Source organism: Mya arenaria, chromosome 6, assembly GCF_026914265.1.
Source record: "Mya arenaria isolate MELC-2E11 chromosome 6, ASM2691426v1".
Classification (NCBI taxonomy): Eukaryota; Metazoa; Mollusca; class Bivalvia; order Myida; family Myidae; genus Mya; species Mya arenaria.
The window spans coordinates 32,209,910-32,266,446 of NC_069127.1; the positions used below are offsets into that span (position 1 = coordinate 32,209,910).

General features: G+C 35.2%; 5 protein-coding genes across 9 annotated transcripts; 1 reads left to right on the plus strand and 4 right to left on the minus strand.

The window, feature by feature from the left end:
• Positions 1-1,003: 1,003 nt before the first annotated feature.
• LOC128238170 (baculoviral IAP repeat-containing protein 7-like) lies at positions 1,004-7,757 on the minus strand. Of its 2 annotated transcripts, none has more exons than XM_052953786.1 (8): positions 6,501-7,757; positions 6,175-6,326; positions 5,833-5,902; positions 4,937-5,059; positions 3,503-3,690; positions 2,727-2,847; positions 2,457-2,552; positions 1,004-2,255 (listed from the first exon to the last, which is right to left on the minus strand). In XM_052953786.1, the coding sequence occupies exons 1-8, from the start codon at positions 7,516-7,518 to the stop codon at positions 2,059-2,061; spliced, it is 1,965 nt and encodes a 654-aa protein (XP_052809746.1). In that variant the 5' UTR covers positions 7,519-7,757; the 3' UTR covers positions 1,004-2,058. The 2 variants fall into 2 exon arrangements, with proteins under 2 accessions (XP_052809746.1, XP_052809747.1); XM_052953787.1 differs by having other exon boundaries at positions 5,833-5,945; positions 6,501-6,633.
• Positions 7,758-15,807: 8,050 nt separating this feature from the next.
• LOC128238418 (inhibitor of apoptosis protein-like) lies at positions 15,808-24,295 on the minus strand. Its single transcript, XM_052954328.1, has 6 exons — positions 24,138-24,295; positions 22,595-22,717; positions 21,512-21,699; positions 17,412-17,592; positions 16,934-17,041; positions 15,808-16,761 (listed from the first exon to the last, which is right to left on the minus strand). The coding sequence occupies exons 1-6, from the start codon at positions 24,214-24,216 to the stop codon at positions 16,565-16,567; spliced, it is 876 nt and encodes a 291-aa protein (XP_052810288.1). The 5' UTR covers positions 24,217-24,295; the 3' UTR covers positions 15,808-16,564.
• On the minus strand, positions 24,288-26,051 carry LOC128237714 (uncharacterized). Its single transcript, XM_052953295.1, has 3 exons — positions 24,889-26,051; positions 24,535-24,686; positions 24,288-24,338 (listed from the first exon to the last, which is right to left on the minus strand). Exons 1-3 carry the CDS (start codon positions 25,910-25,912, stop codon positions 24,288-24,290), a joined length of 1,227 nt encoding a protein of 408 aa, XP_052809255.1. The 5' UTR covers positions 25,913-26,051.
• Positions 26,052-26,078: 27 nt separating this feature from the next.
• LOC128238420 (baculoviral IAP repeat-containing protein 3-like) lies at positions 26,079-32,156 on the plus strand. 4 transcript variants are annotated; one of them, XM_052954330.1, is made up of 6 exons: positions 26,079-26,305; positions 27,844-28,057; positions 29,028-29,150; positions 29,271-29,437; positions 29,706-29,760; positions 30,041-32,156. In XM_052954330.1, the coding sequence occupies exons 2-6, from the start codon at positions 27,889-27,891 to the stop codon at positions 30,088-30,090; spliced, it is 564 nt and encodes a 187-aa protein (XP_052810290.1). In that variant the 5' UTR covers positions 26,079-26,305; positions 27,844-27,888; the 3' UTR covers positions 30,091-32,156. The 4 variants fall into 4 exon arrangements, with proteins under 4 accessions (XP_052810290.1, XP_052810289.1, XP_052810291.1 ...); XM_052954329.1 differs by having other exon boundaries at positions 26,080-26,305; positions 27,869-28,057; XM_052954331.1 differs by having other exon boundaries at positions 26,102-26,159; positions 27,869-28,057.
• A 5,181-nt stretch (positions 32,157-37,337) lies between these two features.
• Positions 37,338-42,073, minus strand: LOC128239254 (uncharacterized). Its single transcript, XM_052955818.1, has 4 exons — positions 41,946-42,073; positions 39,563-39,699; positions 39,108-39,276; positions 37,338-38,743 (listed from the first exon to the last, which is right to left on the minus strand). Exons 2-4 carry the CDS (start codon positions 39,692-39,694, stop codon positions 37,431-37,433), a joined length of 1,614 nt encoding a protein of 537 aa, XP_052811778.1. The 5' UTR covers positions 39,695-39,699; positions 41,946-42,073; the 3' UTR covers positions 37,338-37,430.
• Between the last annotated feature and the right edge of the window lie 14,464 nt (positions 42,074-56,537).

Sequence of the window (56,537 nt, forward strand, 5' to 3'; positions counted from 1 at the left end):
TATGTTCCTTACATGCGTCATTTTTCCCCAATCAGCATCTCGTAGGACTCCGTTAGTATGTTTTTATGTTTATTGGAAAACCTGATTGAACGAGTTTAAAATACTTAAAAAAATACGTTTTATTTGACGTTCGGCTTATTTCATACAAAAATATCATCACCAGAAAGACGGCCTATTTTATTGTACTAACCTTACATATTAAAGTAGGCTTAAATCCTCATGAATGCAAAATTTCCAATAATTAACTCGAAAATTAATTTTCCTAGAACATGTTAGTAGGTCAAGAAATAAGGGTTACCATTATATACCATCAAATATATTTAAGGTATTAAGCAAAATGTTGGGGGTCACAGGATTGACATTTGGTAGAACACTTGTAACTTCATGACATTTTAACAAGATTCGTTCGTTGGGCTCAGGACTAGATCCGTTAGAGTCACAGTTTGTTTTGGCATTCAAATGAGATGAGTGGAGACTATTACGGATTTTAAGAGAATTAAGTCGGTCACTATGTCAGTTGTTTCAAAACTCATATAAGTAATTAAGGTAACTTGTTTGCTTATGTTTTACTAAAAAACATAGGTCACTAAGTCATATCATCGAAAAAACTTGAAACACTTTTAAAGCCGTCTTTCTCTCTTAACTTTTAGAGATAGATATAAATATTTGCCTATGTGATCTAACGATTAATAGTGGTAATAGATCAGGTTTATAAGGCCACTTTATGAATTGTCCACTGGCATATACATCTACTTGTCTAGACAATGTAACGTTATAATGCGGTATAAAATTACTTTAAGACTGACATTGAATGTTCTTGAGCGTTGTCTTGCTCTCTAATGAGCATTGGGTATTGATAAGTCAGACAACATCAACTTTGGTGTTCAAGTATTGGTTGGTTATGTTCGAGAAAATGAAAACAAAGAAATAATTTTTAGCATACATGCTATTTGTATTATAACGTGCTACAGTGATGTCAAATACAAATACATGAACACTGTAGTTCACTCAACTCGATAATGGACGATGTTGAACAAAAAAAAAGTATATTTTCAATGCGTTAAATACACACAAACAATGCAAAGCTAGAATAAACAAAAATGTAATTACTGAAAAAATAGAAATTGAGGGTTTAATCTGAAGGTGGTCCACTCGTATGATGTGTATAATACTCTCTTGAACGTCTGTTTAATCCAGTGCAAGCTTGGGTAGAGCAAACGTTTCCTGATGTTGTTCGTTTTGTTGTCAGAATACCGTGGGTGGTGCTGGCTTAGCATATACAGTGCCATTATGGATTTTAAGGCACGACCTATGTCAAGATAACATGAGTTAAGTTTTGAATGGGTGGATTAATCTTCTAGTCATTTGATGCGTTTCAGTGTAACTATTTTAAGGTAGTTTTAGGCAATGCTGTTGATATTATTATAGCGACATATTGTTTTGTTAGGCACTGCAATTGCAAATTAAGTGTACAAAGATAATAAAGATTATGAGAGAAATTCGATTTCGGGGGGAAAAGTGTATTTGTTTTTATTCAATCATTGCTTATTTCCTGGCACATTTAAAGCCAGGTTTGGTTTGTTCGGCACTTGATGTCAGGTTTTAGAACCAAATAGACTGACTTGACTAGAGCAATATGAGGTATTTCGGAATGACACATAGATGATCATATACGATATATACACATGAGGTGAGGCTTGAGCATATATGGTAAACAACATTATGTAATAAAATACACTTTGTGGCAATAACAGGTACTTAAAACTCAAGACACACATCTAAGAAGACACGTATATATAAATATAGATATACAAATATATAAATACATGCATGTGAGCACATAAGTAACAATCATTTATTAATTACATACAGTGTATATATATAACTGGTATAATAAACATCTCTTATATACGTTATCACAGATTCCTTTAAATTGTCCAATCAATTATAAACAACATTTCAATAAGTTTACTATACAAATGATCGACGATTTTTATTCCCTTTTCATCCCTGTCTCCGGACTTCATATGTGACAGTGAAATATCTTTTCGACGAGTTTCAGCCCATGAACGTTTTAATGATTTCCCTGATATGCCGGTCACAAACAAAACACACCGTGATGTCATGTTTGCTCGCGCACTCCATGCACATCCGGTGATGCGCACATGGCAGAAACAGTGCATTCACGTTATTGACATTACACCACTGGCATTTCAAGATGTGCTTTAAACGAGAGTTCTCTTCAAATATGCTTTCTGTAAAATGATTAAATCTCAGGTTTACTTATTTTTCAATTTTTATTTCAGGCAGATCACGTATTACATTATGTCTCATAATTATATAAATCTTGCAATTTGAAACCTATAATTTTTGTGAAATTTATATTATTCCATTTTCGGGTATGTATTATACAAGTACGAGCTCATACTATAAGCAGATCTAAGATTAATCAATACCATGTCTGTCCACTGCTGCTGCTGCTTCCTGTTGAATTGGTCGAATTTCATTCCGTTTCCGTATATTAAGATCATTTAATGTTGGAGAGATATTTCCTGAAATTAGAAATCAGGATTTTTTTCGAAATGTATTTGGAAATCAGTTTATTTCCTTAAATCAGTATTTTTTAGAAAATCAGTATACTTCATAGGAATAGAATTCAGTATATTTTCTAAAAATGGAAATCAGTTTATTTTCTGAAAAGTAATTTTTCTGAAATAGCATATAACCATATTTTCTATGCTGAATGGCGTCCTCTTTAATTTCTTCGGCAGTCAACGTACGCCGGTGTTGTTCGAGCTTCGTTAACCCCAACGTGGTGTCGTCTTTACCAGAAGGTCTTGTTTCCTCCTTTGAAAATATTACATAAATAAAAATGTTGACAAATACAGAATGAAATTGCAGACGACATAAAAATTGCAAAGAGGTTAACAGCTTTCAATCTTAAATGTAATTCGTTCATATCAGCAATTACGTTACATAGTTATGACATATCCTTTGTGGATGCCCAATTTTATCAACATAATTAGTTGTAAGTTCCTGTCGGTGAGGGCATGCAATACATTGACTTGTTGTGTTTTATCAGAAAATAAACAGACATGAACATATCTTATCTATATTTCAAATTGTGATATCATAATTAAAATGTTTTTGATTGTTCTAAAAATCAATATCTTTTAGTTAGCGGAAGGCCACATTGCAAATATGGTATTTGTATAGTCTTATTTGTATTTGTGTCTTAATGAGCAACTATTTCTCAAGATGCTATTGTTCAAAGGGATATGTATTTGGTAAGTCAATAAACACACATGGACAACATATATATTACATCATTCAAATTATTAATTTAAAAGGCATTAGGCAAATACTAAGGAGCGACCTTGGAAAAGAACCATTCGGAAAATGGGTAGCGAAATGGGTAATAATTTAGTTCTGAAAACTTCATTATTCTTCCATTATTTCCATACTTTGTGACATGCTTGGTTTTAAAAACATATTTAATCACCAGTTCTGACAAGTCCTCCCCTTGGTCGATGGAAGCCTGAATGCGTTCGATATATTGGTCCCCCTTAGATGTCCTTGCGAAGTGACAGGCCGGAAACCATCGGCAGTGCTCCACCCAAGGGTCGTCTCCCGCATCCCACTGCCACAGTCCTCCGTCACATGCAAAACACCGCACATGATCTTCAACACCTATATAATAGATGTACTTTGATGAATTAAAAAGCAGTGGGCGGAAGCTAGCGGAAGTGTTCAATGGGTAGGCTCCCGCCTCAAACTGCCGCAGGCCCCCGTCAGAAGCGAAACAACCTACATGGTCGTTCACAACCGTATAAAGTATTCCATTTGTACTTACTGTTTGTAAATAAAATTAGCAAAGCATGCTCGCTAATCATCTTATAAAACAGGACCAATTTGCTATTCTGCAACGAAGAGAAAATGGATTAATACCGCCCCAAAACCTATATGGAACAGTTAGTTTTCGATACTTCAAATACATAGTTTAAGCTATGAATCAAAGGATTTAATTGGCCGCTATATTGTGAAGCCAACTCGAACTGTACGTATTTGGATCCTTTGCGGGAGTATGAGCCCGCCCCTTGGTAAGTTTAACGTTGACACATAAAATAATACGCTCAATCGCTGACAGTGGCAGTGAGCCTTCTTTGATGTATGCAGTCGACTCACAGACAATAAATGTTGAGCTTGATTGCTTCGGGAGGACCAAAAGCCACGATCATTCTATGATTCAAAGCCTTGCTATGCAAAGTTTATTTGCAAATAATACTCTGGGCACATGTGAGTTTGATTTATGGTCACTAAGCCGAATAAACGGTTTCTTGCGGGTTCTGCGGTACGCCCACAATACAATAACACACTCTCGCGTAACATCGTTTTGACGAGTGATAATAATAGTGGCAATAAATTGTTTGGAAATAATAGTAAAAAAGATAAGTTTAAAATTAATAGTAGTATCACAATAATTGACAGTTTTACATCCATCACTATACATTTTTAAAATTCAGTATTATATATCAAGTAAAAAGCGTGGGTTTTTAAATAACTAGTTACTTTTTTATAATGTGCCCTTTGGATTGCACCTTAGATGTCCTTTTAAGAAAAATGGACCGAACATTATGTGGCCCATTGTTCAAGTCGGCCCAAAACGGAGATCTTGGCCCAATTATTCGAATAAATCTACAGCAGATGATTTCCTATAAAAGGGCTCTTCCAACCAAGAAAATAACGCAATTTACAGCAACAGGAAATTAGTGAGCTCAGCATTTTCCTTATATAAAATAAGGTTATTCGAGGAATAGGGGCCTAGCGTCAAATGTTCGTACACGGAATTGTCAAAAGAAGCAAATGAGTTATGTGAGCTACGCATAATTCGTCTAAAAACAGGAACTGTCTTTTCCCAACTAAGCTAAAGTCGTACCTGTGAAGTACAGACCAGCGTCTGCAAGCTGGTGCGGCTTCTGAGACACATCTTCCGACCAACCATCAAATGTGTCCAGGCGGGCCTCATAGCACGCGAACTCGGGTCGTCGGTTTGTTCTATCTGAAAGGGTCAAATATTAAATAAATGTTCTCATTACTCACGCGTGTTCATTTTGATACTTAAGAGAATATTTTTGATGATATTTAAGACACAAAACTACCATATTAATCCTAAATCAACTATGTCATTATTATGTCGTCGGATACGTACGACTGATCTATTATTTGAGGGTATCCGACGATGAAGTTATCAGCACGATGACCAAATTTCAAAACAAACAAGAAGTTACAGTTTCCAAAACTATTACCCGCGTAATTGAAGATAAACAAAGCAGAGTTAGATATAATATCGTCTGACATTTAATGGTAGTACAGATATGTGTGGTATACTATATTGTGAAAAGAAGTAACAGTTATCGCATGAACTACCAGAGTTATTAAAGTTATACAAAAATGGAGTTATGTATGCTTTCCTGTGACACGTAATGGGAAACGATATGTGATATTTATAAATTTGACGATGAACTTAGCAACAAGACCAAATTGCAAAACAAAGAAGAAGTAACAGTCAAAGCACCCAATTGAAGTTATACAAAACGGAGTTATGTTTACTATCGTGTGACACGTACAGGTAGTGAAAATATATGGTTTGTAGTATAATATACTGTAATAAGATAAAATAGTTCCCGCACCTACTACTCGAGTGATTGAACAAAGTTATGTACGCTATCTTGTGACACGAAATGGGAGGGCCGCTAGGTTGTTTGGGTTTACATGACTCAATACATTTGGGAACTCGTTGGTACAATTATAATCAAGATAACAGAATAGTACCTGGGGCTGTTTGTGTATGGAACGATTCAAGCTGCCGTTTTCTTAAAGTTTCAGGATCGTTAATCAGACACTGTAATATTTCAGTTCGTATCAACAGTTGAATAATACCAGGGCTGTGCAATACAAATAATAACAGACAGTTAATATCGCCACGTTGCTGAATTAATTCAATAACCCAAAGCTTTTTGGAATTTAAATAGGTATTGGCTTTGAAATAGTTCAATAAGATTAATTTTGTACAGTGAATATCTATTTTAACTTCCTTGTTATGATCGTTATAAATCGATCTTATCTAAGATATAAAAAAACAAATAACATTTTACATTGTAAATACATGAATACCCTTTTCTGTTCCAATCCAGTAATCCCATATAAGTCAGTGAGGAAGTCACAGCTGCCAGCGTGTTTAATATGCTCTGATAATGGATCGCCAAACGGGCTGAAGTCTTTGAGTTCGATACCGCACTGGTGGCACCGAACAAAGTCCGCATCGCCTTAAATGAAATATACAGCTATTTTTATTATGTACCAAAACAATTATACTGTCAAATTTTTTAAGAAAAAGAACTGTTTTTATTTCGCTTAATTGCTTAACTATCAGTTATATGTTTTATATAAACCAACGTATGTTAAAAATGAATTTTATGAAACCCTTTAATAATATTCACCCGTGAAAAAGAAGCCATCTGCTGCAAGCGTTTGTGGGGTGGGTGCTGAATGCGACCAGGTGGTAAACGTGTCTAGTCTGCTTTCCATGGTACATTTCCCTGGATAGCGAGGCCGTCTTCTTTTGCTTCGTGATATGTCATTTGTCCTTGCGCTCTCTAAGGTTGAGATGTTGTTCTGCTCATGAGCATTTTCCACTCCACCATGTTTAATCCCTGGCCGCCATTGCGGGGGATTCGGGAGCAATTCACCGTCATTGTAGATTATGTTTTTGTATGAATTTGTTGGTAATGCTAACTGATTGAAATAACTTTTTAAACAGGGAAAAGCATAAATTTCAATTCCTTTGAGCGGAACGACCAGATCAAGGATCTTGTTTTTCACGGTTGTTGTGTCAGAGCTCTTATTTTCACCTAAAATATAGTCACCATAATGACAAATGTTGTCGGGAGTGTCATATTCAAAGGGCAATTCCGTCAACTGTTTCTTTGACAGATCAACTTTATATGAACAAAGGTCGTCGTTCACATACCATTGAAGCTTGTTAAACATCTGCAGACAGTCTAGTATCTTACATAGTACCAAGAAAGACCCCGCAGTTCTCGACGTCCTTACCACAAAGTCCGTAAAAGGTACCTCGGGGAGATAGGTACATATCTGTACATTTTGATTCTCCTCCGTAATTTCGAGCTCCTCTTGTGAATCAAGCAACACGAAACAGCGATATTGACCGTCCTTATACCAAAAGAACACCGTAAATTCTTGAAAACTTGACAGAACATGCCGAATAAAGGCACTGAAATTCGCGGCGTTCACAATGTGAATCCCGAAGATAATTACTTCTAAAATTGTTACATCCCTTTTGCTTTTCTTCCCTCTTTGATGGTGGCATTTAGACCTTGCAACTCCTTTCCGTGGGGATCTTTTAAGAATCGCATTTTTATTGTCCGATTTAGTATGTCTCTCTCTAAGAGCGCTTGCTCCTTTCGGGAGCTTTGATGTAATAGGCATTTTAACCATAGCGAAACAATTATCATAAATAATTATTACACAAAGTATTAAAATAGAATAAACATTATTTCTGAATAGTTCACTTCTCAGCTGTCACATAAGGAACAGTCTATTAACTGGATTCCCAAATTCACGAGATGGCGTCGGCTCACAACGAAATTCCCTTTTTGTTTATTTAAAATTACTCAAGTTAACCACTTTACACAAATTCCAGCTTTAACACTATTTCCCTACAAATTATGAATTTACTTCCCTGCGATCTCATTATTGACACTCATGTGATTGGAGTCCAAAATTCACGAGGTAATAATCATGACATTCAATCGGCTCATGCTACAGATAAGCGTTTGACATGAATATAGTCCAATAGAAGTATTGTTACTTAATTTACGATATGCGTAAATTTATTTACTGATTTTGGTTTTAAATTTTCTTCTGAAATCAAAGCGGTAAATTGAAGACACATCGATGATGTGAGTGGTGGAAAATGCAAATTGAACATTAGGATTTTATATATGATATAAGTATATTGTTGAGGAATGACAGCAATGCATAATACTGATTTATATACCTATTTAAACACCTTTTTAAAATATTTTGATGTTATTAGATTTATAATGTTTTCGTTGTTTTAGGTTCTCAAATAATAATGAATTAAGCGGTATCACTATCTTAAAGCATGGAATAGTATTTATACTTTACTACAGGGTCCTTTTTCTCGAAAAATATCAAGTTCCTTTTTATCGGGATTAAGGTGAGCTTGCTATTTTTTTTGGTTGGTATAGTTTGTGTAATGTCCACACTTTCAGAGGTTTTTGGACTTTTGATTTACTCTATGAACTTGTATAGATATTTCGTAAAATAAAGATTAAGTAAGGATTTGGATAAAGGAAAAAGCTTCTTTAAAAGCTTGTTACGCTTAAGAGTTTTTGAGGAATTGGGACTTGGTGATCTGCTTCTAAAAATAGATTACGGAAAACCGGATTACGGAAGTTAAAAGTGTGATAGAAGATAATGCGTAATCTGAAACAAACCTTTTATTGGCCTATGAATATTAATGTATTATATTTTGACCTTGAAATATTAATGTTTGCTATCACAGTTTACTGAAAGTCAAAATGCTTAAGATATAAGTAGACAGAGCCTATTTTATCTGATGTTGACAATACTTACCTTTGATATATTACACCAGATATCATTGTGATCAAGTTTGTCAGGGCTTTGCACTGAAGCTTCTATTGTTTTATTGTTTAAAGCTGCACTCTCACAGATTAAATGTTTTGACGTTGTTTTTGTTTGTTTTGTTTTTTGTCTTGATCCCTTGATCCCAAACCCCCCAAAAGCAGTTCTAACAGACGTCCTTACATAGACTACCCACACACCAAGTTTCATCACCATCCATCAATGATAACTAAAGCCATTGAGCGAAAACCATCTGTTTGTTGCCCTACCAACGCCGTACCCAAATCAAATAACCGGGACCTTTTATCGACAGACCTAGTATACCACAATTATCCTCTATGTATAATTATATAACACCAGTTTAACATAACTTGACATTGAAGTCATCGCACTCTACTAATTTAGCGTCGAACTTTTACCAACAAAAAATAAAAGAGAAAAACATTTTTTTTTGCGATGAATGTAGCAGTTGATTAAACTAATGTTCTGGTGATAAATGAATTTGGCGTTAATCCCCCTCCATATGCCATAGGCTTGCTTTCTAACTTTTCCTAAACTCTTTTCATAAATGTTTGCAAATTAAAAACCTAAAATTGTTTTCACAGCTTATTAAACTATGGAGAGTTCCAAAAAAGTACTAGAACTAACGATGGAGTCAACACCGACATCAAAATGTTCAACTCAAAGTGATCGTCCAAAAAGCTACCAAAACTACATAACCATAAGGACACCTTCTCATATTAATTATAACAACCCTTTGTTTGGTCGAAATGTTTGGCTTGTTGGTTTAAATGTCCTTGACGTGTATGCTTTGGCCTGCCCTACCAAGCTTGTATATCTGCGCCGCATGAATTCTCTTGAAATAAAGCGAGGGCAATTCAAAGTGCTCCAAACTAGATGTTAGTGTAAATTTTATTACTAGTTGAGAAACTCTTAGAATATCCCTAGCAAGTACACATATGACAAATTCAGAAGAAGCAGAACATGCTTAACGACACTGGCGATAAAAAGAAACAAAAAGTGCATGTTAACGGAATAACATTAAAACTCAATGTGTATTACATTTGTCATATATACCTATCCAAACCCCAAAGAATGTTATCCATGCAATATTTTAAGTACCGGGATTTGAAGGTGAACTAATATGGAGTATACGAGGCAAAGGAAACCATGTCGGTTGAGAGGTAAGTTCAAACCGGAATATTGTTTCCTCCGCCTTGTATATCCAATATCGGGTCACCTACTAGCGCCGTAACGTATATATCACGTCGACAACCTGTTTACAATGATATATTTATGGGAAATATTTCATTTTGTCATAGGAATCGAAAAATACACGACATTTTGGTATCTTATAATTCAGTCACGCAATATGCAAAATTTGGGTTCACCGCGTGACCAGTTCTAGACCAATAGCGTTGCGTCATTCCTGTTGGAGGCGTGATATTTATGTTGACGGTTTCAACAGCTACTAAATAATGAAAGACAATGTAAGTCGTTATGTGCACAAGTGGTTATTTTGACAATGTTTTGATATATTTCCATGTATTGAATTATATTCACAGTAAAATACTATCGGAGATCATTCTTTGATAAGGGATTTCAATATGTGTATAACCAATTTAAAAACCAATACCATATACAGGGAGTTTATTGAATTTTCGTGAAAATTCTTTTTCTGCAAATATTCGAATTCGTTATCAATTACATTTATATTCAATTGTTCATACCTTAACTTGAAACCAAGGTCCTTGACCCGTGAAGATTTGAAGAGGAAATTTATTTTATAAAACTGGAATTTTATTTTTTAAAGTGACACTCATATTTAAAAACAATACATACATATGTATAACAAACATACTTTTGAGTGATAACCATTTTACTAATTACTAAGTAATGTATTTATGGAAAAAAGAAATTCCCGATCACAAGTTTGTAACCGTGTATTTAATAGCTATAGACCCACAAACATTATATGATTGATGAGTGCTAAAATATATACAGTGATCAACTATCGTCTCCTTAGGAAGAAATTCCATGTTTTCTGCACCTTTCCTTCAAATTAAACACGGTATCCTTCATGAGAACCATTGTTTTTGATATTTATACATTATTTTATTTAAATTAATACAAATGCATTAGTTGTGCTACATCTTATTTGGGAGTAACAGTGCACCTTTAAAGACATTGAAAACAAACTCTATACCTTTTCGTATTATCCCAATTGACTAGCATAGTAGACTCTGCTCTAAATATGATTATGTTTTTTTATACATCTTCAGTAAAATAACACCTATTTTATTGCATGTTTCAGAGGACCCGTTTCAAATAAAGCTCAACCAGTCAGTCAGAGAAGAAGCAGACTACCATAAACATTCACGTGCTTTTAAAGTACAATATATATATAAATATGACAGTTTTATTTTTAATAAAATAACCCCATTGGAAAGAGTCTCTTATTTAGAGAAAAAATACATGCGAACGATTATTCAGTTTTCAGCTTTGGTTGTGATGTGTTAACATGATATTCTTAAATATAGTCATGGTACATGATCAGTATGATTAATCAAATAAGACAACCTTTTAATCTGTCATATGATAAATTTATAAAAAATGCTTTTTAAATTATATCAATTTATCGGTGTATGATAACCGGCGCATCGCAAATGGCCGGTCATAACGATATCTGGCAGTTTATCAAGCTTCCTACTACCTGTATAAATGCAGTACTTACTGACCTAATCACAACGTTTAAATTCCTGCATATGCAATGCACTTAGAAGTGGGTACTTAAATGTTGGCAACGATACCGTCTGCTTCAGACTTGGGCCTGTATAATATCTGTTATCAGAACAAATGCGATATCCATGCAATGTATACGGCCTAGATAAAAAAGGTGCTTGTATATAAAACTAAAAATACCAACAATGGCGAGCACACCACTGTCACAATCATGAAATAGTTTGGAGAACGATTGCTCTTTGACCTTGAATGGAAATGGTGAGAAGTTAATACATACATAAGTTATACTTCGTTACACCATCTGTCTTTTAGTTTTAAAATTGTTACAAAAAATTTAACTGTCAAAGAGACTATTTCAAGGTTTGTAAAATACACTTTGGGACAAATCATTAGGATTGTTAAAACTAAGATACAGACGTCTGGAACCCTTCAACAACTCTTGATATATGCTCAAATATTGTCTTTAAAGACCACGATTTTGAAAAACGTTATTAACGCGATTCAGCAAAAGGCGAATCGATTGAATGACATTATCACGTGATGCTACACATTCATTCAATACAGGTTTGAATATTCGTAAATTTATGTATGAGTTCTTGTGTGTGGGTAGATATGATATCAGTTGTCTTATTTTTTTTTAATTGTTTCGGCGTTGGTTTGCGCTTCACTAAAATCAGTTATTTTGATACCTTACTTGTATTTTTCTCTTCAGTTTCGATAAAACATAGTAAAATAATGATAATATAAGTGATTTCAAATGCATAACCGGGAAAACTCATTTTTGGTTCATGAGCGAGTCCCTTTTAGGCATGCCTATCTGTTCAATTGTCTCTTAAAGAAAGATAATTATAATTGATAAAGGGACATAATTTAACACAATTTAGTTCACCTTGGCATTAATATTATTTGATATGCATGTGATCCTCGTTTCGATGCATATTCATGGATGTAAATGCATTAAAGAAACTTATTGTTATGTCATACGATATATAGATTCGTTTGTAATTTTACCATTGACGTTTTCCGTGTCCTTATGATTATTTCATTTCTCTTTCAATGCAATATTTTGTTTGGAAATGTTCCGTACTGTTTGAAACATTAAAGTTGATATATTGTTTTAGAAGCGTTTAATAACTACACATAATTTTGTGAATATAACATAAACAAATCAGTTAATTAGTCTATACAATGCGAACACTCATTAGTTTTTAAAACATTCATGGCTAATAAGGATATTTGAGTTACGTTAATAATGAAACGAAGTTGCTAAGTTGCAAAGCAGCAACGTTAAGGATGTTATACCCCATTAAAGAACAACTACAAGAAAGTAAAGAAAACATTATTATCGTATAAATTCTGATCTAAACTTCGTCAAAATAATTGTATATATGACATTCACTTTAACTAATTGTTTTGTCATGTCGAAACGTCGGTCACTTAGTCATATGACAACACCTTATTGACAACCTAGAGGACTTCGTTTACCCAATATAGGACATTGTGGAGGAAAACGCTCAATACCTGGAAACCACATTTTTTACGTAAGTTTTCTTGTAAAACTGTCGGATATGTATCAGTTTTATCATACATCATGTTGGCCAATTAGGGTCACTATGTCAAATGTTCAAAAAACGTCAGAATGTTTCATAATTTGAGTCTAATTCAAGTACGCGTCATATTAATCTAAAATAGGTTTAACTTTGTCACTGTCAAAAATCAGAAAAATGTAAACATTTGTAAATCCATTTCCAAAGCAATATTGGTCATGAAGCTTGGTCAGTATGTAATGGAAGTTCGATGGATTCTATTGTTTCAGTAGTAGGTAAAAAGGTCAGATGATATAAGCTCCATAAGCAACAAAGATTTCTTGCCAGTTTTCATGTTTTTTATATAATATTTGTTTCTGTAAAATTAATGGGCAAGTTCGACTGTAGGTCATATTCAATTAAATGTAGATCACTAGATGAAATGATAAACAATAATTCCGCGTAATATGAACTTCCTGGAGAGCTCTCGACTTTTTGAAGTAAAAATGATGAAACAAGTATTAAGTAGGACTAGATCGATATTCACAATTGAACTTGCGGAAGTTATTTTAAACATATTTTTTAATATCTGTAAAGATGGTATACTTTGAAAATTCAAGGTAAATTCAATCAAAGTGAAATTTTGCAATAGGCTATCAAACTTGCGCAATTTATAATGTCTCTAAAATATATATAAAATTTGCTACGGATTTGACTAGAAATGCTCGAGTAAGAGAGTGGACAAGTTAATCAGGTCAAATGTTGACAATTCAAGGAGCAAATAACAAAAATACAAAATGAAACATGTGAACTGGTCATAGCACTCGGTGGAGTTATTTTGACCATTCACATTGAAACACATTTATTAATAAATGGATACGAAATGGTCAAGTAAGAGAGTGGACAAAGTGAATTTGGCCAAGTTTGACAGAGAAACTCAAGGGTCAATAATGCGTTCTTGTTGTTGATTAATCTCAGTCTTGACAATTCAAAACTAGAGAGGGGACAAGAAGTGTGACGCTGCTATCGAGGACGACGCTAGAAAACATTATCCATATATGTTGGACTTCCTATGAAGGCGAGACAAAATGTTATTAAGATCATGTTCGATTATGCATCACATTCTAAAATCCACATTTTCTTTCCATTTTCTTTTATCAAACTTGGTTAGAAAGACACCAAACTTCCAATAGTTTAGACCACTATGTTTCACCCGTCGTTTAAACGTACTTCACTGGGTTCCTGGCAGGCGTCCCTTTCTATCCAATCAGAATCTCGTAGAACTCTGTTAGAAGGTTTTTGATGTGATGTAATCTAACCATGGCCTTCGTTTGAGAACGACTCTGTTTTTCTGACCAACTAGCAGATCCAAGGGATCCAACCGGGTGCCCACCCCTTGGATCAAAGGCCCTGGTTAGATTTCATCACACCGAAAAACTTCTAACAGAGTTCTAAAATCGCCCAAGTTTACTTTTCATTTGAATATAAAAGAAAAAGGTAATAAAACTCTTAATAAAATAAATTTCTGTTCTAAGGGAGGGTCGCAAGTCATAAGGTTATGCTCCCTAAGTTACGCCCCCTCTTTCATTGAATCCTGGATCCACCCCTGTGACCTAGTTACTCGTGAAAAATCTTTATTACAAACCTGCTTGGCCGAGTTTGAAATATTTCATCTATTTTACCTTCTACCAATCGGCTTATTTCATACGAAGCATCACCAGACAGAATGTTTTATTGTACTAACCTTACGTGTAAAGCTATGTTAAAATCCTCACGACTTCAAAATGGCGAGTTATTAGGTAGAAAATGGATTAACCTGGAATTTGTTAAGTAGGTCACGACAAGAATGTTACCATTTTATACTATCACATATATTTATGGCAGATGTTTGGTGTTATTGGATTGAAATTATGTAAAAAGAGTTGCAACTATGTCATTTCTTACAAGATCTGTTTGTTGTGCAAAGTACACGGTCAGTTTGAGTCACATGATGCTTTGCCATTCGTATGAGCTGACTGGAGAAGATTGTCGATTTTAAGAAAATGAATAAAGTCGGTCACTAGGTCAGATATTCTTAATCTCATACATGTATAAGCACTTTAGATGACATTTTTGCTAATTCTTAGTAAAACAAACAACATAGGTCACTAGGTCAAACTATGCTTACTTCTCAACAATTTGGATGCCATCTCTTTTATGATGGATTATTTATTAGAAACGGCCATTGCATAAATTCGCCATTGGCTCTTAAATCTACTACATATAAAGACGTCCTAAATTAACTTCATTGACGGATTTGACCGTCGGCTTGCTCTCTAATGTGCGTTGGGTATTGATAGACCAGGGAACATCAACTTTGGTGTTCAAGCATGGGTAAAATAAAAATAGTTCTCAAGCAAATCAAAACAAACTCGCTATTTGTAAAACATTCATTTTATGCATTGTTACGTGCTGCAGTTATGTCAAGTACAAATACATAAACAAAATAGTTTACTCGACTCGATGATGGACTCTGCCATTTGCTACTTGAGAAAGGCGTCCAAAGTGGTTTTCGGGCATTGGATTGGTTTCAGTGGATTTATTTTAATTGGTTTAGAAAATGCTGATTGACAATAGTATAGCGACAAGTTCTTTTGTTAGGCACTGACACTTCAAATTTGTTGAACAGATAATATGAGTGTTCTTAGACTAATTTCGATTTCGGGGTGTACAAATTTATTGGTTTTCATTCAAACATTGCTTATTTACTGACACATTAAAGCCATGGCTTGCTTATAGGGCGATTGATGCCAGTGCTTAGAACTATTATAGATGGACTTTGGTAGAGCAATATGAGGTTTGTCGGTACGACACATAGACAATCGTAAACGATTATAGTGGAGGGGCTTGAGATCAAGACATGGTTAAAAACTTTATATTGTGTACATACATAGACCTTGGGACAATACCGAACAAATGGCTTAAAACCACACGACACATATTCTAGTAGGCACATATACATGTATATTATACATTTAGTTACTTAAATGTGTACCTTATATGTACATATAAAGTCGATCGGTCCATATACATTTTGTATCTGTGTATTTTAATCAAAACATCAGTTTTATGACGTCAGCGGTCCATATCATATTTTTGGGCGGTCCGGACCTCGCTAAAAAAAATATGGACCGCTGACGTCATAAAAAACAAACATTAATTGCTTTGTTCAATAAGACACGTCAAAAGCGCTTACAAAAATGAAATGGTTATGTAAAATGTTCGGTATAATATAAGAAATATAAGTTATATAACACACGACTTCGAGCCATATTTATTAAAAAGGTGTATACAATTATAAAATATTTAATATAAAAATATTTTAATTCTTGTTTGTGAACACAAATGTAAAACCTGTCAATGAATCTTAATCATATGATATAATAAAACAATATTGTATACGTATATGTTATCACAGAATTCTTAAACGTTTCGTTTCAAAAATAAACTACATTTCATGCATTAATTTCAATAAATCAATTGTACAATTAAACAACGATTTTATGCCATTTTCTTTCCTGTCCCCTGACTTCATTTATGCCAGTGTCGGAGTTCCTCGGCCATTTTCAACCCATGAATGTTTTAACGATTTCCCTGATCGGCCGGTCACAAATGGGACACACCTCGACGTCATATTTGCTCGCGCACTCCATGCACAGTCGGTGATGCGCACATGGCAAGAACAGTGCGTTTACGTTATTGACATTACAGAGCTGGCATTTCAAGATGTGCTTTAGGCGAGCGTTCTCTTCAAGTATGCTTTCTGTAAAATGAATAAGTTTCAGGTTAAATAATTGGTATACGTTTAAAGGGACCTAACCGAGGTATTTTGTTATATAATTATTTACATATAGGAATTTGAAACTTTTGAAAACAATGAGAGGGTTATATCATTACATTACAGTAATAACAGCAGATCGTCCATCAATTAATACCTGGGGTGTCCACTTTTACTGTTTCCTGTTGCAATTGTTGAATTTCCCTCTGTTTTTGGATATCGCCTATGCAGAAGATAAGATCTTCCAAGGTTGGACGGATATTTCCTGAAAGTGGAAATCAGTATATTTCCTGAAATGTAGATATTCTGAAACGGAAATCAGTATATTTCCTGAAATGTAAATTTCCTGAAACTGAAATCGCTATATTCCCTTAAATGGAACTTTCCTCAAATGTAAATTCCTTAAAATGGACATCAGTATATTTCCTAAAACGTATATTTCCTGAAATGGAAATCAGTATTTTTCCAGATAATCAGTATATTTCCAGAAAATTAAAATCAGTATTTTTTCCGGAAAATTAGTATATTTCATGGAAATGGAAATAAGTTACCTTAAAATTAGGCCAGTTGACGATCTGAAATAGGTAATTCGTATATTTCCTAAACTAGATTTTTTTCTGAAATTGGCATATTACCACTTGTTCTAAGTCGAATGAGGGCCTCTTTAAACTCCTTGGCGTGAAACCCAAGCTCCTCAGTGCACGTGCGTTGGTGTTCCTCGAGCTCCGGGCTCCCAAGCGTGATGTTGTCTATACCGGAAGTCACAATGTCTTCAGGATACTTTTCCTGATGCTGGGACACAGGTCTTGTTTCCTCCTATGAAAAAAATATATGATTAATTCAAAGAAAATGAAACTCTTTTGAGGCAAGGAGGATAATATTTCTATGAAAAACTATAGAAAAATGCTTAGTAGCAAAAAAAGTTAAACATAAACCGCGTTTAATGGCACTGGGTCACCGCCATGAAAAAGAACACAAATACAAAAAAAAATCACAAACAAGAAACATGGAACAACAGCACAAAATTTCGCAAACAACACAGTGCATATATACTATTAAAAAGTCTAGGTGTGTTTATCAAGGATTGTGAGGTACCGCCTTCGAACGGTCATTAAAATGTAAATTGACTGGGGGTTTAAACCAGGTTGTGGCACAACCTCACTCTTATCCCAACAATTCTGAAAAAGGAAAAACGTAAAAGGTAAATATTATCAAGGTATGCATTAACTTAAGGAAATTTAATAATATAGCAAATAATAATAGACTCATAGGTAAACCCCAAGTACTTCAATGATAAGGGATCCCCACTTTGCAGACCAAGGAATACAATTTAGAGTATCTAATGCAAAGATACGATGCAGTTATTGTTTGAAACTATGAGCATCACACACAAATAAAAGGTTTAAAGCTATGGGATCATAGTCTCACAATAAAAAACATCATTGCACTAAAACAAGGAACAACAAAAACATTACTAGAAAATAAAAACGACATATGTCAGCTAAACCTGTCTTCCAAATGATTACTTAAGTAACATTTAAAAAGAAAGTGAGGTCAAATGCTGGAACATTCAAAGTCAGACAAAAACGGGTTTAAAGATAACATGAATCTGCAGAATTTTCATAAAATCAAAGCACTGAAGATTTAGTAATGTAAGGACGCCATAATAAACCTTATAGATTGTATGGGGAATTCATCATCAAAAACAAGAAGGCAAGTACTTTTCAAAGTATTGCCGTTATATCCACGGTTTAAATAAAATCCAAGCAAATCATTAAGTCTATTTGCCCAACAAGCTGCTGAAAACATTTCAATATTACGATTTTTCTTTAAAACATCACAATAAAATTCAGGATGAGCAATAATATTAGTAAACAGCGATTTAAGACTACAATTGTACTTTGATATATTATTATGATGACCATTAACAAATTTTGTGAAAGTTTTCTTTAATTTATGATATCTGAAACTTAGAAGTTTTTTCATCATAAGTTTACTACGAGAGCTGAATTATTTAACATCTATACATATTCTAGCGATTCTTATCAACTATGCAATAAAAACGCATTATATAATATGGTGGTAAACTAGGCACATCTCCATCTAAAGAAGGGTATTTATTTTTAAACTTAATTCATCACATTTATCACAAAGATTGATATTCAATTTATCTTCCCTACTTCGAGTTGCAGATCTAAATAGAATGCTTCTAAATTGGATGATTTAGATTTATTAAGTTGCAACTGTGAAGGGTATATCGATTTAATATTATCTGTAAATACAGGATTATCCAACGTTAGAATATTCTAAAAGTGTTATTGAATTTATCAACAAGGGCAAGATCTCCAGACTTAGATATTTTCAACATATAGTTACTTTTATGCCAGTATGAAAAGAGGTCTGCAAGTAAAGGTGCATAGTTAGCACCCATTGGAATGTCCATTGTTCGCATATATAAACATTTACCGAATTTTAGAAAGAATTATTCAGAACAAAAGTTAATTCTTCAATAGGCATGAGTTGTCAATCATTTATTTGAGAAGTATAGATGATGTAACATTTGCAAAGAGGTAAACAACTTCAAACCTTATATAAACACAGCTTTTAAATAATACACCGCATTGAGCACATCGCAAATTGAAGATTAAGATATGCAATTTATTTCACAGAGTTAGCACCTTAAATAATGTCGCATGAGTGGCTTTGCCACATGTGAAGTATTTACTTTTGGTGTGCACGAGATGACATTTATTGCAATCTTACACTAAACCAAACATGATTTTTCTTTTTAGTATATGCTTATAATTTAATAAAGACAATATTTAATTAATATTTGATAGCAAAACCGATCCAAATTGCGACCAAATGACTTTATACGGAAAACGAATTTAAATGTCATCATTGCATTTTCTTCTCGGCATTGTTGGCGCCCCCTGAATGCGGCGATCTTTATGGAACGCATTATTTCGGGTTTAACATCGGTGGCCGAGTAACTAATAAATTTCGTATAAAATGTTTAATTAATCTAGGTTAAAGTTTAATGATAACAAGACCATTGTCAATAAAGAAAATAAATATGCGTCGTCTCTTAGCACGCTTAAAGATAACAAACAAACAATTTTATAATATATATTTTAAAAACTTGTCCCGTTGTTGTTAATTTATCTTTAAAACATGACGACATGATTTATTGTGAGAAGTTGCAGACAACATTTTCGGCGGTCTGGTGTTAACGATATGTTTGACTACACGGCAGTTATTCCCCCTTTAATATACTTAATAGTTTCCCAACGATTCCAGCATAAACAGTAGTAAATGTATTTCTATAGTGCATAGTTCCGTTAAAGTACGATCCTATTTACTGAAAACATTAGTTGCATGTTACCTTGAATAACTGTGGTATTGTTACCCCTGAAAATGTAATACTTTTATTACCATCCTGTTTGTTATCGCTATAAACTTTGTAAGTTTTTATACGAAGTAAACAACTTTTGTATGTTCATTTCGCCATTTACAACAAATGCATTATGTTAATGAAAAATTCCTATTGATGTGTCATGAATCAAGATTACCTGCGAATCTGAAATTACTTGAATATTGCATAAAATAAAATATACGTATCGCAATATACATATTGACTGGACGTGAGTTGTCACGTGGTGTTATAATTGAAACTGATCAAAGAAAAATTAGTACACGTATCGCAATATATCGTGATACGGATCTAGCGTATCCCAATATACATTGCGATCAGGTTTTTTGGCGAATCGTTACAAACATAATTGTACATATTTACAGGACGAGAGCCGTCACGTGGTGTTTAATTGAAATCGATAAAAGAAAATTAAAAAACCTCCCAATATATTTATAATTTGTTTGTCTCTTTTCCAACGAAACTTTACTTTTGTTAACTTTACAAACTAATTCATGGGACCGCTTGATGATGTACATTAATGTTACCATTTTTCCAATGAAATCGGTAAAACATGTAAATGGGGCATTTCGTTTCGATAAACTCGCTATTTCAAACGGCGAGTTTGAATAAATACCGGAAAGCAAGAAATAAATATACTAGGTGCAAGCCAATTTATATATACTAGGTGCAAGCCAATTTATATACACATGGTTAATTGGAATTAATTTAATTTACTAATAGTTTATTGCATTTATGTTAACAATAAAGCAATACAAATAGATCATATATATATACCTTATTTAAAACAAATGAGTGATTATCTGACATGCAAAGGGATCGGGTCACGAGTTATACCAACATCAGTTACGGCCCTCTCCCAACCAATTGTAATTAATCAAGTGCCTTTTAAAATTCTTTGAATTGAATTGTTGTGTTTTAATCAGAAAATAAACGTGCAATGAATATGTCCTTTTGATATTTCTGAAGTTGACATCATATTTCAAATGGTTTTAATTGTTTTTGAAGAAGACTACATTGAACATATTGTGTTTTTTTTTAGTTTTATCTGTAATTGCGTCACAATGTTTCTCTAGATCTCAAGATAAAAGATGCTTTTGTTTATAGGTTTTAAATCTGGTAACTCAATAACACAAATGGTCGTACAATACATAAATTTGATAAAAAAATCTTTAGACAATAGACATTTGGTAAAAAAAATACGCACATTCGATAAATAGGTAGGTAAATTAATGAAAAATACCCTTGAAAACTTCATTATTCTTACTTTATTTCATAAGTTTTAGGAATATATTTAATTACCATTTCTGAAAAGTCCTCCCCTTGTTCGACGGAAGCCTGAACCTGCGCGATATATTGGTCTCCCTTGGTTCTCCTGGCGAAGGGACAAGCCGGAAACCAGCGGCAGTGCTCTACCCAAGGGTAGTCCCCCACATTCCACTGTCGCAGTCCTCCGTCACACGCGAAACACCGCACATGATCTTCAACACCTATAAAAACACATTATTTATCTGTAAGTATCATACCTTCTTTAAGTATGACCCTTTTATGTATGTTATTAAGTTAATCGGTATGTTAATAGTTGTAGTGTATTGAAAAATATAGGAGCGGCCGGAAAACAGCGGCAGTGTTCTATCAAAGGGTCTTCTCCCGCTTTCATCTGTCGCGATCCCCCGACACAAGCGAAACATCGTACATGGTCGTCTACACTGTATAAAATGTCTATGACAATTACTTGTCACTGTACATGTATGGATCCTTTGTGGATGTGTGAGCCCATCCCTTAGGAGTAAGTTCCAAGTTGATACATAAAGAATACGTCTAATCGCTGACGGTGACAGTCGGAATTCTTTGATAGGCTATAGATGTTTAGACGTAATAGATGTCCTGAATAAGGTTTATGAATACCACCCGGATCTTTTAAACAACTTGATACTACTTTTTAATGTTACCTTCAGAAGTCCTTTCAACAAAATTTGACCGGACATGATTTGGCCCGCTGTTCAAGTCGACCCAAACAAAAATATTTCCCCAATTCTTCGAAAAGGAAATAAGTAATAAGGGCAACAAGCTGAAGTATTTCAATCCATTTAACAAAATCACTTAAACATATTAAAGATAATTTCCTAATTAATACAATAAATGATCATGGCTTTAAAACAAGAATTACACAATTTCAGCAACAAATGATAGGTTAGCTCAGTATTGTCCAATGTTATGAAATATTCCATATCATTCGTGGAAGTACGGCCTTGTGCCCTAATTCGTCTTGGGCACATTCTGCTGAATTGTCAATAGCAGCACATAAGTTGCCTGAGACTGTCTTTTTCGTCTAAAAATAAGAAACATTGGAAACGTCTTTGCCCAAATTAGGTAAACTAGTACCTGTGTAGTACAGACCAGCGTCTGCCAGCTGGTAGGGCTTCTGAGACATCTTTTCCGGCCAGCCGTTATATGTAGCCAGGCGTGCGTCATAGCTTGCATACTCGGGTCTTCGGTATGTTATATCTATTGGGGTTGATAAAAACATAATTAAGCAATGGTTCTTATTATGCGTTCGTGCATACTATGATATTTAAATGAATATTTTTGATACAATTATTTACACGAAACTACCATGGTAATCCCAAATGTCAGTAAAGTTCCGTTTGGGTATCCGATGATGATTTTATTAGCCCTAAGAGTTCTGCAAAACAGAGTAATGTATGCTCTCACGTGACACATCATAGGACTGTCAATGTGTGGCTTTTGGAACTAGTATTGAATATATTGTGGCACGTAACGGGAGAACCGAGGTGTGGTATATGATGTATACTATATTGTGACACGTAATGAGAGTACCGAGGTGTAGTTTGATGTATAGTAAACTTAGACACGTTATGGGAGTGGCGGGGTGTGGTTTGATGTACAATATAATGTGGCATATAATGGGAGTGACAATGTGTGGTTTGATGTATACTATTGTTAGACACGTAATGGAAGTGTCAATGTGTGGTTTGATGTATAATATATTGTGACACGTAATGGAAGTGGCAATGTGTGGTTTGATGTATAATATATTGTGACACATAACGGAAGTGTCAATTATAATATATTGTGACATGTAATGGGGGTGCCAATGTGTGGTTTGATGTATAATATATTGTGACACGTAATGGGAGTACCAATGTGTGGTATGATGTATAATATATTGTGACACGTATTGGAAGTGTCAATTTGTGGTGTGATGTATAATATATTGTGACACGTATTGGGAGTGTCAATGTGTGGTTTGATGTATAATATATTGTGACACGTATTGGGAGTGTCAATGTGTGGTATGATGTATAATATATTGTGACACGTTTTGGGAGTGCCAATGGGTGGTTTGATGTATAATATATTGTGACACGTTTTGGGAGTGTCAATGTGTGGTTTGATGTATAATATATTGTGACACGTTATAAGAGTGCCAATGTGTGGTGTGATGTATAATATATTGTGACACATTTTGGGAGTGCCAATGTGTGGTTTGATGTATAATATATTGTGACACGTTTTGGGAGTGCCAATGAGTGGTGTGATGTATAATATATTGTGACACGTTATAAGAGTGCCAATGTGTGGTGTGATGTATAATATATTGTGACACGTATTGGGAGTGCCAATGTGTGGTGTGATGTATAATATATTGTGACACGTTTTGGGAGTGCCAATGTGTGGTGTGATGTATAATATATTGTGACACGTATTGGAAGTGCCAATGTGTGGTGTGATGTATAATATATTGTGACACGTAATGGAAGTGTCAATGTGTGGTTTGATGTATAATATATTGTGACACGTAATGGAAGTGTCAATGTGTGGTATGATGTATAATATATTGTGACACGTTTTGGGGGTATCAATGTGAGAAAGGTGGCATTCAAAATCACGGAACACAAAGTACCTGGTGCCTTTTGTGTTTGGAACGATTCCAGCTGCTGTCTTCTTAAAGTTTCAGGATCATTGATCAGACACTGCAACATTTAAATTTGTATCACAACGTTGCTGTGTTCAATTCTACCAGGTTTGTGCAAAATAGATAAGTGAAACCTGTTCATAAAGTAATATCGCCAAGTTGGTGAATAACTTCAATAATCCAAGGTTTCTGAAAATTAAAATAAGTAGTTGCTTCGTTTGAAATAATTCTATATGATTTATTCTAAAGAGTGAAGATAAAAAAACATCATAAATACTTATATATCTATTTTAGCTTCCTTTTTTGATCGAGATAAGTTTCAAATTAATCTAATCTTACGGCTAAAACAGCGCCGAAATGATTAAATATTGTAAACACACAATACCCTTTTCTGTTCCAATCCAGTAATTCCATACAAGTCAATGAGGAAGTCACAATTGCCAGCGTTTTTAATGTGCTCTGACATCGGATCGTCAACCGGGCTGAAGTCTTTAAGACCGATACCGCACTGGTGGCACCGAACCAGGTCCGCATCGCCTTGAATCAACGTAGAAAAGAATAACATGTTATAACATACAAACTTTTATGTTTACCGAAATATGTTATACTATCTACTGTTCGTGAAAGAACCGTTTTATTAGATTAGATACTTTATCAATAGGTTCTACTATTTGACACCCGTATTTATACTAATGTATGTAAGTTAAGGATTTAAAGGCAACGCTACAAACATATTCACCCGTGAAAAAGAAGCCAGCTACTGCAAGCATTTGTGGGGTAGGTGCTGAATGCGGCCAGGCGTTAAACGTGTCCAGTCTGATTTCCACGGAGCATTTCCCTGGGTAGCGAGGCCGTTTTCTGTTCATTCGTGGTTTGTCTTCGGCCTTAGCGCTCTCTAGGGTTGAAATATTGTTTTGTTTATGAGCATTTGCATCTTCGCCCATGCTAATCCCTGCCTTCCAATGTGAAGGAGTTGGTAACAATATGCCGCCATCGTAGACTATGCTTTTGTATGAACTTGCTGGAAATGCTGAATTTGTAAAAGAACTATTATCATGGGGAAAAACCGTTCCTGTAATCCCCTTCAGCGAAATAACAAGATCTCTGTTCTTGTTTGTTCCGGTAGTGGTGTCAGAGCTCCTGTTTTCAACTATCATATGACCATGATGGTAAAACACGTTGTGCAGAGAGTCCTCGTCATAGATCGAGTCCGTCAACCGTTTCTTCGACAGATCAACTTTATGTGGACATAAGTGATTCTTAACGTACAACTGAAGCTTATCAAACAGCTGCTGGCAGTCTGGTGTCTTTCTTTGTACCAAGAAAGACCCCGCAGAACTCGACGTCCTTACAACAAAGTCCGTAATAGGTACATCAGAGAAATAAGAACATGTCTTTACATGTTGATTTTCCTCTGTAATTTCGAACTCTTCCGGTACTTCAAGCAATACGAAACAGCGATAATCACCGCCATTAAACCGAATATACACCGAAAACTCTTGAAAACTGGACAGTACATGCCGAATAAAGGCACTGAAATCTGCCGCACACACAATGTGAATCTCGAGGATGATTACTTCTAAAATGGTCACATCCTTTTTGCCTTTCTTCCGTCTTTGATAGTGAACTTTAGACCTTGCCACTCCTGTCCGTGGTGATATTCTAAGATTCGCATTTTTATTTTCCACTTTAGAATGTCTCTCTTTAGTAGATGTAGTACATGCTCCTTGTGGGAGCTTTGATGAATTAGACACTTTTGCCATAGCGAAACGGTTAATTATATAAATAATATAAGATTAGTTCACATAGAAATTACAAGCGAACACACACAATTTTAAAACAATTTAACGCTTTACTACGATCGTATCTCATGAATACTTGAAATAAACTTTACTTAAGGCACAGTGGTTTCCCATTATATTGATCATATACATGCATTCAACGGGGTCAACTTTTACGTCACGATGGCTAGATTTGATGTTGCGCTTCAGATTATCGTTTTACTTGCGTGTATGCAACACACAGTATAATTATTTTATGTATGATATGAGTAAAAATGATTTATAGTTTGTGTCACTTCTTAAAAAATATCGGACACTAAAGACCCATGGGTGATTTGAATGATGAAATATGTAAAGTGAACTTCTAGATATTTGGTATGATATCAGTATATTATTATTATGTAATTTAATATAACATATCGAATATCTTAAAGTTTGCTATAAATAATTGTCATGTTTAGTAGATTCTGATTTGTTTGAAGAATAACATGTATTCAAAGCAATGAATATTACTGATTTATTGAAGTTTGCAAACGATATTGATAAGATTTATAATGTTTATTTTTGTAATCTAAATGAATGCCAAACGAATATGTATCAAATAAAAACCTTAAAGCATGCAATAGTAAATATTCTCAAGTATACTATTTAAGTGATTACCTGTGTTTAAAAATAGATTACGGAAAACCGATCTTAAGTTAAAAATAGTATATGAGATATATTGCGAAAGCGAAAGTAAACGGAAAACAATTTAATTCGCCTGTGATCGTTTGTTCTCTAAACGTGTAATTATGCTTTACTTAGGTGCAGAAAAAGTCAATTTTTTTTTCAAAATTTAACAATAATAAACACATCTGAACATTTGGCTTCTAACCAAATACCTTTGATATATTACGCGAGATAACAGTGTGCTTGTCAGGGCTGTCGATTGTTTTATTGGTAAGATTAGATTTGAAAAACACAAGTTTAAACAACGTTTTAAAAGTCATCATCGTCCTAGCCGCCTTCCAAGTCCTGTATTTAGTTACGGGCGTTTAAAAAACAGAAAAATCAGCTTAAGGAGAAAACAGTTACGACAATATAGGATACGGGTTTTCTCATGTATAAAATACATATATCAACTTAAAATCAGTTTATTTTTGTATAATATCGATGTGTCAATGCTGTTACAACAGAAGTGCAAAAGAGAGGCATCGCTTAATATTAATTTATTAGCGGGAGTACAGTGCGTTTAAACCCAAATAGTTCTAGTTGACAACATACGGTGGTCGACAGGGGCGGATCCAGGATTCGACGTTTGAGGGGGGCGTGTCTTATGGGCGTACCCTTTTTACTTGCGCCGCTCCCTCAGAAACGAAAACTTGTTTGTTGGCATGGGTGATTGGGGGTCCTCCCCCAAGAAAATCTTAACATTTTTTAGTCCGAAGAGGTGCATTTGGGGCGTATTTTATTACATTCTTCTCCTATATTGAAATAAAAAGTAAATTTGGACGTTGCTGGGTTTTTGGGGGTGGTGGTGGTGGGGGGGGGGGCAAACATTCATTTTGGGTGATAAACCTTTAACTTCAATATTAATTACTGATTACAAGATTGTTACCTTGTATTTAATAGCTGAAAATGCAAAATAAGTAAATGATTGGTGAGTGCAAAAGGATTTACTGTTATCTAGTATCGTTTCATACGGTAGAACTACCGTGATTTCTGCAATATCTTTCAAATTAAACTGGGTTATCTTTCATTAGAATCATTGTTTTCGACATGTATTCATTCTTTTTGATATATTACAGCAATTGTATTAATTGTGGTAAATCTTATTTGGCAGTAAGAGTGCATCTTTAATGATTGTACAAAACGAGAAATCAAGTAATATCTTTCTAAAACTGCAAACAAAATATCGAAAATTGTTTTTACAGATTAATGAACTACTGATATTTCCAGAGAAAACACAAATACTAACGATGAAGCCAACACCGACATCGAAAGATTCCGGTTTAAGTGAACGGCAGAAAAACTTCCAGGGCTACATAAACACAACAAGGACAAGTCGTGGGTTTATTTATTGCAACCCGCTTTTTGTTCCAGCCGGACAGGATTTTGACCGGAATCAGGGAAACCAAAGTTGTCACGGTAGTATCACTTTTTGAAACACAAGAAAAAGAAAAGATACATTGCCGGTAATATCAATTCATTTTCAAAATCCAGTTTCTGATAAATTAGTCATATCAAGTAAAGATGAAAGACGAATACGTTTTAATTATCCCAAAAAAATGATATATATGTTTAATCATTGAAAAACGTTGTACCCTAAATAGATTAGAGTGAAGTGCTGGAAAACTGAACTGTTTTGTTGTCTATGGCGAACTCTCTTTAATATGCAATATATGCCCTCCAAAACCAATCTTGAATATCATTCGTCTCATAAACTCTGTTGAAGTAAAACGAGGGCAATTGGAATTGCTTTAAACACGATATCCGTGTTATCTTTAATAACACGGTTTAGAATATTTTCAAAAGTACCTAGCAAATATACATAACTTTTAACGAACTTGAACAAATTTATTTTCCCTTATATGGTGTTGGGGGTCGTAAACCATTAGATTATTTTTTTTATTTCGCGTGCAAATTGGTCAGTTGACTTTAGAATATACAACCTATATCTCATCCATTTTTCGACCTTCCAAGCACTTATATGTTGAACAGTGTTTACCGTGCACCTAAATGAATAAATATGAACTTAAAGCCTCAGTGTCACTTAGGATTAAATAATTTAATTAAAAAACCCCAGTCTGTATATAACTATGATAGAGTCTCAAAAAATGTTTGACAAATTACCGAGGTCCACAAGATGCTTTAGCAAAAAGAATGCCTGGAAAATACCAACGAATTAACAAACTGGATCACTGACTCTCTATATGCTAATAAGGGCACTCTAAATGTTGGCAATCAGACTTAACATCAGTTTGATTTGATAGCCATATATATGATAGTTCTTTAAATTGAGCCAAAATAACAACTTTGCGTTAAGCGGCCATAATTTAAATATAACAGTCATATGCAACACCTGTAATTGTACAAAATACACATTTAACCTCAATAGATTCTACAATCTTAAGACCCGAGTACGCAAGCTATAAGGCGCGATTGGCAACATTTAACGACTGGCCGGAAGCGGAGTCTCAGAGGCCGCAGCTGCTGGCTAAAGCTGGGTTCTACTATACAGGTCGGTTTTTAATAAAAGAAACTTTCAAAATTTAAGAAGGAAATTTAATTAAACGTTGAATATATTATTAAAAAAGGAATGAAAACATAAACAGGTGAATTTATTGTACCATTTGACTAGGGTTCGCCGACAAGGTGTTTTGTTTTGCGTGTGACTGTTGTCTGCGGCAGTTGGAAGAAGGAGCAGATCCTTGGGTTCAGCACTGCCGTGAGTGTCCTTTTGTCAAGCCCACCGAGGGGGATGAGTGCATTGATGAGAAAAAGGCGTCTATTCATCAAGCAAAGGAGGTAAATATTAACGTCGAAACCATTGTCTTAATCACTAGCGGATTAAGGAGGATGTGCACCTGTCCCCCTCCCCCCGTATTAGATTGTTGATATTTACTTTTTATGTCAATATGAGAATTTTTTTTTACGCTCAAATTGCAGCAAGGAATTAAATATACATGCAAACATTTAATGCCATTTACATTCCGATTCTGAGGCAAGGGTGTTGTTAGTATTGAAAGCATGTAGGGCCCCACAACTAAATGCAATGTATCTTTTATTTTTTCAGCTTGAAGAAGCGAACAATTTAGATGCAGACATTTTGACACACAACAGAGAGCACGGTAGGTTTAAGTATTGCTAATAAATGGCGAATGCATCATCAATTATATATATACGTATTCAACTTTCCATTTTCCATACGTTACATTGATACCAAAGTCACTGATCTGACAAGATTTGAACAACACTTTATGGTCAAAACACAAGGAACATGTTTTAGACATTGAAAATACCCTCTCGGTCTTTTTTCTATAATTTCAATGAACTAATTTAGAAGATCGAAATATGAAATAATACTTAAATATTCTATGAAATAACACTATTATTTTTTGCCTGTTTCAGATCACCCACTGCAACGTTGTGACGTTAATGAGGCCACACTTAACAAATAGTTTGTTTGGCGTTATCCGACCGACCCACAAAAATACCCGCGACATGAAAGTTGTCATATTTTTTGTTTTCGTTTTTCATTAGGTAATAACGGGTGAAAAAGTACAACATACACAATAGGAACGATCTTCCTACCTACATGTACAAATGTGGGTCGGGTAGCGCCAAACAAACTATTTAGTAATTTTGGTTGAGCGTAAATGGTATGAACTGCCGTGTAGATACCATCGGATATGCTGTGAAGGCGCTAGCAAAGCAAACATGATGCCACGGTGTGTCAAATGTGTGCCCAGTCTGTCAAAGAAATCTCAGACTGCCATGAACATTCGGGTGCTTTTATGGAATAAGCTCCACCATTCAGCTTGATCCCCGCGTCAGTTTTGTTACTTTTTGTTCTACATTTTGCACAGACAAACACATACGGAAAGTGAACATTCTATCAGAATAGTGATATTTTTAATGGATATGTACATGGCTTATACAGTCATTGTTGTGTTAATCTTAATCAGTATTAACCGTGGAAATAAGATATTCACTTCAACTTTCAATGTAAATGCAATCTACATTATCTTATTACAATAGTGTTATTTTTTTCCAAAACAATTACCCTTTTGGAATTACTCTGTTATTAAGATGAAATGCCCTCCTGCATGCATCCCTAGGTACGGTAATTGAGTTTGAAGCAGTGGTAATGTTGTGTGAAATGAGGTGACATGGCATGAAATATATATTAAAATCTAGTCATGATGACGGGTCATTATGGTTGATTAACTGTGATAGCCTTAAATACGATGTGATACAATGTATATTCAGTGCACTCAAATATAGGTACTTTAATGTCGACAATGATAATGTATTGATCTCTTGTACACACTCGGGCCTGTTTGACATATGAAATAAGAACAATACGATGTAATGTATACGGCCTGGAGAAAAAATGGCGCTTTCATTTACTAGAGGTATGACGGCAAAGCGCGAGCACACCATGGCACAATCATGAAACAGTTATGAGAAAGATTGCTCTTTGACCTTAAATGGAATTGGTGGAAAGTTGATGGCTATGCATGACATTGTTTTCAAACAAGCCAAAAAAGTAACTGACCAAATTTTCTGTGTGTGACCTTGATCTTTGAAAGTTGTGAACTATTTAGGTGTCGTATCCAATTATACCGGTAACTTAAGCCTAAACCAAGAACACTTGATTTGTAAAGCACCTATGGCACTGAATAATTTATTTTGTAAATGCCATTGTTATGACCATCAACCTAATTTGTATATTATTTTATACATTTATTTAAATCTTGAATTTATTCATCTTGAATCATGCAGAATATGTTTGAGGTACACCAAATCCAAAGAGTTAAAACGAATCAATTTATGACTTTGTAAAATATTACTGTCACAACTTATTCCTTCAATGCAAGTGCATTTGGAGAATTAGGAACATACCCATTATATATACAAAGATAAGAGATTTAAGATTAAGACAGGTCTAGAATTTTAAACGAGTTTAGATATCTTGTTAAAAAGTTAAAGAATCTTATTTTGTTGATTATGACTGTCCTTACATTCACTTCGTTTTCAAACTGTTAAAAAGGCCAGAAATTTTACAGTTGCAATGCAGTTGATATGGAAGACGAATTTTTTATTTCGGTCCTTAATACAACAATATTTAAAGAAAATAATAATTTACAAGTTCTATTTCGTTCGATCGTCTGTGTTTAAGGTTATGCAACTGTTTCAATCCAAAAAAAGAATGGAACAGTTTAAAAATGTTTATTTGTTCTGGGGTCTCTTAAAGAAAGAGTATTATAAATATCTGGTGGTAATTGAACTCAGCTAATTCAACTTTTTTATTTGCTATCGATTAATCATATATAATCATGATAAACCGGTTTTATAAAAAAAAAAAACATGTGTGATTTGTGTGTGTTATGTTTTGCTTTCTTGTATGTATATATTCGTTTGTTACTCTGTACATACACAATGAAATATGTAATGTTATATATTGTATTTGTTGTTGACGATGTACAATGTACGAGTTGGAAATAAACTGTATGTGTATGTGTCTGTCTGTCCGCATGTTTGTCTGATTGACCTACCTACATAAGCATTACTTGCTATATGAGCTCTTCTCTTCTCTTTAGTATTTTACAAGTGACAGCCTTTTGCAAGAAGACCTTGATTATAATATAAAAACAAGTAAAAATAACAATACATACGCATGGAAGGGTATTGAAGCAAAAATTGCATAGTGTTTGGTATGTGTATTGAAACTACTTGGTCTTCAGTCCCTTTGAACATCCGCAGGTTGTAAAGGGATATTATAAAACTCGTGACAGAAAATAAAGACTGATATAAACTTGCGGACGCTTATCAGCGAAATGCAAAATAGCTTTATGGTCTGCATTTCCGGTACATCTTTTTATGCCGTAATAAAACCCATATTGGTTCATGACATGAATAGTAAGTTTCTCACACTTCAGACGATAATATATAATCATCAATATCAGTGTAGATTATATCAAGTCTTGTATAACGATAAAATGAAGGAAGACGCACATGTTGCCTTTAGTCTATCTTAGTTAACGCAGTTTGGAGTATATTGGCATGACCACATTTATGTTTAAATCTCCCATGATTATGTTGGCTTTGTGACGGTTTTGGGATTGTTCAATGCTACGGACATGTTTCATGACAACTTTGGTGGAAGTTTTAGGTCTGTGTTAAAAACATAAAATCATTAGCTGATATAAAGTCAACTTGTTTGTTTCATTATTTCCTGAACTCAATAGAGCTTTCAAGTGGTTACTCGACTGAAAGCAACGTAATGCAAATGACATTGCCCTTTAGATTGTAATAAAATAACTGCGTCTGGAATAGTATTTCTCCCACCCCAGATAAGTAGATCCAATAATTTAACCATACTAGAAATTCTTATCTTGCCCACGGGCGAAGATAAAATGCCCGTATGGAACTCCTTTTTAATGGTCAGCACATTGTAATCACCTCCCTTGTTGAAGACTTTCGTTTGTAGCATCTTTGAAACCTTGTCTTGTGGCAATATTTAGAACGCTAATTTATTATTTCTCGCTTCAAATGTCACCAGAATACAGTTTTCATGCACCTTTCAAGAAATAATGCTTCACTCTCATTATAACTATTTAAAGAGCGACTTGACTCTTAACATAACCTGAATCAATGCGCGCATATCCATGACAACCACGAATTATCACATATACATACGCATTTATTTTCACTAAGCACAAAAGAGTTCCATCAAAAAATACATTTTTACTTAATTTTGTTTAACTGGGGTGGGAGAAAAAGCATCTACCATAGCCGCTCGTGTAAGATAGGTTCATCCCGACAATCGCGCAGGGTGTTGTGCGGAAACTCGGTAAACCTCGTTTCCGCAAAACACCCTATGCTCGGGTCGGAATGTACCTATCTTACACTCTCGGCCATGGAAGATACTTATAATCCGTGCGGACGAATAACAGCCATTGATCATGCCACTTGCATAGCAATTTGTCTCCTTAAAATATTTACACCCTTTTAGCGACCAACAGAGAATTCCCTAGAAATAATCTTCATTGGTGATTATTTCACGTTGATACCAGGGAGATATATATATTTCACGATAACGTATTTGTAACTAACTTATGAGCCAATAGGATTGTGCAAACTAACGTACACGGGACTCTTGCACACGATGCATCAAACTACACCCATCAGTACAGTAATCACTGCAACCATGCAAATCACCATAGATACCAACGTTCATTAATTTTAAATACTGTTTTTAAACATAAAATTTATTAATTTTGATAAAAAAATGCCCCCAAAAGAGAGAAGAAAAACCATTGTTTCTGTTTATAACTGAAATCCAACTATACTCGCTCATGGTGACAGAGATCTATTCTGCCTGTTAGGGGAGATCACTGCGTTGGAGATCGACGAAGCATGGTGAAGACCCATGTTTGTAATCACGCTTATTGAAAACAAGCGTTATGTGTCATGTTTGATTGGAAACTAGGCAATTTCAAGGCTGATTACATGTTGACAAAATAACGAAAATACAAACTGCAGTGACTTTTTCTTCATATTTTTCATATGTGTAAGGTTCAAATTACAACATTATCATCAATATCTCGATTAAATGGCAACCTCATTTGTACATCGGATACATCATATGTTGAATAATTTTCTAATCATAAACACACAAAAGATATTCATACGAACTAAAGATTTTAATACTTTCATTGTCTTCAAGGAATACTCAAATATATCATACTTGACAAAAATCGGTATGGTTTTTCTTACAGTTTACATAACCAATCGGGGTTTACACTTTGTGGCTAAGCCAACAATAATATCTTTAAAGTTTCACACTTTTAAAGCACAAGGTATTGTGATTATATTCCGATCTTTGCCCGTATAGTGCATATTGCCAATGTTAAATGTTTAAGTGTTTGAAAATCGGACTCCATTTGCTATCGATAATCGAATCGAATCGGACCAAGCATTTCGATTTACTATCGGACAATAATCGAAAGTTCGTAATATCAGTAAGGAATACATTCTTTATACACAGTATCATCATGATCATTTAAATGATTAAATCTGGAATCAGTACGTGTGATGCTATAGTCATGCTTTTTGCAACAGTTTTCATAACCTTTTTCTGTCTTTAATAACTGAACGAAAAAACAACAACAACACAACACATACTTAATAATAGCACACAATTGCAAAATGATGCACACCGCATCAAGTAAGTTATCTAAGCATTTTATCCCTAATAATAAGAGCATATTTAATATTTGTGAACCAGCTTAACATTCAATAACCTATTATATTGAACATTTCATTAGAACATATTAATTTCATAAAACATTCACAAAAAAGTAAATTAGGTAATTACAAACGATACCAAATAAGGTTTAAAAAACCGAATGCATCGAGCCGGGATTCCCGGTATTTGCCAGTAAGACCGGACCCACTACATCATAGAGACAGGTTATTGAAGAAGGTTTTATGAAACATACACAATTAAAACAATTTGCTATTTTGGGAGAGTTTGTAAGTTTTGAAGCAAAAGTGTTTACAATCACAGCATTTGTGTAACAGTGTGACATCCCTTGTTAAAATGAACTCAACAAGAAGTTACCGGAAAGAAAAAAATAACATTTAATCGACTTTTATCACAAAACAAAACATACGTACTTACCGGAAGTAACAATAGCGACATCGATTTTGAACAACTGCTATCGATTGTCGCCGACAATGTCAGCGACGATTTATCGATTGTACTCGATAATCGTTTCATCACTACAGTTTACAATAAGTATTTAACTTGGAGCTTTGCCCGAAATCGTCATTCAAGGATTATGTTAACATTGAAAACCGCAGTTGCATATTTGATTTTTTTAAATGTTTTTGTGCTTTTCACGTAACTTTGTTATGCACCAGTCAATTGTAACCACGGCTCCCCCAGGTCCGGGGAATAAAGGGGTACTTTGACTTTCGGTCCAGGCAACCCCGGCTAAAATCCCCACCCTGCGGGAATGAACTGATGGTAAAATCCCCGCCAAAAGCTCCCGCACCCACGGAACCTTAGGGTAGGCCCATTTCCCGCTCTATTTTGCGCGAAGACAAAACCACCGTATTCACCCGGCACTGCGAGGCCTCCTGAAAGGTAAAAACACGGCCCGTTTCCCCGGCTATCCCCGGTATACCCCTGGACCCGGGGGCCGTGGTTACAATTGACTGGTGCATTATTATAGTACAAAAAAACACATTGTTTTCAGTTATTTACAAACAACTTTTCCCATTGATTTACAATTCATTTAAAGATTAGTTGTAATTAAATAGATCTGAGGGACCAGTTGCGCGCATGTTTCTTCAAAGTCGTTAATCGAGACCTCATGTTTAAAGTTCAATATTTTAAATCGTTAAAGAGAGTTACAGCATACGTATGACATACTGACTGCCACTATTGGCTTCCGTAAATAATAACTTTATCAATCCTCGAGGGTATATTAAACTAACTCTTCGATTTTTTATTTGACTGAAAGTGACCGTCAGCCTTTTATATATTTTAAATCATTCACGCGGCTGTTGGAAATTTTATACTATAGTAAATTCATAAGTATCCATTCGTCTTAAGGTAAGCCATCCATTATAAGGATGCAATTATGTCTTAGTATTTTAGATATTAAAATCAAAATGATTTTTATGTTTAAATTATATTAATTAACCATTGTATTATTTTTGAATGGATCACATTCTAAAATATGTTCACGTCAGCTGTAGATGGTAATTAATATTTATAAACATTCACATATTGACAAATTTCGTTGAAGTATTAGCAACTTTCGCTGGAATATTAACACTTCCGTGGCAATTATGTTTATACTCCCAGGGACTGGCGAAAATACCTCGAGCCTCGAAAAATTCGAGCCTTGCGGGATTTTTTACCTTCAGCTGAAAGAAATCGGTCCTTAACATCCAGTTCGAGCCAACGAGTACTTCGAGCCAAGCGAATTCGAGCCAACGGGGTTCAACTATATCATGAATCCAACCCTTTATGGTCAGTGGCCTCTATGGCACAGAAAATGCTAACAAGGTTTCAGACTGTAGACCTGAATACCCGAGTTCGACTCCTGCCGTTATGTACACATTTCAGTTTCCTCTTTTTATGTGTTTGTTACTTTCATACTAATATATTGATTTTTTATGGTGGCATATTACTGCCGTAAGATTACGTTCGCAAATTGTTTCGTGTAAACGCTTAATTCTCATGACAATTTTCTAGCTATCGAGTTAATATTCGCGCAACGTTTTCGGTAAGTTAATTAGAATAAGACAAAAACATGATTGAATGCCCAGAACTGCCACTTGTTACCTTTTCATTCTGTACAACACTAACTAGTTATCATGTTATGGTTCTCGAATTCCACTTAATAAGTAACATAATAACTGGGCACCTATATAAGATTCGCGTACCCAGTTATCTATAAATGCATTTCTTGCTTTGCTTTTTGCACGAACTAGTTACCTAGTTATGATTTGCGAATTCCACTTAGTAAGTTATATCATAAATGGTAAACTTCATAAGATTCGCGCTGCCAGTTATCTAGGAATGTTTCGAGAAATTGGGACCTGTACATTGCTAGTGGTTCTTTATAGCTATTCGTTTTCGTTACACATGCATAAACAACACGAATACCTGAAATAGCTTTGTTATACTAGTATAATAATGAATATAATTAACAAAAATGTTTAACCCGACAAAAGTAGCAAGTAAAAACAGTCAAAATATCAGGTTTGCCTTTCTTCAATTTGCTTCAAAGTTTCTTTGAACGCCAATCTTGGTGTCGTTGTATAGTTTTCTATATTTTTCTTTTTCAGCAGTGGCTTCTTTATTTTCAAGCTGTAGCCGCATTATCTGGTCATCTTTCCTTTGCACAGCGATCTCCATATCTCTCTTTCGTTTTGACATTTCAGCCCTGTACTTATTGCCTACCACCTGGTCTTCGCTTTTAAGCTCCTCATGTTTTGATATGAATTCCTTTAACTGCTCTAGAAGTTGATTAGGTTCAGACTTCACATGTGGGTTAGAATAATTGTCGATATGTTTATTTCTTCCACCGTCAGAGTTGTGTCCTCTTTTAAAATTCGATGGCCAACTTCGTGCCGTTAGTTTTGGATCTTTCTTACTGGGAGAAGCATTTTCCTGCGTCGCAGTATTTCCTTGTTCAGGAGGTCTGACTCTTTTAAGAAAAGCACAACATTCACTGTATTCTTTGTTTATCTCTTTTATACAGGATCTAACAATCGCAAGATTTTCTTCTACATGCTCAGGGTCCTTGCCTATATTCTCTAAAGCACTTTCAACATCACCAATACCATGTACATTAAAACCATGAACTTTTTCCTGCAAATGTTTTAATCGCAGTTCCAACTTGTCTGTCACCAATATCTCCTTGTGAATATAGTCCTGAAGCTCTTGTTCAAGTAACTGTAATGAATCAAGAATTGATATCGTTCCATTGTTAGCAACTTTTGGAGCTGGTCGTTTAAAAGGCACAAGCGGCTTCCCATCTTCCGCGCTCCTGTAGGCTCCCGGACCAGGTGTAGAAGCTAGTTTGGTAAGGACAACCGACCTTCCCTCGATCCAATCTCGACATTGCCTTACAATCCTAGTGGAATGTCTCTTACCTTCTGTTTCTTTATCAATAACATTTCTCCTAGATTTCACTAGTTTCTCAATATCATCCATAAGATTTCCAAATAGATCCTGAGTTTTCTTTGGAACTGTATTTTGCTTTGCAGACTGTCTCCCATACGATAGGACACTTTTGATTTTTGCATCACACTCTTTAGTATGTTCAATGATATCAGTATTCTGTTTGGCAACAGTTGCGCAGTCTTGGTGTAGTTTGATGATTACAGCCTTACACCGGTTCAATTGTTGGTTGGATTTCTTCATAGTTGTTTGCACGTTTTTCCATACCTCTTCCTCTGTCATTGAAGGTATATCGCTGGGATCATCGACCGGGGCTTCAGTTAGATATATGCCTGCGCGGCGTTCTTCTGTACTCAAGTACTTTGTCATTTCATCCAAACGGTCATCCAGCTGAGTCTGAACTGAAAGTGATGAAGGACATCAATAAGTTACTTGGCTATGTTATTTTTCGGAATAGCCTAAAAAACCTATTATATTTTCCGTCACCACCCTAAACGTTTCAATTGTTTGTTCATAAATCTGCTTTTATATTCAACTCGGTTGTGAAGACAGCTATAAGTTGATATAATTTTTTTCTTAAGACAGGTTCTTAGATAGAAACCAGCGATTGTATAAGTTTCCATTCGAGCGTTTAAAGCCACGTCCCAGCGATGTTGCTCAAAACAACCGACTACATACTGCCAAGCACCTGCATGCAAAATTTAATTAAGAAACGTAATAAAACTCAATAGTGATATTTCATATCAAACAAGTGTTTTTACTCACTATGTGAAAGAATCATCATCTCCTCCCTCACGTCCATCAAGTGGGTAATTACTGCCTCTTGTTTCGTTTTCTGTAGACACTCAATAAGCCCGGTATAAGTCTCTTCGGTAATTTTCTCCTGTAGCATCTCCACAAACAAAATGTTCTTCTCTCTTACGCTCTCTATTTGCTACAGAAGTTACATAATGAAAAAGAAAACATATTTTAAGCTCTAGATAGTAAATAAAGACAAGATGGAGAACATTCTAACACTCCAACTCTACAATCAGTCATATATTTGCGATAAAACAAATGAAAAATCACCAGTGTGTTGCTCTTAATACATGCGTTAACAAATTCAAAGTGATACTCATTCTCAACACAATTAGCAAAACCTCCAAAACCATACTCATCAACATGTCAACAACAGCGCTGTTTATTTTGTGCAACGAAAAAAACCCATATATTATACATACCTGTAATTTAACACAGTCAGTGATGTCGAGTACCTCCATTCGGGAGAGCATCGACAGTAATTCTCTGTTTAGGTCAAGGTCAGCCAGTATGGCAGCCTTGTTTTCTACAAGTTTTCTCCGCAGAACTTCCATCGTCTCTTATGAAAATAAATGTGAAATTCATTTGATGACTTCTAGTCAACATTGTTTTAAATTTATATTCGTCCTTGTTGTTGTATTGCACAAATACCGTTTGGCAACAAGGAAAGACAATTAATTGACATGCACGGCATTCGGGTAGACAATGTCGAGAATTTGACAAAATAGCCGTATTTGCAAAGGGCGTAGAACCAATTAAAAACGTTTGATTACTCACTTTAGTGTCACTAATTGAATTTGAAGGAAAACTTGTAAATTCAAAAAAAGCTTAATTACACAGATTGTATTTAATATTTCTTAACCTCATTTACTACTGAACTAAGTGCTAAGACCTAAAACGTTATTTGTTTTGTTCGGTTCTAAGGTATGGTTTGGCCTCATTCTCTGTATTTAGCATGGCAAACAGTACTATACTAATTCTTCTCATTTCAGGTCAGATTAACCTCAGGAAGGAATGCAAATACCGTTGGATCGCTTCGGTTCACAATGATATTTTTATGACCAAAAATAAATAAATAATAATATAAAACAATCGGGTCGGAGGTGAAAAATAGTTTGGTCTGGTAACCGAAACAAACCTATTTTTAGGCAGAGACCTTATATAGTTAAGATCACTCGTAAACGTGGAGCGATATTACTTGCAGTTATTAAGCATTGTGCAGAAAATTAGATAACAAACTGAGTTCTTATGCAGCCATGACCTTTATTCTTTATTTTCGCATTCCTTCTGTATACACGTGTGTTCAGAATAGTTTCTATTTTTTTTAGTTTTAGCTACGAAATAATTAAATCACTGCGCAATTGTACACTATACAGTGCTTGCATTCTGCAAGTATAATAAGACAACAATTATTTTATTGTGTATAATTATGTATTTGTGTGTATCGGTTTCAAAAGGCATTGAACTATTTTGGCATGTTGTATCTATTTGAGATGATTGAATTGGAGAATCATACGCTAATATTTGCCCTTCACCCTTACACAAACTTAATTATTTAATCATTTGAAATGTCGCCTCGACCAGGAAAGTAAAGCCATTATATCAACATTTGCAAAAGGAAACCAAATACTATTTAATGGAAAATCTTATACTAATGGATATATATGTTTAAGTATTAAGTTTGAAAATACTTAATTCATGAACATATATAAATTTGATTAATTATTAAGGAATTTTATCGGAAGCTAACAGGTTATAAAAATCATCTTCTTATCAACATCAACCTCTTATAAAGATCGTCTTCTTCATAAAGATTATCTTCTTCATAAAGATCAACTTTTTACAAAGATCATCTTCTTACAAAGATAATCTTCTTCATAAAGATCATATTCTTTATGACGATCATCTTCTTATGAAGATCATCCTATTATAAAGATCATCTTCTTGGTTTGGTTTCCAATGTCCATAAGAGTGAAGTACATGTACCAGTCATAAGACTTTTTGAGAACGTTAGTATTTCTTATTCTGTATTTTAAGTGTGCAACAAAAGACCTAGGACCGTACAAATTTCATCAATAGTACTGCACTGACGAGAAACTTTTCTAGGTTCGAGCTCTCTGCTAGGACGCACCCTGCTCTTAAAACGAAAAGTTCACTGTTCTTTGTATATATAATTAAAGTTTATTATTAAGGACAATTGCCAAACAGTTCACCTTTTTCGCATTATTTACATTTTAAGATTTCAAAAGTTGTCATTAAAAATACATCCATTGTATTACTAAGAGAACAGGACGCACATCCCATTTGTCCATACCGGTATGATGCTTTGTGCATACGTACGTTCATTGTTTTACTAAGAGAACAGAAATCACTTGACATTCGACACCTCAACTTAACTCAGCTTATTGTATGAAACAAATAAAAAAGCATCTAGAAAATACAACCGAAAAAAACCATTAATGTTAGTAATATCAAATAGTTCATACGGACGAGCAAAATATTACTATTATTGATTAAAGGAAATATACTTGTGTCTTAAGATGTTTTGATAGTAAATAAACTTTGAAAGGTTACTCAGAGATCTTTAAGATAATAAATTCACAAATGTTTACATTGTTGACCGTGTATTATGATTTTTGTTTTAAATATTTGGCTCTTAAGTCTGAATAATTTGGGCATATTAATAAAAAGTGGTAAACACTTTTAACCACTCCTTGATTATAGTTGTTACATAATCTTTGAGGTCATGGTATAAAAACATGTATTTTAACAACAAAAAAGGTTTGCCAATAAAAATATGTTTACCTGTATGTCTTATTATATATTCTCCATTTTATAATTACAGGCAATTGAAACCAAATGATCTAACACTTAAAACTCCTTTCCTTATGACTGCAACTCGCTTTAAACTTGTTCACTTTAAAGTATTATCCGCGCTATATGTCAATACTCGTATCATTCACCTAACCAATGTAAATATTGGGGAATTAACATTTAAACCTAGGCGTTCGAAGTATAAATGGTATATCGATGACTTTACTTAAATATTGTCGCAAATACTTGATGAGTTAGAGCAAGATTATTTTGAAAAACACTTTTGATTTGAATTAAATTTCTTTTGTACAAACGATGCAAAAGTTCCGTTGAGTACTGTACTTCACATATTATGAATAAATAATTGTTTATACGAATGCTAGTTTATACAAAATGTATGGATACACTACTTTCTATGTAATGTTTAAATATTCTATAACCTGTTAGCTTCCGATAAAATTCCTTAATAATTAATCAAATTTATATATGTTCATGAATTAAGTATTTTCAAACTTAATACTTAAACATATATATCCATTAGTATAAGATTTTCCATTAAATAGTATTTGGTTTCCTTTTGCAAATGTTGATATAATGGCTTTACTTTCCTGGTCGAGGCGACATTTCAAATGATTAAATAATTAAGTTTGTGTAAGGGTGAAGGGCAAATATTAGCGTATGATTCTCCAATTCAATCATCTCAAATAGATACAACATGCCAAAATAGTTCAATGCCTTTTGAAACCGATACACACAAATACATAATTATACACAATAAAATAATTGTTGTCTTATTATACTTGCAGAATGCAAGCACTGTATAGTGTACAATTGCGCAGTGATTTAATTATTTCGTAGCTAAAACTAAAAAAAATAGAAACTATTCTGAACACACGTGTATACAGAAGGAATGCGAAAATAAAGAATAAAGGTCATGGCTGCATAAGAACTCAGTTTGTTATCTAATTTTCTGCACAATGCTTAATAACTGCAAGTAATATCGCTCCACGTTTACGCTGTATTCCAAAATATTAAAAATATATCAATTAAAAACCTTAAACGGTTTTAAAGCTGCACTCTCACAGATTGAACGCTTTTACAACATTATTATTGTTTGTCTTGGAACGAGCCAACTTTTGCGAAAATGCTTGGAAATAAGTTATACAAGACTGCTGACAAAACATTAGATCGCAGATATTTATATTTAAGTTCAAATATTGATGGTTTATGCTTTTTTCTTAACCCTTAAGCAACGGTTTAAGCCATAAACATCATTTTTCGAACGGAAATATGAAAATCTGCGGTCTGATCTTTTATCATCAGTCTTTTATCATTGGTTTGAAAAAGTAAAAAGTTGTAAAAACGGTATATCTGTGAGAGTGCAGCTTTAAATCAAAAAAGTGTTTAAAGTTTTAGTTTGTCCAATAAGATTGACGTATTTTTGTTATATATGTCGTACGTTTATTTTGGTAAATCCGCAATCAGCCGTAAATGATATTTATCAGGTGAGTCGTTAGATTTAAACAGTATTTGGAAATTTTTATTACAAACAATCTGAGACACTCAATGCCCATTTATTTTGGTAAACGCATACTAATAATATTTTACCATTACTCAACACTGCTTGAGGATTGTATACTGACATGGTAATGTTTGATCACAAATGGGTATTTGACGCTATTAGCCAAAACTACGCGGTAAGAAACAAATTTAACGGGTGTTTGATCTATTGAGCTTCATTTAGGTCCAGCTCATTTCTTACCATTAGGAAGCAAATCATTTATATTAATGAGTTTGATTAAGTTTATTATTATGTATTCTGTGGAATCATGCAAGGTACCATTCGTGTTCCTTTGCTGTTTCTTTGTTATGTGAATGATCTGTCAGTTGGTATTTCCACTCAGTGTCATTTTGATGAAAATATGATGAACTATCGTTGCATTGTGGCAAAACTGCATGCATAATATTTGCATATTATTTGGGTCAAATATAAAATTGTTCAAAGTCAAACAGTTCCAAGTACTTTGTACTCAAACTCAATCACAATTTAGTGTGTTCAAATCTGTCATGGAACGGTTGTAATGTTATAAGGTGCTTACTTAGAAACTTTATTCCATTGTCTTACGATGACCAATATATCTAAACATTTTTTTCCAACGAATAAAATAGAATAACAAAAATAAACAACTGCAGGATAACTCGAATATATAGTTGATGACGAATGCTGGAAGGTTATACTGCTTGTTACGATCTTTGAGCGATAAAAAAACATTTTCACTTTTCCGCTTGTCGGATAAACTTTCTTCATCTAAGCACTTGCCATGTTATTGTTTATGATTTCATACATAAGATTCATCGGTACCCCTTGAGGGTCTCCTGTCCAATGTGTTTTTAAAATGCACCATTCGCTATACCTTGTAGCGGCGGTTAAAGGTATATTCGTAGTTCTTCAACAGTGTAGATATTTATTTTATTTCCCTTCAGTGTTATTTCATATGTCATAATGATTCATGGAAATAAGATACCGCTTAAAGTAGACCTGAATCATATTTAAAAACTTATTATCACATAACGATATAAAAGATTCATAACTTTCAAATTTAATACAAAGCATTATTAAGTACATGTCATTTTCATAAGCTGGTAATTTGTTACAAAAATTGTGTTATCTGTTTATATTTCTTCACCAGAATAAGAATGTATCTTTTTGCATTTAAATTAATTGTGATACAAATCAAATCAACAAACGCAAAGAAGAGAATCTGTTATTGGCTGTAAAATTAAATTTCAAACAATATCTATACGGATAAAGTCTTATCACATTTTGAAAACCGCAAAGCTGGAAACTAGGTAGGTTTTAAAGATTTTTAACTTGCTATATGTTTATATGTCTGAAAACATTTGCCATTCGAATGTATAAAGAAACTAAATAAATAATCACTAAAGAACTGTATCAAGTGTCCGCTATCTTGATAATAGTAAACAATTAACGTTCCTGTCTGTTGAGTTTCCCTATGAGGTTCGTAAAGCAGTGGTCCAATGCTCCCCCTCTGCTTTTCATGAACACTGTCTCAGTTAGGCCCGTTTTGGAGTCAGTGCAATTTCCCATGTATCTCCACTTGAAGCCCATCATCATACCTTTATATGTCCAGCTTATCGTCCTCCCATCACCAAAAGGTATCTGAAATAACCATATAACCATTTAAGGAATGAATTGCCGTATTGATGTCATTTTCGGGGTAAAAACGCTATTGGTGTGGTTAAAGAGTGTGGAGTCCGAAAAATGGTAACCGCAATTGTCCGGAGAGATAACATGGAACTTTTGTGAAATAAATCAACATCTTGTATACAAATACATATATATTAATAGACAAATGGTAACGTAAAGATTAATAAGTTAGATGTCAGGTATCGTGAAAACTTTTAAATAATCCACCAGTTATTTGGTTGCAGTTTAGAAAAAAGATAACACATCCAGATATTCGTATAGGTTTCATGAAAACAGTCGAATTTCCATTTCTTAGAAAATCATGTGACATATTCTGCATTATTACTGCAAAACTTTTGAAATCAAGTGGTTGCGTGTCTGAAAGCCTTAAATTGTTCCCCTTTAACTATTAAACGAGCATATGGATATAATGTGTTAATTCCAGTTATCATTGGTGCATACCTCTCTACAACTATCTCAAATAAAGAACCTAGCGTTGAATTCAGTCGGTATTGAAAGTTGTCGAGCAGGTGTATGTACACAATTATTTAACTGCTAAATGTCCAAAAAAAGCTCCTACCTGAAATAGCATTCTACATATTATGAAATCTACAAACACACTGGCAATAGTATTATATAACTGTTACTATATGCAACATATTGCAATTTAATAAATGTTTCGTAGTCTTAAAGAAGCCTTAACAAGCTACATAATATTATCTATATTCATTTTTATTTAATGTTATGGCGATTTTGTGATGAAAACATTAATGATTATATATTAATATAACTGTAAACATGTAAAATAATTAATGAAATGAATGGTATGTATTAAGGAGGAGGCGGAGGAAGAGGCGGAGGAGGAGGAGGAGGAGGAGGAGGAAGCGGAGAAGGAGGAGAAGATGAAGGAGGCGGAGGAGGAGGCCGAGGAAGTGGCGGAGGAGGAGGAAGCGGAGGAGGTGCAGGAGGAGGAGGAGGAGGCGGAAACGAGGAAGGAGGCGGATGAGGTGGAGGAGGAGGAGGAGGAAGCAGAAGCGGAGGAAGCGGAGGAGGAGGCGGGGTAGGAGGCGGAGGAGACGGGGGAGGAGGAGGAAGAAGTGGAGGAGTAGGAGGAGAAGAGAAGGAGGAGGCGGAGGAGGCGGGGGAGGTGGCGGAAGAGGAGAAGGCGGAGGGGGAGGAGGAGGAAGAGGAGGAAGCGGAGGAGGAGGAGACCAACCTGCCTCTTGATAAGAATTATGAAAAATGCAATGCACAATAAGCTATTAAGTAAATTATAAACTAGTAAACTATCACACTATTAGGCACTTAATATATGCCGGTACATACTATACATCAGGTAACGATAGTCCATCCGGTGTTTCAATGGACGGTATAGTTTACGCAAAATGCGTTTGATAAATATATATATATTTGAAATACATGTATGCTTTATATCGAAAGACCGAAATATACTATAGCCTACGCACTCGCGCTCTAAACCATTCTTCGTTCATTTGCGTATGTTAACGACCTTAAAAAGAAGAATTAACTCAATATTAATTCCATAAATAAAAATCCTATTATTCAGAATAGTATTGGAGGTTTTGGAAAATGTATTGACAACATATTATTTGGTAGTAAAAAGACAGCTTATCCTTTATCAGACATGTTCTTAAATAATGTATTGATGGTATTGCCCTTTTCTAACAATATCAACCTCAGTGTGTGTATAACCCGTGATAAATTACGTCATTTGCTACGGCGGAAGGCAACATTTTGTACAGTACATTTAGTACAGGCGCTTAGGGTAACTTCCCTTTGTGAGTAAAAAGCCACGATTTCTGGTTTCTCCCCAATTCTCTTTTTCTACGTTGGAAACTGTACAGCATATTCCAGTGCTCAATGTGTCCCCGTGTAAACAGCACAAGCGGGAACACATTGAAAACTGACATTTGCTTTACAGTTTCTTACTACAGAACGACGGTAATGGGACTTTGAATTTGGCTTGTTTGTTTTATGACAATATGTTTTACCAACATATCGCATACCAGTGTAAGTACCCAAACGGGAAGTCATCAAGTATAATACAAATGTCATTAAGCATATTAAATGCAATTATTAACCTGAATACCATTCCATAATTAACTATGCTTAAGATCCATCATTATCATACCTCTGATGCATGAGAATGCATTTTAAATGAGACAAATTGCAGTCTATTTATCACGCTATTGCGTGCTATACGCACACCTATTCTGATAGTATTCTAAAGTCTACAATACAACAAACTGGCTGGACGGTAACACTTCCAGCTGTGTTATATATAAGGGGGCATTTCTATTTAATGACATGCGATAGCATAGCCACTTAACGCTAGCTCGACCACTTAACTCACGTACATATACGCGCAATTTCAGATTAATATTTGAATGGGTAATGGTGCTGAATTAAAAAAAAACGATTTCAAAGAGCAGAGTCAAAACAATTTACATCAGCAGAATGAAGGGCAGAGAGCGCCTGGAGTGCTGCAAGGAGCGCCGAGAGCGCAGCCGCAGCAGGAAGCAAAACACACCTGTGTGTCCAGACATCATCATGGTGAACGGATGATGTAGGATCATTGTCTTTTCTCCAGGCGCTCCCTGCGGTGCTCTCGGCGCTCCCTGGGGCGCTATCGGCGCTCCACGAGGTTGAGGAGAAGAAGGAGTAGGAGTCGCTCCCTATGTTCAATGGGGTTGATGAGGAGTAGGAGTACGAGTCGCTCCCTATGTTCAATGAGGTTGAGGAGGAGTAGGAGTAGAAGTCGCTCCCTATGTTCCATGAGATTGAGGAGGAGTAGGAGTAGGAGTCGCTCCCTGTGTTCCATGAGGTTGAGGAAGAGTAGGAGTAGGATTCGCTCCCTATGTTCAATGAGGTTGAGGAGGAGTAGGAGAAGGAGTCGCTCCCTGTGCTCCATGAGGTTGAGGAGGAGTAGGAGTAGGAGTCGCTCCCTATGTTCAATGGGGTTGAGGAGGAACATGAGTAGGAGTCGCTTCCTATGTCCAATGAGGTTGAGGAGGAGTAGGAGTAGAATTCGCTCCCTGTGTTCCACGAGGTTGAGGAGGAGTAGGAGTAGCTCCCTATGTTCCATGAGGTTAAGGAGGAGTAGGAGTCGCTCCATATGTTCAATAAGGTTGAGGAGGAGTAGGAGTAGGAGTCGCTCCCTATAGTCAATAAGGTTGAGGAGGAGTAGGAGTAGGAGTCGCTCCCTATGTTCCAAGAGGTTGAGGAGGAGTAGGAGTCGCTCCCTATGTTCAATGAGGTTGAGGAGGAGTAGGAGTCGCTCCCTATGTTTAATGAGACTGAGGAGGAGTAGGAGTCGCTCCCTATGTCCAATGAGGTTGAGGAGGAGTAGGAGTAGGAGTCGCTCCCTATGTTCAATGAGGTTGAGGAGGAGTAGGAGTCGCTCCCTATGTTCAATGGGGTTGAGGAGGAGTAGGAGTCGCTCCCTATGTTCAATGAGGTTGAGGAGGAGTAGGAGTCGCTCCATATGTTCAATGATGTTGAGGAGCAGTAGGAGTAGGAGTCGCTCCCTTTATTCCATGAGGTTGAGGAGGAGTAGGAGTCACTCCCTATGTTCCATGAAGTTGAGAAGGAGTAGGAGTCGCTCCCTATGTTCAATGGGGTTGAGGAGGAGTAGGAGTCGTTCCCCATGTTCCATGAGATTGAGGAGGAGTAGGAGTAGAAGTCGCTCCCTATGTTCCATGAAGTTGAGGAGGAGTAGGAGTCGCTCCCTATGTTCCATGAGGTTGAGGAGGAGTAGGAGTAGGAGTCGCTCCCTGTGTTCCATGAGGAGGAGGAGGCGCTCCCTGTGCTCTATTAGGAGGAGGATACGCTCCATTAAGTCTGCGTATTTATATGATAAGATAATTTGATTAAAACAAGAAAGAACTTTTAGTTTTTTTACTCCCCACCCGCTCCTTTGATCGAACCCGGGACCGCTGGCATGGTAAGCGAGTAAAATAACCTTTACACCACAGACACCGTACATACGTAGAGTAAGTATTTTCAGTTTAAAATGATAAACGCTCTGACCGTAACCAATACACTTTTACATATGTTAAATAGTTTAAACATTTGGGTATACCTGTCTATTGATATAAAATATGCGTCTGCTAACGAAAACGTTTAATCGATACTCTCAAAGAGTTCCGCTTGAGCCCCCCCCCCGCACCCCCCCCCCCATTAAACGACTCATTTTCTAAGCCGTCCAAGATGGCGGCTTGATATAGTATATATAGTGGGGTCACTGAGTGCATATCGACTGGATGAACTCACCTGATTCAAATTTCTGCTCGGCGGACCGCAACCGACCGGCTAGATTTCTGTAGCGTCACGCCGGAGCCGCCGGATCAATAATGTTACGCCCGAGCGCGCCCGAAAAGCGATCATTTTGGCGGATTTATATAAAATAGAAGTGGTCACCGAGTGTATTACAGTCTGGATGAGCTCATAATACCATATATTTTTCAAATGTTTTGTTAATTGTTTGATAGTTAAATATAGAAATGAAAATGTGTAGAACAATCCAATTTATTCATTTGTGTTCTCTTTTATACAGCTGCGGATGGTCGCGGAGTACCAAGAAGAATACTTCACGTACGCATTTTCATTTGCTCCCCTCAATAAAAAAATATTTGAATCGAAATGCATACATTAATTATACCTTATACAGTCGAACCCCGTTAGCTCGAACTCTGAGGGACCGGCGAATATACCCCAAACCTCAGAGAATTCGAACCAAGCGGGAATGTTTACCTTCAGTATAAAGAAATCAGTCCTTTTTTTCTGGTTCGAGCCAACGAGAAATTCGAGCCAAGAGAGTTCGAGCCAACGGGTTTCGGTTGTACATTTATTACAGCTAATAGCTATTTGCATTTTATATGACATTGTGTAAAATGTCACCGAAAGTTGGATCATAATGGATTAAATATATTTGGTTAATTACTCAAATTAAAACAAATGAAATAAATTCACTTAAGCGTAGAGGATTTCTTGCAATAATTTTCATCGTTCAATTTCAGCGTACGGACACGACCTTGTTCGATGTTTTTCATGCGGTCTGGAGCTAAAAAATCTGAACGCCGATGATGACCCGCTGTCAGAGCACATAAAATCAAAGCACTAAATGTGCTGATGGACGGTGACATTGTTCGTTCTGCTGCAAGTATAGAACTAAGTCCTTTCTCTTATAAACACAGAAAATCATCGGTCCCTAATCTTGAATATAGGAGCATGATTTGAACACTCTTAGGTGAGGACAATTAGACAATGCTTCAAACCAAATATCTAAGCTTGATATTTATTTTCCAAACATATTCATTTTAATGCTGTAGCTTTGAAAAGTTGATGAAACGGTCACCCGGCAATATCATCGTTAATGTTTGTTTGCAGAGCAACATCATGGTCAAAATTTTATTCCAGTTGCATAACAAATACGCCAAAAGGACTCAATCAAGATAACCGAAGCATAACATTAACAGATGTTTTCAAAACAGTACACATGGTTCAAAAGTCAATGTTGTACTCAAAATTAAAAACGTAGGCCTTAGTTGAAGCAACTGTGCACAAGATGATCAATTTGCCGGCTGATGTTCCTACTTAGGACGGGCCCTGAGGGTTTCCAATGGGCGTACGGATAGGGTCTTAATGGCACCACCATGTATTATGCTTAATTTTTCAGCATCATGCTGAAACTTTTCGACTGCTACAGGGTCATTCAAAATTGTTTTTAAGCCTCGTGCTATTTAAAGCTTTTTCAGTACCACGATGATAACTCTGCCCCTTTTTATATTATTATTTACCATAGATCAAAGTTCAACTGAATTCCAAACTACCGATTGGGTGGCAGTTGAAAATTCGCGAATAACCGACTTGAAATGATCGAAAACGCATTATGTGAATGTACCAATATATATCGCATCTAACGATGTTCGGAAAGCAAATACTTACAAGTACATAAATAACACGACACAGATGAATGCAAGACACACTAACGCGCAATTTCTTTATACGTGTACCTTTGACTTAAAAAAAGATATAATATGAATCCCAAATAACCCTATCAAAACATGTTTACTCTCAAATAGTTATCTATACTGCAAATGATATGATCCGTGTTTTTGCTTTAACAAATACTGATAAACTGTTTTAAATAGCATTATTTGTCCTATAAACACGTCCGTATTACAACAGGGCTAAATTGTATTCATCCCAGTCTCTCGTGAGAGGCAAATTTACCAACATGATTATGGGCAAAAATGCCACCGGAGTCAATCTCGTAGAATAAAAACGCATAAGAAAAGAAAATTGTTATTCACGTTTTAGTATATGTACATGAACTGGTTTCGACAACTTAAAGGTAAAAAACAACTTCCAGAGCCGCGAGGCCTGATATGCGGAGATACCATCAGAGCCCGCCGAAGAAGTAATGGAAAGATTTCAATTGCCCGGAGGTTAAACACTAACGCGGCGGTTTTCAACTACAATGTCAATGGATGTTAGTAAAAAGAAGTAACGATTTAGGAAAAATGCTCACAGCATGCAATGTTTATATCAAATTCATGTCATTATACCCGCTTTGGCATTTCGGTAGGTTGGTCAGTCAGTCGGTCAGTCAATCATTTAGTCGAACAGATGGTTGATCGGTCAATCGGACGGTCGATCAAGACTATAAAGACAATATGCTCGTCATATAAGTTTATATATTAGCGGGAATCAACTTCTTGCTTGCTATATATGTATGCTTGGTTATCTCGCAGGTTATTGCTAGCATAGCAGGAAGTCAATCAGGAGCAACCAGAGAATTCAACATCCACTTCCCTGGATCGAAAAATTCTTTTCCTGCTTCCACTCTTACGGGCTCCCTGTCGGAAAACGAAATTCGTTCCGCAACAATAATTGACATTCAGTGGATAGAAGATGTAAGTAGGCATGCTGTAGCGCATAAAATATATTTTTAATCCGATATTGTTCTCCAACTTGCCAGATGAATTTTCTCTATCCACGACACTTACCTCTTATTCGTTATTCTTGTACGTCCATAAAATGGACTGGAAAAAAAACTTTACATAGTGTTGACCTGTTATATGGTCTGCATAAAGATAATCTTTATGGCTCTCCGTCCGACTGTGCGTTCATCCCTTCCTTCGCCTAAAAATAACGACTTTGATTGCATTAAGAATATAGAATCACTGCGACAGAGATATCAGATTATTAGTATCTTCCATTGGCGAAAGTTAAATATAGGTTCACCTAAATTCGAGCGCAGTATGTTAACACTTCGGGATAGCTCAATTAGCTAGTCACTTATTGGCTTAGTTGAAGCAGAGTCGAAATGCATTGGTTTCCTTATCTTAATGTGTATTTTTATCATGCACAGAGAAAATTTAAAACAAGCGACGAATATGCATGCTTCTTCTTTTCTCCCCTAACTTTTCTCTTGACATTACTATACAAATAATCATTCCATTAATGAAAGTATTCGAATTCTAATCCAGGAAGACAATCAATCCGGGGACCTTTATGATGACCTGCAGATATTGGAGCAGCAAAATGACGAAAAGAGCACAGAAATAAAATCATACGGTGTTTAAGTGGCATTGTCGGGTTAAACGAATCAATTTGATTACATATTTACAAATATATAAATGAATAGCTTGTTGAAATATGTCTCTTGGAAGCTCCTCCATTATCGGCATACAAATGCTAGAAAGATGTCAGGATAACTTTATATTAAGCACATTTGATATGTCCTTTGTCCGGCGACCTTGACATCAGTCATTGAAGGGTTGTGTCAAAAACGAATGTTTCATGTACTTCGTAATAATAAGAATTCAGTGGTATTTTTAAGTCACATTCTGATTAGGCACCAAATCAACAACCCACACCGGATCCACGGCCCACAATGGATTCCCGATCCGCAACGAATGCACCAACCACACAAGATCATCTACCGGCATCGGTTCTCCAAACCGCACCTTACCACAGCCTTGCAACGGATCTGCTACCTTCACGAGATTTCCGCCCCGCACCAGATTTACGACCCGGACCTGATTACCTACCTGCAACGGATCCCCTACCTGCAATGAATCCGAGACCGGATCATCGACCAACATCGGTTTCATGTCTTCCACCGGTTCCCCGATCCATACCTCTTCACCGACACGAACATGCACCGGATCCGCAACGGATCCCCGACCCGCATCTGCCAATGGGGAAAACTCTCCAATCGTGTAAGTACATACAATTATTTTACTCTTATACTACATTAACATACAACAGGCGGTCATAGAACAAAGTATAGATAAATTGGTTTCACTTAATAATCCGCCTTTATGCATAACCGTCTGGGGCTCTAGTTAATAATATACATGTTACACAAACTGAGACAGGAGCTTTACTTAACTCAAATTTCCCTGGATGACCGTTTCCTTTGATTCAAACCGCAATATTTGTAAAATTGTCGGAATTTTGGTCGGACCTTATACATATGTCATTTTAAATTAAAGAATGCAGTTATAACTTAAATGTTTGCATTCCTTTTTAAGTCTGATATATTGTTCATCTCTTGAAAACGTCCCTTGCCAATAATTGTTTCAAACTAAGGGAAGTTGCGGAGTGATCGACAAAAAATGATGGCTTTTGTTACAGAAAGCAAAATAAAACATTTAAAAAATTCAAAAAATCAATTAGGTCTGCTTTCTTTCAGCCTTATACAAGTCAGAAGATCATCGTTGATCCCGGATCTACTAGCTCACCTCGAGAATGATGACGAAAGACATGGACACGTAGAAGTCAGTGGGGAGCAGGCATTGACAACATGGGCGTCTTTCGGGATGTGCTGACCGCTTTCTGGACCGACGTTATAGGGTGTTATTTCGAGGGCGATGTCGAAGCAGTGCCTGTTGTATCCCTGTTGTGTGGATTTGGGCACTAACATATATTCATTTTCTTTAAGAATATAAATGATTTTAGTAACAATTTTTGAATGCCGTGTATGTTTATTTACCATTTGCTTTATTGTTGAATTTAGCTGAATGGTGACCCCATAAAAATGTAGGATTTGAAAGGTATTGCCCACTATATATCTACATAAGAAATGATCAACACCGCATTGTTGATAGAATGATGGCAGTTGGTATTTTACTCAAATTTGGAAAAGAAATGGACAATTGCCGAAAATGTTAATACGTTGTTAGCAATACCTTAATCGGCATAGTACTAAAATATTGTTTCTCTTCAAATAAACGGGAAAACTAACGTGAATTATAAGAAAGAAGTAATTCTTTAGTTGCGTTTGCCATTACTTTTACTGTATACTATGTCAACATGTTGAAAGTGATATGTTGTTAAATTGTTGTATACATATTGTGTATTTTCTGCGCTATGTTTGTAAATACTAGTCGTTTTAAGCACCCTATATGACACATTTGCCTTATATTACACTCAACAAACAATGAGCTAATTGTTCAGAACTTTGTTAAAGCTAACAACAGTGTTTGCGTCGTCGTTTGTATTTTCGAAATCTTTAATGATCGGGAAGTTCAATGGATTCACTTGCGATCTGTGTTTCTAGCAATATATGAGAAACTATTAAAAGCTGCACTCTCACAGATTTACCATTTTTACAACTTTTTTATTTTTTGTCTTTGAAAGATCATTTTTTGCTTAAATATCTGCAAACCAATGATATAAGACTGCTGACATAAGATCAGATTGCAAATTTTCATATTTCCGTTCGAAAATTAATGTTACTAACGGTTTAAGAAAAATGCATAAAACATCAATTTTCGAACTTAAATCTAAAAATCTGCGATCATTTTTTTTTTGTCTGCAGTCTTATATAACTGGTATCCATGGATTTTCGCAAAAATTGGCTCGTTTCAAAAAAAAAAAATAAAAAAAAAAATGTCAAAACGTTCAATCTGTGAGAGTGCAGCTTTAAGTGAAATTTGGTTTATTTAAATATATGAATACATCGTACAATATTTGAAGTTTTAAGGGTAAAACGATGTCGTTAATCACGTTATAAAATTGAACAAAGGAAGTTCCAAACAATCCACGGATGCTACGGCTGTTTGTTTATGATCAGACAGTAAAGATCTTCATTGCTAGTCATAAACCTCAGAAACGAAGACAGAAGAAGCACCATCCCATTGATACTAATCTGGATAGATGTTGAAGAATCACATCCATTAATATCGCAAAAAAAGATTGTGTTATATCTAATGGCATTGTTACTGATTCAATCACATAAATTTATATATTGTTACGTGTATATGTATTTTATATCTTATTCCTAGTAATCTTTGTTTCTAGATTCATTAAGATAAACTTTTTTCTCTTTGATTTTATTATGTTGTTTTTTTTATTTGTTTAGAATGTTCAAGAAGTTCCGTTTTATTCCATGCAGAATTCTTAAATGATTTGAGACAAAGTTCTTGCTATTTTTTGTAGAATGTACTGGAAAGATATCACTTTTATAATCGGGCAGACCTCTCTGACCTCCTCATGACTACAAACAGTCTCAAGGCTGAATCTACATTAGACTCAGAAAAACACTTTAATGAAGAAACAAAATAAACAACACATTTGTCGTATCAAATTAAAATTTCATAAATCTTGGACTAAATTATATTATTTACCAAGGATTCAATTTCACCCTTTTATGGGAGGGTTTCTATAATGTTTGCCTTATAGTATTAGTGCTCATTAAGTGTATTTAATATTTCATGTTGATTTTATTCTGTGTACATTAAAAACTAACAGGATCAGTAAAATAAATTTTCTTTACTTTTGGAAATTATTCCTTTATTTAAGTACCATATACTATTGAAATAAATGTTTTAAAAGTGTAAGTAAATATATTTAATGTTGCTTCTGTGTAAAATGTGTTCATTGATTTCCAATCTCTACTGCGTTTGGTGTTCGTAACAACATTACTTCAGTAGTTTATCTATAAGGTCTTGGTGAATGCTGGTATGCCCCGTCTAGACCAAAAGCGCAAACAATGTTAGGCGGCGGAGGCCGTCCTATAAAGCACATCAAAGGATAACCACATTGCCCTGGGGAACTACAATGTGCCAATGCAGAAGCCAACCAAAGAGGACGTTTGGCAAGATGATTCTGTTATTTACAATTTTGTTTGGCGAGGGAGATCCTTCCTTAGGAAAAAGAAAATTCCAGAGAATATGATATCCAAGTAAATTTTCCAAGCGGATGTTTAACGGTTAAAGGAAAATTACTATTTTAGGTAAGTATCCCAGTCGGTTTGCAAATGGGTACGAAATATCCAAAATAATGCCCGGAACGTAATGACGGCCATGCATGGTGTGTTCACCACAAGAAGAGGTGTCGTG

Bases quoted from the DNA above. Each gene is read 5' to 3' on its own strand.
- LOC128238170 (XM_052953786.1), bottom strand. From the start codon at position 7,518: ATGGTTAAAATGCCTATTACATCAAAGCTCCCGAAAGGAGCAAGCGCT. The intron at 5,903-6,174 runs GTATTCATGTAT...GAAATATTACAG, and splicing joins CTGGATTGGAACAGAAAAGG to TGTCTGATTAACGATCCTGA. The intron at 3,691-4,936 runs GTACGACTTTAG...TCTATTATATAG, and splicing joins CGCTGGTCTGTACTTCACAG to GTGTTGAAGATCATGTGCGG.
- LOC128238418 (XM_052954328.1), bottom strand. From the start codon at position 24,216: ATGTTGCAGTGTCTGATCAATGATCCTGAAACTTTAAGAAGACAGCAG. The intron at 22,718-24,137 runs GTACTTTGTGTT...CAACCCCAATAG, and splicing joins CCAAACACAAAAGGCACCAG to ATATAACATACCGAAGACCC. The intron at 16,762-16,933 runs GTATTAATTGAT...TTCATTTTACAG, and splicing joins AGTAAAAGTGGACACCCCAG to AAAGCATACTTGAAGAGAAC.
- LOC128237714 (XM_052953295.1), bottom strand. From the start codon at position 25,912: ATGGCAAAAGTGTCTAATTCATCAAAGCTCCCACAAGGAGCATGTACT. The intron at 24,687-24,888 runs GTGAATATGTTT...CGTTGATTCAAG, and splicing joins AGCTGGCTTCTTTTTCACGG to GCGATGCGGACCTGGTTCGG. The intron at 24,339-24,534 runs GTATTGTGTGTT...TTTAATTTTCAG, and splicing joins CTGGATTGGAACAGAAAAGG to AAACCTTGGATTATTGAAGT.
- LOC128238420 (XM_052954330.1), top strand. From the start codon at position 27,889: ATGAAGCCAACACCGACATCGAAAGATTCCGGTTTAAGTGAACGGCAG. The intron at 29,151-29,270 runs GTCGGTTTTTAA...CCATTTGACTAG, and splicing joins AGCTGGGTTCTACTATACAG to GGTTCGCCGACAAGGTGTTT. The intron at 29,438-29,705 runs GTAAATATTAAC...TTATTTTTTCAG, and splicing joins CTATTCATCAAGCAAAGGAG to CTTGAAGAAGCGAACAATTT.
- LOC128239254 (XM_052955818.1), bottom strand. From the start codon at position 39,694: ATGGAAGTTCTGCGGAGAAAACTTGTAGAAAACAAGGCTGCCATACTG. The intron at 39,277-39,562 runs GTATGTATAATA...TAACTTCTGTAG, and splicing joins CTGACTGTGTTAAATTACAG to CAAATAGAGAGCGTAAGAGA. The intron at 38,744-39,107 runs GTGAGTAAAAAC...CATCACTTTCAG, and splicing joins GATGATGATTCTTTCACATA to TTCAGACTCAGCTGGATGAC.